Raw genomic sequence first — 72,089 nt, 5'->3', positions numbered from 1 at the left:
GAGTTCGAAGGACGTTGCTTCGAACTTTCTTTTTTTCTAATAGCGGTAGCCTCTCGGCAGGCAATGGCGAACCTCCGAGTGTATTTCTGTCATGACCAAGCTCCTCATCAAAATATCTGCCGTTCGAAGTCGTCTTAAAACTGTAGATCTCTCCATTTGTGGAACAACAAGGCGCACGCCACAAATAGGAGGAAGAGCTTGGCTAAACACCCAAACGGGGTGTACGCACCACTTACAAAGGGGTTTTCATTTGGCGCGGGTCGATTTTGGCGCCCTGTGGCAGTCATTTTGTTTTGGTGACATCTGTCAAATCTTTTGTTTATTATTTAGTTGTTTATGCCAAATCATCATGGCAAGTTACCCGATTGAACAGTACGTTCAAATGATACAACTTTATTATCAAAATGAGTGTTCATTAACGCAAACATTGCGCGCATTGCGCCCATTTTTCGGTAGACGTGGTGGCCCTTCAAAGTCGACTCTTCAACGTTTGGTGGCCAAATTTGAGACGACCGGGTCAGTAAACAATCAGCCAACACCCGTACGCTCAAGGAACGCAAGATCAGCCGAGAACATTGCCGCGGTCCGTGAAAGTGTACAGCATAACCCGAGGCAGTCTATTCCTCGCCGTGCACAAGAACTTGGCCTTTCGCAGACTTCAACTTGGCGAATTTTGCGTCGGGACTTGGGCCTACACCCGTACAAGATCCAACTGACCCAGGAGCTCAAAGTTGAAGACCATAGAAAACGCCGTTTGTTCGCTGTCTGGGCTTCGAATCGTTTGGAAGAGAACCCCAGTTTTGGGCGAAAAATCATCTTTAGTGACGAGGCGCATTTTTGGATGAATGGTTGTGTTAACAAACAAAATTGCCGTATATGGGACGACACCAATCCACACGAGGTTCACCAGGTGATAATGCATCCTCAAAAAATTACCGTTTGGTGTGGATTTTGGGCCGGCGGCGTCATTGGTCCGTACTTTTTTGAAAACGACGTTGGTGAGGCGGTCACTGTCAACAGCGAGCGCTACACAACGATGATAACCAATTTCTTATGGCCCATATTGTACCATATGGACCTAGACGACATGTGGTTCCAGCAGGACGGGGCTACGTGCCACACAGCAACATCTAACCGTCCTTATTGAAAAATTATATTATATTTAAAATTTAAGGAAAACAGCATTTTATGGGAATTCAATGGTAAATTTTAAAGGCTAATGTAATTGTAATCGAACCACTGTGCGCTAGCAGTTCTGTCAATACCGTTGCGGATTTTAAATTTATGAGCTCGAAATGGCAAAGTTGCACGCGCACATGTACGTACATATACATACTTATGAGTATGCTCCTGTGCTTGTATGCTTAGCTACATACATACTTGTATGTATGTATGTGTAATATGTATGTATGTATGTGTAATATATATAACCTAAAGGATTTAGCGTTGCACAAAGCACCAGATACTGAAAAAGGCGGCGACAAGTAAAGACTCCTCAGGTGACAAGCAACATTTGCAATAAAAGCATTTGTGAAAGCTTACAGAAGAACAACAGCAACCACACGCAAGCGCATGCATGAGGATATTTACAGCATAAATAAATAATACGGTACTTCTAGGCTTATATGGATATGTAGCTGTAGTAGAAAATAAGCAAAAGATGTGCAGGAAGTGCCTTAAAAGCAACTTCACAACGTCAATAGACAGTAATCGGGAGTTAAAAGGACGTCTAAATACCCGGTATCATGCGCTTGGTGCATTTGTCATCATTTCGTTAGTGTGCAGTTTCTTTTTGTCTAAATAAAAAGCTACAAAATCACGCAAGAGGCGAACTAAACTTTTAAGTAAGAGCGAAATTATGGCTGTTTGTGATTCTTTTACTTAAATTAACCCACGCATGACTGGTGTGGTTGACTGGAAATAATGAGTTGATGTGTTATAGAGAATGCAACCTTGTGCACATGTAATCGGTGTGGGCCAATAAAAAAAAAATAAATTAATAAATAGAAAGAGACTTCGTCAGACCCTTCTGAACCTAGCCGCATTATTGTTTTGCACTTAATTTCATGTTCAGCCGATGGAAACCGGAAGGCAAGAATATTTTCACTGCTGCGTCACGGACCAAGCTAACTCAGCCATTAGGTTTTTATGCGTTGAATAGTGTCCATGTCATTATAGGGCTGGATATATCTAATTCCCCCATTTTTGTCACTATTCGTCGTTCAAGCCAACTGGATCATAGTTCCTGTTTAGAAGGACGACATGCAGAGTACGGTTTCTGTTTGACTACTCTGCCGAATACTCTCTGGATTAAGTATTTCTGGTGGCCATTGAGAGCAAAAGGGCACCTGATCGCTCTATAGGTAGAAGCTTTTCTGCACTTAATCCTAAGGTTGACACATTTCTGATATTTCTGAAGGATACAAAGTTCGTTTTACTCCGAAATTATAGCTACCAACTACTTCAATATTCAGGAAAGTGTCTTGCTCTGCCCCTATTTACCGCTACACAATCACATTTTTCTTTATTCACTAAGCTGGTGTAAGCACACTTTCAGATTTCGAAATACATTTGCAATAAAGATTTCCATTGAGAGTTCGCATAAAATTACATATTTGCTAATCCTTATACCGCCCATCACACCGCAATATCAATGCCACTGCGGACAATTTGATATACTGCACCTATGGTGGATTTTTCCGGTCTGATCTCACACTGATAAGGTAAAATCAGTTGGCTGTTGTAATACCGTTCACATTAAAAAAAAAACATGCGACTATCCAACCCATCCATAGAATTACACATAAAACTCAATCAGACCTTAAAAGCAATCGTTAGAGTGACAGTATTTTTAGAAACAATACTACCTTTTGACTACTATCTTCTTCTTCTTAATTGGCGCTATAACCGCTTACGCGATTTTGGCCGAGTTTAACAAAGCGCGCCAGTCGTTTCTTTCTCGTGCTAACCGGCGCCAGTTGGACACACCAAGTGAGGCCAAGTCCTTCTCCACCTGATCTTTCCAACGCAGTGGAGGCCGCCCTCTTCCTCTGCTACCACCAGCTGGTACCGCATCGAATACTTTCAAAGCCGGAGCGTTTGTATCCATTCGGACGACATGACCCAGCCAACGTAGCCGCTGGATCTTTATTCGCTGCGCTATGTCTATGTCGTCGTAAAGCTCATACAGCTCATCGTTCCATCGTCTGCGATATTCGCCGTTGCCAACGTGCAAAGGTCCAAAAATCTTACGCAGAATCTTTCTCTCGAACACTCCAAGCGTCGCTTCATCGGAAGTTGTCATCGTCCAAGCTTCTGCGCCATACGTTAGGACGGGCATGAGAGTCTTGTAGAGTGTTAGTTTTGTTCGTCGAGAGAGGACTGTACTACTCAATTGCCTACTTAGTCCAAAGTAGCACTTGTTGGCAAGAGAGATTCTACGTTGGATTTCAAGGCTGACATTGTTATCGGTGTTAATGCTGGTTCCTAAATAGACGAAGTCTTTTACAACCTCGAAATTATAACTGTCTACAGTGACGTGGGTGCCGATACGCGAGTGCGCCGACTGTTTGTTTGAAGACAGGAGGTACTTCGTTTTGTCCTCGTTCACCACCAGACCCATTCGCTTTGCCTCTTTATCCAGTTTGGAGAAGGCAGAACTAACAGCGCGGTTGTTAAGGCCGATGATGTCAATATCATCGGCATACGCCAGCAATTGTACGCTCTTATAAAAAATTGTGCCTGAGCGATTAAGTTCTGCGGCTCGTACGATGCTCTCCAACATCAGGTTAAAGAAGTCACACGACAGCGAGTCACCCTGTCTGAAACCTCGTTTGGTATCAAACGGCTCGGAGAGGTCCTTCCCAATTCTGACGGCGCTGCTGGTGTTGAGCAACGTTATCTTACATAGCCGTATTAGTTTTGCGGGGATACCAAATTCAGACATCGCGGCATACAGGTTTGACTACTATCACATCATACAAATTTACCTAACTGATCGAAGTTTTCATATTAAATATGGCAATCATCGTTCATCGTTCACAATGACCTCTTCTCCCCAATGCAAAAGTTATGTAGTTCCTATTAAAAAAAGCACAGAACTTACAATAGAACCAACTGCTAAATATCTGGGAATTCACTTGGACTCGAAACTAAATTGGAATAGCCACATAAAACAAAATGTCAAACAAATAAAAGAAATACTTCGACAACTTCATTGGTTAGTCAGCACAAAATCCAGACTTACTATACGGTGCAAGTTGTTGGTGTACAAAACTATGATTAAACCAATCTAGCTATATGGACTACAGATGTAAGGGAACGGCTAAAAAGTCTCCTATAGTAAAAATTCAACGACAACAATCAAAAATTCTTGAATTTTGACCATAGACATAAGACGTTCTGACACATGGGCTGAAAAGTCCTGGGCCTAATAAAGAAAACACGTTTTTTTTGACATGATAACGTCTTATATATTAGTTCGATGTAGCCGGCTGCACGCACCAAAAAATGCGGCGTTACCTTGCTTGAACTGCAAGCGAGAGCGCGGAACGAACGACAAAGAGGCACAATCGGCCCCGCATTCGGCAACGTTCGACATCTGCACACCTACTTGAGTAAGCATACATAAATATGTATGTATATGCGCATTTGTATATAAATTCACATACTTGTATTTGCATATGCCTTCTTCCTGTGTGCATGGTAATGAACCATTTCTCTGTTGAGAATAGGACGATGATAGGAAAAGCAGGAAATGAATGGGAGTGTTTCGAGTGTCAAATCGATGATGGTGCCTCTTAGTGTTGTTGATTTATTAACGTCTGATACACAATCGAAATTGGACATATCTTTCATGAATTTGATAAATGTTTCGTCATTTTTCACTTTTGTGTAAATGTAACTTGATCAATTCCATTGCAATTCCATTTACCTCCTTCTCTATATCCATACAAAATATCTATCTACAAATAAAATTAAAATTTTGTTTTGAAAATTGCAACCATTCTATCAATATTTTCTCATGACGTTGTCATGTTAAACTATCGCCAGTAAACCGACTTTACAGACAACTTCTTTTTTTGTTCAAAACTAGCTTAATTCATCAAATTAATTTTCATCAAGAATAACGCAATCATTCCAGCGCCGTTCTAACATTTCAATACCATTTTTCTAGAGCGATTTATCTTTTGCCTCCAAATACACCTCAGTTTCAGCGATAACCTCTTCATTCGAGCGAAATTTCTTAACGGGGAGAGCATTTTTTTTAGGTCTTCGAACAGCCAGTAGTTACTGGCAGTTAAATCTTATGAACACGGTGGACGTGGGAGCAATTTGAAGTTCAATTCTTGTTTATGCCATTGTTTTGATTGACTTGTGCGGTGCGTTGTCTTGATTAACAGAGCGTAAACGCGGCATCCACGTTGAACAGCGCTTTCTCATAGCCAAATTCTCATGCAATATAAAGCCAAGACGTTCTTTTGATATCTTTTCGATGTCAGCTTCACGCAACTTCACTTTTCGATCAATCAGCGGATTTTGTGGATTTTTCTGATGTCTTCTGGTGTTATCGCCTCATTTGCTCATTTGGATGCCCACTACGTTGACCCTATGACCACGTTTGAAGTCAGCAAACCATGCTTGGCAATCGCCTATTCACTTTTATTAATGTTCAACAACTCCCTTGAACGGGGAGAATTCATGGATGCCTGGAAAGCCATGAGGTTTTAATTTGCAAATTGAGGGCTATAGGATATCACTTCACTCTTTTAAAATGGATTTTCTTCGGATCTCTTCTCTCGGAAATGTATTGCTAATGTTGATGGTGCGTGATCTATTTCTTTTATTGCGTCCTCTGGTGTACCCCAGGAAAGTATACTCAAGGGTCCTCTACTTTTATTTTTAGTTTCACTTTCGTATTCGATTTGATAAGTGGGGCGATTAACTCCTCATCGCTACTCGGGAAAATTTATTTAAATATTTCTCAGCGAAGTTAACAAAATCATGATTTTTTCTGGCTAGGGATGGCTTATTTCGTTTATTTCCAGTCTAAAACATAATTATAGTTTAGACCTCATAGAGCTAATACAGGGTGGCTGATGAAAGCCGCTACCAAAAAAAAAATTGAATAACTTTTTTTCTTTTAAAGTTATCTGTTCCATTTTTGTTTTAATTTGCAGATTGATCTTTAAAATTTATTAAAATGGATAACTGGGACACACAAACAAGAATTTGGATAGTCCGCCGCTATCACGCACTGGAGTCCGTAGTTTTGGTACAGAGAGAGTACAGGCGGATGTTTGGCGGCGATCCCCCGAGCAGATGGACCATAATGAGACTGGTGAATAATTTTGCTGAGCAAGGAACAGTCGCAAGAAGGCCTTATCATCGAAACCCACCAGTTCGGACGGAGGAAACGATCGCTGCTGTAGCTGCAGCTATACAAAGCAATCCAAGGGTTTCAACAAGAAGCTTATCTGCTCAACTTGGTGTCAGCCGACAGTCTTTGCAAACAATAATGCACAAAGATTTAGACTTATTTCCCTACAAAATTCAAATGGTTAACAAACTGAATGCAGCAAACTTGCCGATTCGCTTGGAATTTTGCCAGAAGATCCTGCAAATAGTGGAAGAAGACCAAAACATGTTAAACTGCCTTTTCATGTCTGATGAGGCCCATTTCGATTTAAACGGCAATGTCAATAATCAAAATTGTCGAATATGGAGTACTTCTAACCCACAGATACTCCACGAGACGGAATTGCATCGTCTTCGCGTGACAGTGTGGTGTGCGGTTTCTTCACGCTGTATTGTCGGGCCTTATTTTTTTGAAGAAAATGGTCACACCGTTACGGTTACTGGAGACCGTTATTTGAAAATGCTGAAAGAATTTTTCTATCCAGAACTACGCCGAAAGAGAATTCCTTTCAACTCTGTGTGGTTTCAACAAGATGGGGCAACGTCTCACATAGCCCAGACTGTTATGACAGAGTTGCGACGAAAATTTCCCAATAAACTGATTTCAAGAAACTCCGAATTTCGTTGGCCCCCCAGGTCGCCTGACCTTACTACACCTGACTTTTTCTTGTGGGGTTTATGTAAACAAGAAGTTTATAAAACAAAGCCAACAAATTTGGATGAACTTAAACAATCAATTCGGGCAACAATTGCGGCTATTCCTGTCGCAACTCTCAAAGCAGCAATGAACAACTTTTTACTAAGATGCCGCACTTGTGTCAACGAGCATGGGGGGCATTTAAATTCAATTATTTTTAAAACTAGTTAAGCTACATTTAATAAAATTTAATGACCTTCAACTTGAAAAAAAAAATAAATGAATTCCATACACTAAAAAAAAGTTATTTGAGTTTCTTAATGTTTTACTACATTCATACATATACATATACATACATATACATTCATCAGCCACCCTGTATGAGCTTAAACTACTACAGAACTAATTATGCTTCCTGTGCTCCGATTTATAGAACTTTGAGAGAATTTAATTCGCTTTCAGATTCTATTGGGCCTGATTTTACTTCCGCAAGATTCTCTAATATTATTTCTCTGTAAATATGCAAATTTTAATGAAATAAGTAAATTAAATAAGTAAATAGGTAGTATATGTAAATTAATCTGTTTTTCACAGTCTGTAAGAAATACTGCATTTTTAGACCATTAAATAAATAAATAAATAAATATCCTTTCTGAAAATGTACCAAAATGAAGTATAGCTTTTACCATTCTTCATGTAACAGTAATTATTTTATATAAACTTTCAATATCTGGTAATCTGCTTCCATTTTTGTCTTTAGTTCATACATAGACAAATAAATGTTTATCTTTTTATGTGCATATGCATGAAGATGTCTAAGAGAATTGTGCCGATATCCTGATTGTGAACTCAATCGAAGACCTAAAACACTCATTCGCCATGCTTTTGAATTTTGATTGTTTTAAATCGAATAAATAGATGTAGGCAAAAATTGTACTTGATGCTTTCCATTTCAATTCAACCGGCTATTCGGGTCATGTTCTTCGATTTCGATGTAACTGAAATATATTGCTCTCTGGTCAAAATAATGAGACACGTATTTTTTTGTTCGCCCGAAAAAAATTTTTTTCGAGTTATCGGCAATTTTGTTTTTCGGCTCAAACTCGATTTTTTTAATTATATAAGACAAAATTTTTTTTAAATGCCCATAACTTAGTCAAAAATGAACCGATTTTAATAATTCTGGGTTCAAAATGATGGTAATTACTTACACGAGCGACTTCATGTAGAAACAATTGCAAAAAAGTAGTTGAAAATTTTTTATTTAGCAAAAAAGAAACAAAATTGAAATTTTTTCGAAATTCAACATTTCAAAAAGTGTATTTTTTTTATATAACGTTTTCCAAATCAAAAAGACACCTCAAACTTCAATTAAGCTGAATGCCCAGTAGCTAAAATTAGTTGTTTTTGAGTAATGAATTTTTGAGTAAAAAACCTGTTTCGCACTTTTTGTTTTTTTGCAAAATAAAAAATTTTCAACTACTTTTTTGCAATTGTTTCTACATGAAGTCGCTCGTGTAAGTAATTACCATCATTTTGAACCCAGAATTATTAAAATCGGTTCATTTTTGACTAAGTTATGGGCATTTAAAAAAAATTTTGTCTTATATAATTAAAAAAATCGAGTTTGAGCCGAAAAACAAAATTGCCGATAACTCGAAAAAAATTTTTTTCGGGCGAACAAAAAAATACGTGTCTCATTATTTTGACCAGAGAGCAATATATTTCAGTTACATCGAAATCGAAGAACATGACCCGAATAGCCCGGTTGAATTGAAATGGAAAGCATCACTTAAGGGGTAACACCACTGTAGAAATTTCAAAAAATTGATTTTTTTTTTATAAGCTTAAAAAATTCTTTGAACCTTTTAAAATACAGAACAAAAAGTTGTATACGATACTGAAGTTTATTTCATAAATATTTTAAGCTTTTAACCAAGCGTTAGTGACTGCTACCTAACGATTTCTCCAAATTTCCAAACTTTAAACGCGTTTTTCTCAAAACACGTTTTCTGAAATTGGCACGCAGCATAACTCAAACAATTTTAAATATTTTTAATCAGGTTTTTCACTACGTCTGTATAATAACCTTCTTAAGAGAAGAGCGTAGGGGATTTTCGATAGATTAATTTAAACGATTGTTATAATTATTTAAGTGCCGTTTTTTTAGTCCAAAATAGAGTTTTTTCCTTCAAATGCTTGCTAATTCCACAAAAATAAATATTTTTTAAATCCCCTACGTGTTTCTCTAGCTATTCTTATCTAGATTAAGAAAAAAAATGTTTCTTTGTTCCAGATTAAAATTTGCACCCTCTGTGCTGCGTGCCGCGGAGCTCCTTCAAGAGAAACCACATTACAAAAATGTCTCCAATGCCGCCATTTTGTAAAATTTTTCTATCAAACTTTGTAGTTTTGTATTTTAGTATATAAGTAATAACTTCCCAAATCAGAGTGATTGTTTTCCCTTTCCTTCTATATAAAAAAATTCTTTAAAAATCGTGTTTATTTTACGCGTGTACAGTGGTGTTACCCCTTAAGTATTTAAAAAAGATTCTCCTATCAAATTTGGAGGGCGCTGGGTCTATCTGAATTTACTGACCAATTGTGATACTACTTGAGTGACGTTCCGTAAATCCCTTTTCACTTTACATAAATATTCCTCTTGATTTGGTCGTCTAAGTATTTGAAGAAATCTTTCTGAAGATTGCGTTGCCTTATTTTAGGCAAAGCGAGGCAATGGCGACGTCGTAGGTTGTTCAAGCGTGATGAATCAGTCGAGACTGAAGCGTTGACACAGTTGTGCATCAAGGAGAGTGGTATTATAAATAAAGAAAATTTAACTAAACATACACAAGCTGTCATTTATATTCAGGGGAGAAAATATAGGTTACCACATTAGCAAAATTTTATTATCCGAAGTTTACCTCTCGTGGCACTGCATTATTATAATTTTTAAAGGAAAACATTTTGCCTGCATATCATAAAAAATTGTAGATAAAAGTGAAGTGAAAGTTGCCAAGAATTAATTTGTTTTTACATTTTTCTTTGATATAGAATTTCTGTCTGAATGGCTGAATATTCAATAAATGAACATTCAATGCATTTGTTTTAAAACCCCATCAGATTATAGAAACAAATGGGACTTTGGATAAATATAAAAACTTTGTAAACTATTCCACATGAGAACAGAGTTGTGGCATGAAAAAAAATTAAAAATAAATAAAAAATAATAAAATAAAAAACATTCAGACTAAAACTTCTAAACGAAATATTTTTACTTGCAATACAAACAAGCCACACAAATAAATTTCATTGATGTCGCGCACAAAAATATTGACAATTTCTAGCAGATAAGAATACGTCTGCTTAGATGAGTGAAAGAATGTACAAACACTTGCATATGAACATACCTACATATATACACACCATGCACAAACAAAGACCCACAGTGTTATTGAAGTTTTCTAAGCGTTGTAAAACGTTTTCGAATTGTTTTTATACATCTGCGGTGGCGCTTAGAAGTGCAGCCAAAACTTTTAGCCACCAAAACTTGTTCGTACTAATGCAAAATGCCAAAATAAAGTAATGCAAAAACTAAATAGTAAATGTTAGTGCATTAGTCTCCACGCACGCATATGTGACTTTGCGTCCCAAGAAGACTTCATGTGTTTGTGTGGCTGCCATTATAGCTCAATGTAATTTTAGCACACCTATGAGAGACCCACGCTTTCATCCACCTACACATACCACCTTGAACAAAAAGTTCTCGGAATATACAAGTTTATTTCTCACAAGTGATATTATCGCCTTGAAAGTACTCTTCATCAACTGCAACGCATTTATGCGAGTGTTTGGTCCAGCTCTCGAAACATTTCTGGAACTCCATTTTCGGTATTGGTGAAAAATCAATCTAATCAGCAAATATTCTGGCTCATGTACTGGCATTTAATGAGGCTAGTCAAACTATGTAGTTCGATAGTGACTAGTGACATACCAGTTACAAAGTGACCAAAACGTATATGGAAAGCAAATATTTTTATATTAAATGACACCGCTTCCCCGAAGCTAAACTGTTGAAGCAGTCAATCTATCTGCAAAGTGAAATCTACTAAAAGGTCTTTTCAAAGGGACGCCCCTACGTCAATAGTAAATAATTCCTAAACAGTACCTTTTTTATGATATCTTTGACATTTGTCAATTAGACAGAAGTACAATGTAACACGACAGAACAAGGCGGTAAAATTATTGAAATTGTTTATGAAAATAGTCGATCTTTAAGAAAATCTTTTCATATCGCAAAATGCGTGATTTTTTTGGTGGAAACAATCGTCCGAATGAGGCGACAATTCAAAGGATAAGGCATGAATTTCTGGTTCTGTTGAGGATAGAAAAAGAACTGGCAGACGGAAAAGTGGACGTTCCGTTCATAATATTGCTGCTGCGTTGCTGAAGAACCTTCCATTTGGACATTTAAATTACGCCATTCTTCATCTATGATTGTTAAGAAAGAATCTAAATTTTTAGTTACTTTATTTGAAAATAGCATCCAGCGACTCTTTGAAAGACCCTTTACATGAGGAATGCTTATTTTCGTAAAGTCAGTAAAGGTTTTGTGATACCTTTAAGTTGTAAACATTATATAATTATTAATATCCCTGCTAGAAACTAGTTCTATATAAAGAGCACTAAAATAATTTAACTTGTCCTCATATTCGTATTGATTTTCCTATGACAAAGCCTAGATTTAAATACTTACATATTAAATGAATGAGTTAAATAATACTAAATGGTGTTGTTATCTGCATAATCTTTAAAGAAATGTAAGTTCTCTAGATTATTGTTAAATAAATAAAATTTAGTTTAAAAAGTAAATAACTAAATGAATTAATAAAGACATATTGACATAATTTGGGATATGCTAATTTTTTCGCCCAAACGGTAGGTACTACAAACTTTGGCAGATTTATTCATGGAGCGATACACAGTTGAATAACTCGTCAAACTGATCTATACGTTTTCTGAAGATGGTCGTTCTGCAAGAAGTACAGTCCGCGTATTGCGTGGTTTTTTCGGTAGTCAACATCAACAAAACTGCCGCATTTAGTGCACCCTGTAGTAATAATTTTCCGACCGGTTAGCATTTACTTTTTTATTTATTAATTCATTTAGTTATTTACTTTTTAAACTAAATTTTATTTATTTAACAATAATCTAGAGAACTTACATTTCTTTAAAGATTATGCAGATAACAAGTCGAAAAGCAAGTCGACACCCATCATCTCTTTGTCGACTGTAAAGCTGCGTTCGATAGCCCGATAAGGGATTGCCTGTACGCCACCATGTCTGAGTTCGGTATACCAGCGAAGCTCATACGTTGAGCAACACAACCAGCTCCGTCAAGGTAGGAAATAACCTCTCCGAGGGATTCAGTACCGTTCGAGGAGGCGTTCGTTCAGACAAGGCGATCCACTGTCATGCAACCTCTTCAACTTCGTGATGGAAGGGGCGCTCCGAAAAGCAGGTGTGCATCGTAATGGCACTATTTTCTACAAATGTGTCCAGCTCCTTGCGTACGCCGATGACATTGACATTATCGGCCGCTGTAAGCGAGATGTCACGGCTGCGTTTTCTGCTATCGAACGAGGTAAAACGAAGTATATGCTGTCTATAACGCGGAACACACGACGTGTAGGAACGCACGTCATTGTGGACAACTATACCTTCGAAGTTGTGCCACAATTTATTTATCTTGGCACCGCCGTTAACTGCAACAACGATATCAGCCTGGAGATCAAGCGGAGAATTACTCTTGCTAATAGGTGTTACTATGGGCTAAGTGAGCAATTGAGTAGTCGAGCCCTCTCTCGCATGACCAAACTGACACTTTACAAGACGCTCATCATACCCGTGTTGCTTTACGGCGCAGAGGCATGGCTAGTGTCACAAAGCGATGCAGCCGCTCTTGGGGTGTTCGAGAGAAAAGTTCTTCGTAAGATCTTCGGTCCTGTGCGCGTTGGCGAAGACTACCGTTCAAGAATGAACCACGAGCTGTATGAGCTCTACGCCGACATTGACGTAGTTCAACGCATCGCCATCCAACGCCTGCGTTGGCTAGGGCATGTCGTGCGTATGGATGAAGAACCTCCAGCAAAGAAGGTGTTCGAGGGCGAAGTCCAAGGGAGCCGACGCAGAGGAAGACCATTGCTCCGGTGGAAAGACCAGGTGGAGGAAACCCTATGCTCGCTTGTTGTTCAGAATTGGAGAAGGCGCGCGCGGAGCAGAGGCGCCTGGAGAGAGCTAGTGAGGTCGGCCGTAACTCGGTAACGGGTTGTTATGGCCACCTAAGTAAGTAAGTAAGTAAATTATGTCAAATATAATATCATGGAATATCGTAAGAACTAGTGGTATAAAATTTTATTTAAAACTAATCTACTTATATACTTATACCTATAAATAGCATCTCCCAAACAAGGGCAATACAGGTAGAACAGAGCGTTAATGATAGATTTAGGAACAGATGTTGGAGATGAAAAATCAAAATTTAATTCTTTTGAGATTTCATTATACTCAGGCTTATAAATATTTAATAATTTTTTACCTCAGAACCAGATCATTTTAGACTATAGCTAGTCTAACTATATAGCTGTGAGCATATGGGGGAAAAAAGCCATTTTGAGCACGAAGACCTCTGCTCGGCATATTAAAACTAATTAGCCCGAGATGTTCAGAACAGTCAATGGAACCACAACAAACATAAGAAACTGGATTATTCTTCTGCTTTCAAGTGTCTTTAAACTAATCAACATACAGCGTGAACTATAGGGGAAGCGTAAAAAAATTTTAGCGATTCTAGTGCAAAGCGAATGAACTTACCTTTCTATTCTAGTGACTTGTCAACTATTAGATCAGATTCCATTCCAGATTCTAATAGAGAGTATGCCGAGTTAACAGAGAGTTGGAGAGGGCTGCCTGGTATCTGGCCCTTGGATCTTTGAAAGGGAGGGGAAAAATGTGTATGATTTCTGAACGTAAAACAATTTTCGGACACAACTCCGAAACGAACAAAATCTTTTACTGAAATAAGTTGGTGATTAAAGGGAGTCTAACACGATTACCGAACCTCGATATATCTAGAAATGGATATATGGAAAATTTTCAAAATATTAAAAATCTCTAATTATCTCTTATTCAAAGATAGTTTAAGCGACGAGATTATTTAAGTCCAGTTGTAAGAGATGAATATCGGTCTTACTTAAGTATAATATTACGAAAAAATGTCAAGTCATCTACATAAAGTAGAAAAATCGAGTTTCTAATGAAACCCGTGTTATTAATGAAAAGATTAAATGGAGTCTTCTTCTCTTGCAATAATATCGCATTTATTTCGCTCTGTGCTAGAGCTGCCGCATTTTCGTTTTCTTTGTTCAAACTGTTATACACTGACTGGGCGAATATGTGGCATTTTCTGGCCTTTACAAAATGTGAGGGTAAGCTGTGTTCATCTGATTTTTATTGATATTGTGAACATAAGTTTATACATTCATCCTTACACTTTTAATTGAGTGGTTGACCGAACTCCTCCGGCGGCTTGATATTTTCCCAAAAATAGAGGCCTAACTAACACTCAATAAATTTTAGTGTTTGTCCTATTTTATTGAGTTTTATTTCCTCCTCTGCTAAAATGTGTTTACCCAGGTGTTTGTACCGTTTATGAATCAGTGCTGGGTGCTTTGCTAGCACAAGATTGGCGGTTTCATCTCCCGAGTTACCTCAGCGCTTCAGGCTCACTATCAAGGTGCTAGAGCTCTCACTTTCCTCAGGTATAAGCGAGACGTCGACAGTGACCTCGCTTTCGACGACTTCTTCAGCTATCTTTGCCGCTGTGTCATCGGGTATTTTGATCTCACTGCCGTTGGCTTGATTGCCGCCTGCTTCTTCAGCTGAGCCTTATGCAACTTCTGCGAGTATTTTTAACCCCGATGCACACTGGGCCAGAAGACCCGAGTGAGTGGCCAAAACTCTTTTTTCTTAGGAAAAGGCCATAAAACCGATTAAAACCACGTTTATTATAGTTATTTAACTCTATGAATGCGAATCTGAAGTCAAAATTAAAAAATTCAAAATGGCGGATCCAAAATGGCGGACATGAATTTTAAAAAATCCGTATTTTTGCTTCAAACTCAGAATGTAGGGGTTTAGAACAATGCACATTACGAATATAATGTCAACTTTGAGAAATTCAAAATGGCGGACATAAAATTTAAAAAATCAGTATTTTTGTTTCAAACTCAGAATCTAGGGGTTTAGAACAAAGAAAATACGTCTGTACTCATACACCCAGGATACACCGCGAGGAGGATTCTAGTACGATTTAGTATACCAATTTTTTTTTTGTAATTTTTGTAATTTTTAAATTTTTTTGTAATTTTTGTATATTAATTTTTAATTTTTTTTGTAATTTTTGTAATTTTTAATTTTTTTTTTGTTGTAATTTTTGTAATTTTTAATTTTTTTTTAATTTGACTTAATTTTTGAATCTGCATTTAAGCTCAATTTATTCAGAATCAGAAGTTTCTTCTTCTGATAGTTCAAGTTCATCTAGAAGTTTGTGAACGTCATTAGACGCAATCATTTCATGATCGCGTTCGGCCTCTGTTTCATCTTCCGATTCATATTCCTCTTCATTTGCACTGGCACTGCTATGATCATTTTCCATATTTTGAGTATCTAACAAAAGTAACTGTTTAACTTCTGCTGAAAGTGGTAAACGTCTTCTGTTATTAGCTCTAGACAACCTGTTCATACTAGACAGTAATGGATCAGAAGTATCTAGTAATCGATTAAAGAGATCCTATAAGTTTGTTTTCCTATCACATTCACTCTCGCTCAAAATATGACAAATAGTCGCTCCGCAGTTTTCGTGTACAAAATAAAAACGGGGGTGGGGGCGCACATTGACCGAACGATCTGCTGAGAGTCTCTCACTCTCTGAGGTACTGGACAGTTCTGGATCTTTCTGGACAAAGTTCAATCTCTGTTTTTGGTCTACTGCGCATTTTATTTTAGTGTGTAAAACTACGAGGCAATTATTTTTCTACTATGACTCTGACTGTTGCGCAGTTAGAGTCATAGCTTGGAGTCCTAGTTTGACTTGTGCGCTATCAGCTCTACTCTGTAGTTGACAATGTTTAACTACATAGTTAGAGCAGAGCATTATTTGGGGTAGTACTGCTGCTCTGAAGTAGTAAATGCAAACACTGAATTAAACTCGATTTTCCCTCGGTAGTTTTGGCTCAAACATTAATGGGTCAGAATTATTTGAGATTTCTCTCACACTAATATCGATATTTCAGACATGTTTATGAAAAGGCGCAAAAAGGCGCATATATACCTTATTTAATACTTCTTTACGAACAATTTGGCATAAAATTTAACTCATTTGATAGGGGAATTTCGGGGAACTTTGTTTTCAAAGTAAGTCATGTATGAATAAAAAACAGATTTTGTTGAATAAATGTTAAAAAAAAAACTTATTCAACATAAATACACATGGTTTCAATTATAAATTATTTTTTGATATCCATAAAGAAAAGTTATGGACGATAATAACATCTTGAGTAGTATTTTTCACAACAACTTATTGATAAACATTGTTTGAAAGTGTTAAAAATTGAACTAAAACTTTGACTTTGAACTGTTACATAAAAAAACTAATTGATAAAAACTAATGAAACTTTATAATTTGGTGTAAAAAATTACTCAAAATAAGATGATGTTATAAATTTCCTGTTTAAATTAAGTCGAAAATTTTTATTTTTGGCCACTCACTCGGGTCTTCTGGCCCAGTGTGCGATGTCGCTTCAGGTACGGCTCCTTTAATACTGCGTCCTTTGTGAAAGTGGATGCGCATCGTCCCGAATCTGTTGGATATCCTGCAACTGAAGACAGCTGATTTTTTTGACTGGACGTCGATGCCTATTGTTAGTAGTTACCCAGTTTTGAGTTCCTTGCTGCTGAGTACTCTCCGCGGTTGTGCACATAGACGTTCGCTATGGGTGATGTTGAGGTTCAGGAGCTTCTTTGCTTCAATGTCGGCATATAATGAGGGGATATTTTTTTATAAAAATTGTACCAAGAATACTACCTTCTGGAACAGCTGAAGATACTACAAAAGATAATGACTTGCTGTTTTATATTTCAACAAATTACAATCTGTTCGAAACATAAGATTTTAGTCAACCTAAAAAAAAAATAATCCAATGCATTTGAATCCCCCTTTTGCATTTTTTATTTTCTTAAAAATAACAAAAACTATTATATTAAATAATTGAGGCAATTCGCAGCAAAGGTCGTACATCCTTTATTGGGTATTTGGCCGAGGTGCTCCTCCAAAATTGTGGTATACGTTCTGACGTCGTCCACAAATAGAGGGATCTACAGTGGACGACCTACAGTTTATGCCACCTCCGAGCGGTAGGCATTGTTTTCACGAGCCGCTTTTTCATGGCCGGAGTCAATCGGGAGTTGGCTATGTCCTGCTGCTATTAATAAAAAACCTTTTCTTTCATTTGGTTCCATCATTTTATGTGATTCATGAGCTCCATCACATAGTGAGTTTCGACGCAGGCGCTACTGCATGGTAGTTACACACAACTTCATTTGGCTGCTCCGCTTAGGTGTAGGAAACAAGTGTCATTTGCTACCCTCCGCCGTCTATTTGGTATACGAATACTCAGATCATGAAAACTAGTCCAAAGATCTCAGAGGGTTAACAAGCGATAATAAAGGGTTTTTCAATAAGGGCAGGTAGATGTTGAAATGGAATAAAACAAGCTGTGTGTGAGTTATTGACAAAATAATTTTTTTAATATATTTGAAAGGCGCATATATGCCATTAAGTGTGGAATATGACATCATTCAAATGCCCACCTCGGGTTCTTACGGTGGAACGGATCCGAGTGGTCCAATTTTCAATGACTCTTCCGCATAGATCCGGCTGAATTTGAGCGATGGCCTGTGTTATGTTCACCTTTAGAGCATCGGTCGATTGTGGTTTATTTGCATAGACCTAAGACTTCAAGAAACTCCACAGGAAAAAGTCTAGCGGGGTCAAATCGCATGACCTCGGTGGCCAATTCACATCACCCCTGCGAGAGATAACCTTACTCTCAAATCGTTCATGCGGAATGTCAATCGTGGCGTTTGTTGTGTGGCACGTAGCGCCGTCCTGCTGGAACCACATGTCGTCTAGGTCCATATGGTTCAATATGGGCCATAAGAAATTGGTTATCATCGCTGTGTAGCGCTCGCTGCTGACGGTGACCGCCTCACCAACGTCGTTTTCAAAAAAGTACGGACCAATGACGCCGCCGGCCCAAAATCCACACCAAACGGTAACTTTTTGAGGATGCATTATCACCTGGTGAACCTCGTGTGGATTGGTGTCGTCCCATATATGGAAATTTTGTTTGTTAACACAGCCATTCATCCAAAAATGCGTCTCGCCACTAAAGATGATTTTTCGCTCAAAACTGGGGTTCTCTTCCAAACGATTCGAAGCCCAGTCAGCGAACAAACGGCGTTGTCTATGGTCATCAACTTTGAGCTCCTGAATCAGTTGGATCTTGTACGGGTGTAGGCCCAAGTCCCAACGCAAAATTCGCCAAGTTGAATAGACTGCCTCGGGTTCTGCTGTACACTTTCACGGACCGCGGCAATGTTCTCGGCTGATCTTGTGTTCCTTGAACGTACGGGTGTTGGCTGATTGTTTACTGACCCGGTCGTCTCAAATTTGGCTACCAAACGTTGAAGAGTCGACTTTGAAGGGCCACCACGTCTACCGAAAAATGGGCGCAATGCGCGCAATGTTTGCGTTAATGAACACTCATTTTGATAATAAAGTTGTATCATTTGAACGTGCTGTTCAATCGTGTAACTTGCCATGATGATTTGGCATAAACAACTGAATAATAAACAAAAGATTTGACAAATGTCACCAAAACGAAATGACTGCCACAGGGCGCCAAAATCGACCCGCGCCAATTGAAAAACCCTTTACGTTTCTTTACTTGTAAACAGAAGATACAGGAGGCAGACAGCTCAAAGTTATTCTATTGCTTTGTGCTCTAATTTTATAAATAATTTTTTTTCTTCTTGGACACCTCTGATGTTTGACTCTTAATAAACGAAATTCCGCCTTACCTTCTAAAGCACATAAGTTACCTCCCTTTTCTTCTATGGCCTGGAGAAAGAATTAAATCACACTTACCATTTCCGAGATATGATATTTTGCAGAAACCTTGTTTTATTGCTACACATTTGAATACCCATTAGACAGTAACGGGTTAAGAAAAATATATATACGCACGATCCTTATGTGGTACGAGGCGTGGAAGCTGAGTTATGTGCTTTCATTCTGTTATTGCTTTTCTACTAAAAATGTGTGACACTTGCTGCATGTCAAGTTACTTTGCACAGCCATCATGGGGGCCCATTCATTTCCCTTTCTTGCCTTAATCTCTATGATTTAATAATCTTTTTCTTAAAAGCTGCTGGCAGAAATTGTTTATTGCTATTAGTTTTGTCTTCGGCTATCTCGATGTTATTATATTTAATTGTTTTTTCTTCATTAGTTAGGATAAGAAATTGGTTTACGGACCATAAAGTAGGACATGCGCACATAACTTTTACTTAAACGCCTGGTTGTACGCTTGAATAAAGTCAATGTGGAATTCTTTATTTAAAATACAGACAAAACATATGCGGGTTTTACAGAACTCAGCAGAGATTTTCCCCTTTCTTATACAACTTCTATATTTTTTTGAAGCCGTGTTTGTTGTGAATCGCATTCGTTGGACACATACATACATACACACATACGTATTAATTGCCATTCGCTGTGGGTAAGATTTGAGATTACAAATACAATTAAGATTTATCAAAAGATGAATTTATGAAAGCAAAATGGGTAAAATGATTTCTTATTGCTTTTTTCATTTCTATGTAAATATTTTTAATAGTTTTTCTTTGATTCGGTTATTTGGCGTGTGGATATTGTAGGTGTAATTAAAAATGTGGGCATTAATGGCTTATATTAAGAAGATATTTTATTGGGTAAAAAAGAGGAAATTAAAAAAAAAAATAAAAATGAAAATCTACCGAGAACAACTTTGATTAAATTTTCACTTTCAGATAAGCGGCGTAACTGCGATTGAGGTAGCCATATTCGAACATTTTTTTTTCCAGCCGTCAATCCTGGTGTTTGCAGCCGATTTAACCGGTTATTTTGATGCTAAAAAAATATTTAGTCATTCTCAATAAGTTAACAAACATATTCTAAAAACAGCACGGTAATTGACAGAAAAAAGAGCCATCGCAAAATGGATTTTCTTAAGACGAGTGTCACGTATCCTTTAAACCAACACTTAAAAAAAATGCCGAGATTAAATCATTCTTACCACAGAGTTAATTTCGAAGTCACCACCTTTTAATTGCATTTCTTATTCGCCATATACGCTGTCAATGGGCTGCTTTCTGAATTTGCTTGCTTTTGTGTTGCTGTCAAAAACGGCGGAAAAAAGACCGACGCCGACGAGCAACGAAGGAGTTCGAGTGCAGAGTAGCAGTAGTGAGTGCCGCAAAAATATTCATTATCTTTTAAAAAGGCTAACTTATAGCCGAATTTAACGTTTTTGTAAAATGATACATGGAATTTATATGTGTAGTGATCGGCCATCTTGATACATTGCCCGGCCTTCTCTCTTGACACGAGGTTCAACATTACTTTGCTAACTCAAGTGTTAAATTGCTCTCTATTCCTCCTCAATATTCCTCCTCTGCTTTGTTCCTTCTCAATGTATTTAAAAATCCTAAAAGGCGAGCTTCTCTCTTGGCGTCAGTGTAAAATAAAATTTAATTAAACTAACCTTTACATTCGCTATTCTGAACAGTTCTCAGCCGCTCGGACTGAGACGCTAAAAATGTTTAAAAATGCCAATCCGCTGAAGCCAAGGCTTTTCCAGATACATTTTGATCTTCTACAATACTTTCACGAACAAAGTAGCAGAGATATTTTCAACGGATCAGCTGAGATTCTGAGTCAATTGAATGGTCTGTGTTTTAGTCCCCGCTTTCTCACACCTTGCACCTGTGATATAGACACATGGGCGTCAAATGAAAGAAAGTAGCCAAGTGAATTAAGAAATATTGCCAAAAAAATGTGAAAATTGTTTTTTGAAATTCTTTTTATCCCACAATTGCTTGCAAATTTCTGTAAAACAATGTGGGAGCGATTTTGTATGGTGTGATGAAACCTAGTTTCATTTAGTTGGAATTGTAAATAAGAAAAATCCACTATTAAAACATCAACAGCCAATTCACAGTCCCAAAGTGAGGGTTTGGTGTTCACTGTGAAGCAGCGGAATAATTGGAGCACATTTTTTTGAAAATCGTCGAAAGCAAGTAATTTCTCTGTAGAGGTGCATGATCAATGATTATTTTCTACCCATAATGAGAGGGAATCCTTTCTTCAGTACACAAGCATAGTTTCAGAGGGACCATGGAGATAATGCGTGATTTCTTCCCTGACATACTGCTAAGCCGTTTCGGTGACACATCTTTGACGCCCGATCCTATTTTTCTGGATTTAATTTAAATATTTTAATGAGGATTGAAATGATTTTTTATATAATTACATACAATAATAGTGGATAATATTATTATTCATTTAGTATTGGCATCTTCCAGCATTTTTTTTCGCTTTCTATATTCACGACACCGCTGAGCGTCTGATTTCCTCGTCTTTGTGGATGTAGTTGAGGTCGGATTCATTGAACTTTGCGATGAAGTAGCCTGATGCACGTCGGCTTGAACGACAATTATTCTTCCCTTAGTATTTTCAATAGGAACTTGAGCCTGCTCAGCTTGGCCACTCGTTTGTGATAAATATTGATGCAGTATGTTACCATTGTCTCTGCTGCTACTGGGTTGTGGATTGTCTGGATTGACTACGGGTAATTCACTTGGCCCAAAGAAATTCGGCGATGATGATTCGTCTCCGATAGTGGCGACTGCATTTCTCAAAGCCTTCTGTCGAGCCCTACATTTTCGATTGCGTTGTATTGGTTTTTGTGGTGGCGGTTTTTCTTGTTTCGACAATTTTTTCCGAGCTCTGTATTCTCGTGCACGATCAGCAGACTTTTTTGGCATATTGAAGTCTATAACAAATAGTAATACCAAATTGGAAATCAACAGGCGGCCGCCTAAATCTCATCAAAATTTTCATTAAGTCAAGTGCTTTGGCTAGCTGTAGATATTTTGCTGTTGGAGGTCCCATAACGGTATCAAAATGGCGCTATAGTGCTACTTGTGGAGTGCTAGACTGGCACTTCAACCATTTCACTACGTATTCTGGTTGTGTATTTGAACATATGTACATAATTATATGTAAGTACGCCTACATTTGTAGGAAATCTAAATGATTCTATATTAGGAGTAACTCTCAACAGAAATGTTAAAGAACATGACCATGAACATGATCACTAACATTATCTTCTTGCTGCCCGTGCTGTAGTACTTTATATTGGAAGAATTTTTAACACCAGTTCTCCTAATTTACATGGCTCCTATTAAAATTCGCATTAACAGGGAGTTAACATTCCTCACGATGCTGTTAAATTACATACTTATGTATGTATAAGTGTGGTGGTTCTCAATAGGGACATACATACCATGGCTTACTTAATTCTATCTTGTAAGTGTATAGATCAAGTGTATGGCCACAATGGGGACTAACAAATTTCAGGGTGTACCTGTAAAAGGCGTAGAATCGACTGATTTTGAACTGAAATAACCACAACTCGGACGCGAATTTATCTACTAAAACGTAGTACGCACAGTATATTCTAAGGGTGTGTCTTTATTTACAAAAACAAACAGATTAAGTCCCTACTGAAAGCACCTTTCCATTCACAGATGATTCGGTTTAATATAGCGACAATGCGACCTTAATACAAATGAAATTACATAAATCTGGTCAGATGTAGATCAGTAGAGAAATAAGGCTATTTACATAATTAAGTTCTGTAGGCCGCATACTCGAAAAAATGTGTAAGGTTTGTAATTTTTCATTCACATTCATTCTTCTCTCAATACTTGAACTTTCTGTACGAAGTCACGGTCAACGCGCTCAAGTGACTCGCATAATATTAAATACTAAATTTTAATTCCAAAATTAACAACATAACTTTCTTATGAAATAATCTTTTTATTAAAAAGTCACCTTGTAAATATTTGCACTGTACTCAAAGTGCTTAACCACAGCCCAAAGAATAGTAAATACAAATAAACACAAAGTTGCCGGAGGTAATTGACAATAGTTGAATGGATAAACAAAAAAAAAAAAAATCGTAAAAAGATATCAAAGCAGCCTTCAAGAAACTTTTTTGATACTTAGGGCAAGCAACATTTTCGAGCCACTAAATTGTTTACGTGAAAGGCTTGTGGGCGTCTAGCAGAGATAAGAGCGGCATGGCACAGATAAGAGTTGGAGAACTAAGTAAGTGTGTAAGGTAGTATAAAACGTGAAGCATTTCGGTAACACTTTATGAATTATTTCTTAACCAGCAAACAAGCTACTTGTGCAATTTAAAACTTCCTATTTGTAAACAATGCGAATTTTTTGTGACCTTTTGATTTTCAGCCTTAGTCTTCGTTACTCGACCTACGCTACTCCTGTCACCGAACAATTACCAGCAAATACTGAAGTTCCAGTTACTGAGGAAGTAAGCGGCGTTGATGACTGGTTCAACTATGACGGACGAATCATCGGTGGTTTGCCCACTTCCATACTCAATTTTCCTTACCAAGTATCGGTACAGTACAAAGGCCAGCACACTTGTGGCGGTGCCATCATACGACCGAATGTCATCATCACAGCAGCCCATTGCGTTGAACCAACGATGACGGTGAATGCATTTAAAGTGCGCGCCGGCTCCGCGCAGTACGCCTATGGCGGTCAACTGCGTACCGTGCAGCGCATTTTTAGGCATGAGGGTTACTCTTCCACCACCTACAACTACGACGTCGCTCTGATGCAACTCGAACGAGACTTGATATATTCAAAAGCGGTGCAACCAGTACAATTGGCAGCGTCGAATGCACTTTTGTCTGGACGAGCAAAGTTACTTGTCAGCGGTTGGGGCCTCACCAGCGAGACAGGCTATGTGTCGTCTGTGTTGAACTATGTGGATGTGAATGTGATCCGTCAGGAGACGTGCGTGCAGAATTACAAATATGTAGTGCCCATTACGGCGGAAATGTTTTGCGCTGGGTATAGTCAAGGTGGCAAAGACTCGTGCCAGGGTGATTCTGGCGGTCCACTGGTCGCATACTATCGCGGCGTGGCAACACTGTACGGCATTGTGTCGTGGGGTGTGGGCTGCGCACAAAAAGAATATCCCGGTGTCTATGCTAAGGTGTCCGCGTTGAGGCCGTGGATTGATGGGAAGTTGGCGAACATTGGCAAATGAAGTGAAAATTGACGGTGAATGATGATGTTGAATAAGTAGTTGTAATAAAAATTGTAATTTAAGAAAATACTTTGTAGGATAAGATTTTTCATTAAAAACGCTCGAAATTAGAAATTGAATAAAACAAACACAATAAAACAAACGCAATAAAGCCACCATTACTTTTATTTTCATGTGCATTTCATGTCATCAGCATAGAGCATAGAGTTGCGAGTAAATATCCATCGTCGCTCCATTTTAGGTGGCGGACTCCAGTGGGCCTCTTTCGAGTGACAGCCGTTGAGAGTGAGCCCAGTTCCTTGCACATTTATGAAGAAATAAGTTCTGATCATAGCAAAGCCCAAAATCTATACAACGCTGACTTTTCTGAAATGTGGAAACATCCCGAATCACGCATGGGTTTTTGTCCGTTGAAATCTCCCAATTTGGGTTTTCATTACATAACAAGAAAGGCCTCATCATTTTCGTCCTTGACTAAATGTTTGCGCACATATTTAAAAATTTAGTTACTATTTTGAGTAGGTCACCAAAATTAAAGAAAAAAAAGTTCTATGATCTGAAGAATCCATTAACCGATCAACTATAATGGTATATCAAATAGAAGATAACTAAATTTGATTATTTTCAGTCATGCTTCATTTTTTATTAAAACCGAAAATTTCCTGAATATTTATAACAGAAAAAAAATTCTTTAGCACAAATATGAAAATTTTATTTTTTTAAGAAAATGTTTTTTGAAATTGTTTTTTACTCATTTCTTAAAACTAACATATCTAGAAATAATTTAAGCTTTAAATGAAAAAATGCTTAGATCTACATACTATTATATTTATATTAACTCGGTGTTGCCACCTGTTTGCATATAAAACAATAATGTATTAAAATTACACATAAGTATTACTGCATTATAAGTATTACTGCACATAAGTACTACTGTATTACAAAAACTTATTTTTTATAGCGTTGCCATCTGAATTTTATTGCTAAAATATAATTTTATGGTGAATATGTATTAGAATATTAGATATCAGTCTGAATTGAAAGTTGTTTAAACAAGTTTAAATAAAAATTTATTAGGCCAGTGTTGCCATCTATGTTTTTTTGAAAGTAAGAAATGGATTATATTAATATTTATATATCCTTTAATGTACATCAATTTAAAGGCAAACCTGAACCCAATGATATTTTTATAATGTGTTGCCACTTCATTTTAAATAAAAATGTACATTAATAAAAAATTTCAATTAGAGGTAAGGATATGTGTATAAATCAAAATGTATAAATTTTGTATTTATATGTAAACTCACAATTCAATTGTTTTGATGCCAATTTCAAAACGTCATCAATTAGTATGTAAGGGGTGGTTAAGTTTTCAAGGGCCTCGGCGGAACACCTCCAAAGACCACCAAATGCAAATAGTTCCTTATCTAAAGGGTGGTTAAATTTTAAGGGCCCGTGTTGATTTTGAATAAAATACATTTTTTTTAAGACATTATTACCATTTCTCTTTATTACGATATTATTGGTATGGTTCAATTACGTATGGAACAAAATATCGGCCAAATAGCTGCCGCGGCCTCGGCGGCACACCTCTCTAACTTTAACTTTAACTTTAACTTTAACTTTAACTTTAACTTTAACTTTAACTTTAACTTTAACTTTAACTTTAACTTTAACTTTAACTTTAACTTTAACTTTAACTTTAACTTTAACTTTAACTTTAACTTTAACTTTAACTTTAACTTTAACTTTAACTTTAACTTTAACTTTAACTTTAACTTTAACTTTAACTTTAACTTTAACTTTAACTTTAACTTTAACTTTAACTTTAACTTTAACTTTAACTTTAACTTTAACTTTAACTTTAACTTTAACTTTAACTTTAACTTTAACTTTAACTTTAACTTTAACTTTAACTTTAACTTTAACTTTAACTTTAACTTTAACTTTAACTTTAACTTTAACTTTAACTTTAACTTTAACTTTAACTTTAACTTTAACTTTAACTTTAACTTTAACTTTAACTTTAACTTTAACTTTAACTTTAACTTTAACTTTAACTTTAACTTTAACTTTAACTTTAACTTTAACTTTAACTTTAACTTTAACTTTAACTTTAACTTTAACTTTAACTTTAACTTTAACTTTAACTTTAACTTTAACTTTAACTTTAACTTTAACTTTAACTTTAACTTTAACTTTAACTTTAACTTTAACTTTAACTTTAACTTTAACTTTAACTTTAACTTTAACTTTAACTTTAACTTTAACTTTAACTTTAACTTTAACTTTAACTTTAACTTTAACTTTAACTTTAACTTTAACTTTAACTTTAACTTTAACTTTAACTTTAACTTTAACTTTAACTTTAACTTTAACTTTAACTTTAACTTTAACTTTAACTTTAACTTTAACTTTAACTTTAACTTTAACTTTAACTTTAACTTTAACTTTAACTTTAACTTTAACTTTAACTTTAACTTTAACTTTAACTTTAACTTTAACTTTAACTTTAACTTTAACTTTAACTTTAACTTTAACTTTAACTTTAACTTTAACTTTAACTTTAACTTTAACTTTAACTTTAACTTTAACTTTAACTTTAACTTTAACTTTAACTTTAACTTTAACTTTAACTTTAACTTTAACTTTAACTTTAACTTTAACTTTAACTTTAACTTTAACTTTAACTTTAACTTTAACTTTAACTTTAACTTTAACTTTAACTTTAACTTTAACTTTAACTTTAACTTTAACTTTAACTTTAACTTTAACTTTAACTTTAACTTTAACTTTAACTTTAACTTTAACTTTAACTTTAACTTTAACTTTAACTTTAACTTTAACTTTAACTTTAACTTTAACTTTAACTTTAACTTTAACTTTAACTTTAACTTTAACTTTAACTTTAACTTTAACTTTAACTTTAACTTTAACTTTAACTTTAACTTTAACTTTAACTTTAACTTTAACTTTAACTTTAACTTTAACTTTAACTTTAACTTTAACTTTAACTTTAACTTTAACTTTAACTTTAACTTTAACTTTAACTTTAACTTTAACTTTAACTTTAACTTTAACTTTAACTTTAACTTTAACTTTAACTTTAACTTTAACTTTAACTTTAACTTTAACTTTAACTTTAACTTTAACTTTAACTTTAACTTTAACTTTAACTTTAACTTTAACTTTAACTTTAACTTTAACTTTAACTTTAACTTTAACTTTAACTTTAACTTTAACTTTAACTTTAACTTTAACTTTAACTTTAACTTTAACTTTAACTTTAACTTTAACTTTAACTTTAACTTTAACTTTAACTTTAACTTTAACTTTAACTTTAACTTTAACTTTAACTTTAACTTTAACTTTAACTTTAACTTTAACTTTAACTTTAACTTTAACTTTAACTTTAACTTTAACTTTAACTTTAACTTTAACTTTAACTTTAACTTTAACTTTAACTTTAACTTTAACTTTAACTTTAACTTTAACTTTAACTTTAACTTTAACTTTAACTTTAACTTTAACTTTAACTTTAACTTTAACTTTAACTTTAACTTTAACTTTAACTTTAAAAAATTCTTGAAATACGAATTAAAAAATCCTTGACGCCAATTATTGCGTGCGCCGTTTTGAATTTTTAAACTCTGGCTTCATATATGTCACCAGCGACCTCGAAAACGTCTGAGTACCGAGTTTTACGTCAATTTGCAGGATCTTTAAAATTTTGTCCGTCATGTTGTATGCGTCATTTTGAATTTTTTTAAATATGACTTCAGATTCGTAGTTAACGTACCTGAAAACCCCTAAGTACCAAGTTTCAAAAACAACACTTTTGTGAGCATTGAATTCTTGTGGTTCAGTTTATATAAAAAAAAATATATTTTAAATGTTTGCTGATTTATGTATATTATGTATTATAAGCCCTTAATTTTAGCAAGTTGTGAAATAATTTATAAATATATTATACAAAATTTAAAGATTAAGTTATCACAGTCACTTGCAAAACACTTTTGTCAGCCACTGTATGTCTTGCTTATGTATGGAAATATGTAAACGCATTTGTTCAGGAAACAAAATATATTAAAGATTTGATTGGTTAGTTTTATATGCATTTTTTGTTGAGTGCATTATTCTCCAAAAAGTACTCAAATTTACTCCTTCCCTCTGTGGTCAACAGCCTACTTTTTTGGTTTCCTAGCTCCATTTTCCAAACTACGGAGCGATGAGCATTTTAATTAACAACCAGTGACTGTACTACTAAATTACAAACTGGTTGGCGATGCAAGAAACAAGATATACAAATGCTAACAAATGAGCATGCACACATACAAACACACACATACATATATATGCAGATTTATATAATCGCACTCCATTCCACTTGCACATCCACGTAACGTAGCAATTTTTAAATTTATTTATTATTTTTCCTCAGCAGCAATTTTCTGAATAAATATGAAATTAAATTCGAGATGTGTATGTACGTGTAAGTGAAACACAACAAAGGAAGGAAAAGCGACAAAACAAAAATCAAAACTGGAAAATTGGAGTCAAAAACTGAGACTGCAGAGGTCAGTAGGGAAGAACCAGCCCACAGTTTTGCGTATGCCAACATGCATTCTTACATGTATATGGGTGTGTGTGTGTGTATGGGCGTGCATGCATGTTTACACATACCACAAACGCCCTGTAAGTGCCCCTTAAAAATAACAATTGACATGTTGCCTCAGGCCTGAAGTGGACAACTGCTGTGCCCTGACCTCTACTGCACACTCCTTTCGCAAATCGCACCTCTCTTAGACGCCCAAAAGTTCGACTGTCTGCTAGCGTACATATAATACATATTTTATATGTGTGTATGTGCCTACATTTATGTATGTGTTTATGTTTGTGTGAAAATTTGTATAAAACACAATATAATAATTTCTCAATTTCGGGTTGAGCATACGCCAGCTGTCATTTGTCTTTTTTTAGAGCATCTCCATGGCCGGGCATGACTGGCTTGTTTTCCATTTTATTACACTCGTATTTTCTGGCATTCACCCGGGAGTGCTGGCCAGTCGTCGGCGCATTGAAAAATCCCAACATACTTACATACAAACGTATGACCTCTATGTATGTAAGTAGTTGAATGTTGATGACAGCTTGTTGCAAGCAATGTGCACCCACTCAAAGGCCAATTAAAATTTGAACTTCTGGCTACGAATTGAATGAATGGGTAAATGTTGACCAAATTTTTGTTGCTGCTTGTTTTTCGTTTGAGTAAATTTAGTTGTATTTAAAATTTGTAGAAAATTCATTTGCGCAATGAAAAATAGTAACGTAGTTTGATGCACACACACATATGCAGCGTACGTACCTATGCAAGTACGAGTGTACGAAAAATTGCCAAAAGCAATGTAAAATGGCTTTTAAGCTTTGCTCTGTACATGGAAAAGTTGAATTAAGTAATAAATGCATTGTTGTTAAAAAATCAGATATGTATTTTTTGTATTTCTCATCAAACTAATTTGAGCTTAACATAAAGGAGCTGTTGTTCCTACATACTCTTACAAGCACATGCACACCGGTGGTCATGCCGAACTGACCACTGCACTTTTTCATGCGAGTGCTCGTTTATTAGATTTTTGTGCTGATTAAAGGCAATGAGGCGGCAGTTGGAGCAGCAAAACAAATATACAACCAGCACTGCCTGACTTTTGCCACATTCGGATTGCACGATTTGTAAAGGACGTTGCAGATTACATATACTCGCAATGGTAAGGGAAGGAAGACATAGAAGGAATTCACATCCAGGTGCAGCAAATTTAACGTAACCGGATGAAAGCCCCAGTTTCAACACTGTGAACTCTTGGAGAACAACTTCTATTTTCATACGGTGACGCATTAAGCGGTTTTCGGGGTTTTCGAGATCTCGTTATTATAATTCCGAGTGTCGGGATCAGTATCGAGATTTTGGTATTCGTTATTTTACACAAGTTTACTCGAAAACAATTGCAACAAGTTTCAGAAGATACAACAACATTGAGAATAAATGGGTTTCAAATACTTTTTCACTTAACGTGGAAATTATTTAGTTAATAACAAAACAAACGACAGTAATTAAATTTTTAAATGAACGTGAACAAAGCTGATTAAGCAATTTAAGGTATGTTCAAAAAATCTGGATGCAAAAAAACTTAAAAATGGTGGAGGAATCTCAGAATTCTCGGTCAGAACATGGTTTTGGGCTGTGTAATAAATAGTTTGAACTTGAAATGACAAAGTCAGAGTTGTATTTTATTTATTATTCAAATACACTTACGGGCAAAATAATAGAACAGCGATATTTTTACCAGTTGTAATTACGTTTCTTTTGCAATTTTCATTTTCATTTTTAATATACCTCAGTCCACAACAAATATCACATAAATCAAAATTTTAAACTTTGAGCAAACTTTATATTAATTAATTTATTATTATTATATTCAATTTTTTATATAAAATTTTGACCAATTAAAACTTCAAGATTTTGAATTTAATTAGAATTTACAAAATTGTGCACGCGTTAAGTTGCGTATTAAATTTCAGTATATGAAAGTGCAAGTTTGAGGTGTCTCAAAATTTTCGTTGCTTTTTGTATTTATCTGAGGAGCGACCCCTCACTTATATTTTATTTTAATATTACTTATAAAACGCATATTAATATTTCAGCCGTTTGAAAAGTTAATTATTGGACCATTATATGCAAAAAACCCAGCTGATTCTTATATTACCACAAAAGTTTTGTGGGCGCCAAATACTTTTCAATGCTGTTTGTTGCTATAAAAGAGTATTCTTCTGTTTCAATTTCATATATTTCGCAAGAAATTACACATCCCGAAAATCCCGGGATTGTTAGCATATAATTACAAAATTTTGGAATTATCATTCCTAGTGTATTCTTTTGACGCAAGAACACCGTCTGATAGGGAGGCTTAAAAACTTCCAAAAAACGCGGTACGGACCACTTTTCAAGGCAGAGGCCGAAAATTTCACATTTAAAAAAAATTCATTTCTTATTATTGAAGTGAGAATTCTGAGGTGTACCAAAAATTTCAATCTTCAAAAACACAAAAAACAAAAATTATATCGTCGTATTAGTGAAATTAGGTTTCAGAGGTGGGGTCAAAAATTTTAACTTTGAAGCAGAAAAAAAAACAAAAATGAAACAAAATTTTTTTAATATTTGTATTAATGTTTATTGTTAGTGAAATTAGAACTTAAAGGCGTTGAAAATTTCAATTTGCAAAAAACAAAATTATAATTCTGAGGTGTATCATTGAAGGCGAGGTGGATCACAAATTTCAATATTAAAAAAAAAATGTTAATATTCGTTTTAATGAAATGAGAACTCAGAGGGCCCAAAATTTCAACCTTCTCGGACACAAAAATTGCTCATTTTCTTATTATTGAAATGAGAATTCAAAATATTCAAAAAGTAAAACAACATTTAAATATTTGTATTAATTATAAGATGTCGTATAAGTGAAATTAGGTCTCAGAGGTGTCGAAAATTTCAATCTACAAAAAATTAATATATTAATATTTTTTTTTCAACTTTCAAAAAAAAAAAATCTCTACATGACTGTGTAAAAAATTTGCAACTTCAAAACAAAATATTTTAATATTCGTTTTAATGAAATGAGAACTGCCAGGAGTTGATAATTTCAATCTTTAAAACAAAATTTTAAATTTCAATTTTCGAAAAAAAAATTTAATATTCGTGCTAATGGAAGGACAACTGAGAGGAGTTGAAAACTTCAACCTTCAAAAACAAAAAAAAAAAAACACAAATAAAAAAAAATTAATATTGATATTATGAGCATGTGTGTGTAAAAATTTTACCTTTAAAAAAATTTAATATTCGTTATGAGGCACCTTTCTGGTGTAGAGACGTGAAAATTACAGGCGTTGAAAATTGAAGAAAAACAATCGGTATCAATTGAAAATCGTTTTTATTCATTAGATTAATTCTTTATTTGCAAAAAAAAAAAAAAAACAAATTTTTTTCAATGACAATAATAAAAAATTGTTTACCCTGACGTAACACATGCCACTGGCGTAATTGATTGGGATGCTCAGGTACGTCTGAAAAAAAAAGATCGGTCGATTATTCAGGAGATATGTCGCTATGGTGGGTAGCAGATTTACATTAAAAAAAATTGTTTCTCTATATATTTTATCTGTTTATTGGAAAAACAAAGAAAAAAGGGTTTTTTCACGTTCCCGCTCTTAAAAAAAATAGAAAAATTTATTATAAAATTATAATTCTGCTACCCACGAGAGCCACAAGTCCACTCAATAACATATTAAAAATTCAAATCGATCGGTTCAGTACTTTTTGAGAACTTACCAACGCCAACTCGGAAAAAATAGTTTCGAGAAAAAACACGGTTAAAATTTCAAGTGTCTAGGCGTCGTACTTTAAACCGGTCTCTTTTTAAAAGACTGTAACGTCTAAACTACAACGAATTTCAATATAAAAAATTGCAAGTACAGTAAATTGTTCCAATGCCAGTTCAATATATTGTTTATAAGCCATCAAACGCATTTGCGTCTCAGTTTTGTTGAATTTTTTTTTTCTTTTATGGAATTCAAACGTAATAGTGTGATTGCGTTATACCTATTTGGCTGGAAAATCACAACCAGCCATTGTTCGTGAGCTCAGTCACCTCAAAGTGAATAAAATGTTTGTGTATCGCACTATAAAACGTTACAATGATACTAGTAGCATTGCAAAACGCTATGGAGGTGGACCAAAAAAAACCGCAACAATGCCAGAAATGGTTCGGAAAGTGAAGGCTCAACTTGAACGAAATCCGCGTCGAAGTGGAAGAAAAATGGCCAAAGAACTGAAAATATCGCAAGACAGTATTCGATGCATATTGAAAAATGAGTTCAAGGTCAAGACTTACAAGTTCCAAAAAGCACACGATCTTTCACCCTAGCAAAAAAAAGTTCGGTGCGAAAGTGCAAAGGAGTTGTTGCGCTTACACGAACGTGGCGAATTTCCTAACATGGTGTTTTCTGATGAAAAAAATTCCCTAATTGAGCAGTTCATAAACACTCAGAACGATCGTGTTTACTTGACCGAACGCTCATACGAGAATTTGAGCCTACGTATGGGCACTCGAAGCAATTTCCCATCGCAAGTAATGGTTTGGGCCGCAGTGACCGCTGATGGGTGCTATCCAATCGTTTTTATCGAGCCTGGTGTCAAAGTGAATGCGACTTATTATCAGGAAAATGTTTTAGAAGCTGCTTTAGAGCCGTGGACACGCAAACATTTCGGTCGTGGACCATGGACGTTCCAACAGGACTCGGCACCGTCTCATAAAGCTCGTGTGAATCAAGAATGGTTAAAAAATCATGTTCCACACTTCATTTCGTCCACACAATGGCTTTCGAATTCGCCAGACGCAAATCCGATGTACGTTTCCATCTGGTCCATTTGAAGGCTATAGTCAAGACAAAAGGTGGTCATATCGAGCTAAAGTGAATATATGTTAAAATTGTAATAATTTTTGAACAACTTTGTCTTTAAGATCAATAAAAACTAATTTCACACAAAAAAGTTATGGTCTTTTGAATAGGTAGCACTTCATATCTTTCACCCTGTATAAACTATCATAAGATGAAAAAAAAATCGATTTTTTCGAAATTCTAGACCAGAAAGGTGGAAAGCTGAGAGGATTTTCCAATCCCAACCTTCAAAAACAAAACATAAAAAAAATGTTATATTCTCATTATTGAACTGCGAATTCTGAGGTGGATCCAAACTTTCAGCCTCAAAAACAAAAAAAAAAGTTTATTAGTCAAAATCCCTTTTCCAATGAATAACAAAGAAAACCATAGCTGAGGTAATATTTTTAGTTTTTATAGCAAAAATTTAAAAACTTTGCTGTTTTAGTTTATTATTACCCTATTTTGCTCCCAAATAATTTGATGAAATGGAAATATCTGTGCCATTCAACGTAAACATTACTTTAATTTTATTACATGTCCTCTCTATACATTTTTTTCATGAGCTCGTTTTCTACGTTTTAGTGCTTTCCTCTCCGTCTATAAAAACCAATATTAACCCTTTTTATTTAGTTAGGTTTTGGAGCATATTTTCGCCTTCTTTAATATTTATACCAGCCAAGTTTTCAACATATTTTTTTCCAAGGTGCAAAACAAACAACTTAATGTCCCAGTTTAAGCAGTGGCTTCTAAAAATATTTCCTTCTTTCTCTTTTACTCCCACTTATTATTTATCTCACTTTTTAACTTGCTTTTACTCTTTTTTGTTAGAGGGTTTATTACATTTTGCCTTATTACCCACGGATTATGTCAATAAAATATGTTTCCTTATCGATGACAAACAAGGGATTGAAATAATGGGTGATTCGTTGGTAAATAACACTGTGTGACAGCAGTTTTCGGGCCCAAACCAAACCAATTGCAAATGAAAGTAAAACCCCATTGTGACCCGGTAGACAAAACCCAGATGGAGTTTTACTATTTTACATGAGTTTCTACATGAGTATTTCATTTGCAATTGGTTTGGTTTGGGCTCTAGCCGATGACTTGAAAATTGTCGCACTGTGTAATTAAGAAATCGAAAAAATAGTTCAGTAACTATTTTATTATCCAGGTTGTCAGATTGCAAGAATTTTCATAAGCACTCGCTGCCATATCAGTTTGACTTCCTGTTGAATACATTTACAAAGAAAAGTGTGAATACTAAGTCTGCTACTTCGCAAAATTTCCTACAATTTAATACTATTTTTGGAGCATTTGATCCAAAAATCGAGCAACGAATCACCCGTTAGTGGTATTCATAGCTCAAATGTCCAAATTAAAGGAGTAGAAAAAGCTGAAAATTTCACATCTTTTGTTAAGAGGAAACCTGGATTTTTTACGACTTTATTTTTATGCCTCTACAATTCAGCAAAATGGTCATATTTATTGGCGGATAAAATCTATGTTCTAACTTTTATGATATACCCATAAATACATCTGGTACATACTAACGTATGTAGGTGCCTTGAATGTGCGTTGCTAAATTTTAAGTAGTGTTTACGAAAAAGTTTAATGTGGCTTCATATACTTATAAAGGAATAAGTGCCCAAATATTGGTGTGTGTGCATAAGGTTTTTGTTGTTAACTATTGCAAACTATAAATAAATAAATAATTGGCGCGTACACTTCTGTTAGGTGTTTGGCCGAGCTCCTCCTCCTATTTGTGGTGTGCGTCTTGATGTTGTTCCACAAATGGATTGCAAACTATTCCTTATATTGTAAATTAACTTAACTAAAACCTAATATTACATTTAGGAGCATTAATAGAAATGCTATCAGTTCACCATATCTACAATGATCGCTTCCGATGCGCTCTGGTCAGAGTCGTCACTCTTGTCCTTGGTATATCATCGTCTAATAAAAAGCAAACAAATTAAACTTAAATTTCACACTTTATACTAAATTTCCAGTAATTTGACAAATTTTCATCAAAATTTCAAACTTTTTAATCAGAATAAAAAAAACTGGGTATGCAGTTTTACAGCCAATAAAATTTTAGTACAATAAAGTACAAATTTGAAGTTCCTATGACATCTCGTTGATTTCTTATAATTTTTTTCTCGACGCCCAGTGGTCGAAAATTCCAAAAAACGCACCAAAACCACTAAACGTGTATAAAAATTAATGAAATATACTTACCTAAAGGTTTTCGGGGTCGCTGAATTCGAAAATGATGTTGACTTTTCAAAATTCAAAATGGCGGCCACAAGATGGCGGCCAACTGCCATAAAAATATCGTGTTTCGAGTCGAAAACAGCTGATACTTACATTTTCGAGGTCGCTGAACTCGAAAATTATATTAATTTTTCAAAATTCAAAATGGCAGCTACAGAATTGCTAATTAATTTTTTATATACTATAAGATTAAGGTGAACTCTTAAAATAATGGAAATAACACGTAAAGAAAATGAGAAAATTTTTATTGATAAACATGTTTTTTTCACAAAATGCTGCATCACACTCTAATCATCGTTATCGCTTTGGGTCTCGTTATCGCTATCAGTATCATGGTTCTCGCTTCTCTCATAACTCAACAATGCAAGCGCATCCGAAGATAATGCCTTTCCTTTTTTCGGCTTTAACTTCTTCAAACTACAAATATGGGGATCAGAAGATACCAGAAGTTGTATCCCGATCGGTGACAAAAATATTTCGAGGTTTTGGTGCGTTTTTTGGAATTTTCGACCACAGTGCGACGGTGTTGCGCATTTTATCCACATAACAAATCCACGAAACTTTTGTTTGCATAAAAATAACTCCAATCTTATGACGCTTAATTAATTAATTCAAAGGTTACACAATTGTTACAATTAAATATGAGCTCAAAAAGTAACAGGGAGAGTCAATATGTGAATTTTTGTTGTTGTAATGTAACAAAGAGGAAGAGATTAGCTTAAGGTTTGTTATTAAAGAAAAGATCAGCTACTATGGGACAATATTGAGAAACGTGAAAAAGAGATGTGAGAATATAAGTAGGAGCGGTAAGGAGAGAATGAGTAAGGAAGTTTGTGTTGATTGTAGTACCGGCACGGGTATATATAATATAGTAAACTTGTTGTCCTTTTTAATTGCAAATTAATCATTCATTATAACATTTAGTATATATTTTGTTATATTTTTAGTTTCTTTTCTCATGTAAAGGCCAAAAATTGTGATATTTTGAAATGATTGTATGGGGAACCCCGCAGGGGAGTTTCAGGGGGTGTGCCACTGGTATGGGTGGATCGGCCGTCCAAAGTTAATGGGGGTCCGGTTATATATTTGGACTCGATTGGAGTACTCTAAATGGGTCAAAATGGGATTTTTCGTTCGACCCAAATTGGGGGACATCAGAATTCGTTTTAGAGGTATGGTTCCTTCGGCAAAGCTTCTTATTTTGATCCCTAGAATACGATTTTCACAGAGCAATGAGCGATTTTTAAATCGACCCGCCCTAATATATATATATATTATATACATATACAATTGTTTACGAGAAAACGGAAATTGGATGGACTCAGTCTTCCAACACTGAAAGGTGTGACACTTGGTCTTTCCAACGAATTTACATATCTAGGAGTAATCTGGGATAAGAAGCTGACTTGGGAGACACATGTTTCACTGAAGGTGAATCGTGCATTGAAGATTTTTCAGCAATGCCGTAGAGCCTTTGGCAAAAGCTGGGGTCTGAAACCTGCTGTGGTCCTATGGATATACACAGCACTTATCAGACCAATCATCACTTACGCTTCTGTGGTCTGGTGGCGACGGAGCATGGTTAAGTCCACAATCCGGGTACTATACAGGCTGCAAAGAAGTGTATGTTTATGCATCACGGGTGCCATGAGTACAACCTCCTAATGCCCTAAATGCTATGCTTGATTTGCTCCCCCTGGATCTTAAGATACAACAGAAAGCAATAAAAGCAATGTGTAGACTCCATAAATATGGTTTCTGGCACGAAGATGGAACTTCGGAACACAGAGAAATCTTTAAGTTGCTGTCGGAGCAGTATCCACTGTTTTTGGCACCTAAAGATGACCTGATACCCACAGTTTCATTTGGAAGGAAATTTGATGTCAGATTACCATTGCGTGAGCAATGGAGCAATCCAGAATGCATGCAGGGAGGTTTGACGGATATTTTCTTTAGCGATGGGTTCAAGAATGAAATAGGGTCTGGAGCCGGATGGTACTTAAACGATAGTAATAAGTACCACTATGCTATGGGGTGAATGGCAACTGTTTTCCAAACAGAAGTTTTTGCCATCCTAAAAGTAGCCGAATGGATAATCGAGAGGAGATGGAGCGGGAAAGAGATTGGAGTCTTCAGTGACAGTCAGGCTGCATTGAAGGCCCTGGAGAACGCGAAGCGAACCTCAAAGATTGTTCAAGAATGTAAGAAGAAGCTTAATTCTGTCGCAAGACAAAACAGGCTTGTACTTACATGGGTTCCGGGACACTCTGGTGTTTAAGGAAACGAAATTGCCGACGAATTGGCCAACCATGGATCAGCCGTGCCCCCACAGGGGCCAGAGCCAATAATCGGAATCAGTTCTGCAGGAATCAAGAATTGGATCAACGATTATGTATGCAATCTACAATCTATCTCTGTCTCTATTCTTTCCTATCTCTTTCTCTGATACTTTTCTTCTTCCCTCCTTGACTACCTACCCCCTTTCCAGAGCTTTAAATACAATGGGCTCTTTCGCCTGAGTGTTTTAGGAGCCACCAAATCTCCTGGTGCTCCTTGGCTCGACCTTTTCAAATTCAAATTCATATATTCTGCCGAAGCAGGAATAGTTTTTTAGATTGTGGCAATTTATCGCCTCTTTCTTTCGAAGACACGTTTCTGAAATGTCATGCCAAAATCTTGATTGTTTGCCATATAGTCTGCATGCCTCATGCATCTATTATCTGTATTTAATTTGTGATCGACACATGTCCAAGCCTGCCGACCATGTGCAGCTAGGAAATGCCAAATGCTTAGTGTCGTACGCGTAACTGATTACCAGAATGTATTGAATAATCGAATATTTCGAACGAATATCTTTGCAACTTGCAAATAGTAGGTTTTGCTCTTCTGGAGAGGTGTTTCTGCTTAATTGACTTATTTGTTTATTCTATTAAGAGATGCCATATTTATACCTATATATGTCTGTATTCGTGTGTAGTAGTTTTGCAAGTAGGGTGGATGTGAGTATGCATACAAATTATTGCGCCTCATGGATTCATTAGCGAATTAGCTGGCGAAATGTTAAATAGGGGTGCACGAATGTTCATGGAATGTCACTAAGTAATGTTTTGGTAGAGAGACAGAAATACGAGGGTGGTGCATATTTGTGAACTGCAAAAAAGTTGTTTTCGACCCATGACTTCAGAGGGGAAATTCGGTTTTCAGTGTCTCATCTTGAATGGTGAATAATTTAGTAATTATTATTAGTATTAGTATTAGCAAATTAATACTTGGTCAGGTATTTTAAGTATATCACTGTGTTTATTGACATATTTTGAAAGAGTTTTAAATTTATGTTTTTTCTTATTTAATTTTAATAACACAGGCCTGCAAAAGCTCGCTTTTTTACAGTTTCTAAAACCGCTATGGGTGTTTCCTGAAGGTTTTTTTATCCTGAAAACGAATATGACCTTGAAAATGCTCCAGCACGTCAGGATTTTTGGCAATTTTAAATTAAACAATTTTTTTTTGAGCAAGGTAAAGTTTTTTTTAATTTTCCACAACGGCATCGCAAAGTACCACTCTTCAGCTTTCAAATCAATTTTTAAAAATATTTTTGCGATTAATATGAAAAAAGTTATACTAATTTGAATTCGACCTTTACAGGGGCGTTAGAGAGTTAGAAAGGTTGAATTTGCATATCTAAAAGTCTCCAATTCAAATAGAATATCAGTCGATTGACTTTGACTAAATTCGAAACTAGACTGTAAAACATCATCAATATCCTCAGGTGACACAGGGACAGGAAAGCTCGGGCCATGTTCTACCGGCTGATCAACTGATGTAACATTAGGATAGATAATAGCTTTTCTATTTTTGAAGTTATATCCTCTAACATCTATACAGCAAAAATAACAATCGTCTAAATGGTTTTTGTGCTCTCTCCATACCATGGGTACTGCAAATTTAAAAGCTTTCTTCGTTTTTTTAAGCCATTTCCTTAGATCCTCGACACAAACATAACAAACTTTATGCGGAACCCAACACTTGTCTTGATTACTGATTTCTAAACCAAAATATGCAAAGTAAACTTTTTTTACAAAGTCAGTAATTTTCCTTTGAAGTTTTTTAATGACAAAATTACCACATATGTAGCAAAAAGCGTTAGGAGCATTTTTACAATCACGTTTAACCATTTTAATTTTGAATAAAAAACGCACAGCAATTTGAGGTTATAACTCACTGAAAGAAAGCTAACAGCTGTTAAATTTATAAGAACTACAAACTTAAAAACATTTTCCTTCATTGCCAATCTGATTACCTTTTAATAATGTTGCCAACTAAAACGTGTTTTTTTTTAGAGGTTAGGTTTTCAAGTTGGCACTACTTTTTTCGTAGATGGTCTTTTTGACAGCTGTCACTTGATTTATGCTCAGTTTGGTTTGCCCTTTCATAATGAATAGACTTACACCTGAACAACGTTTGCAAATCGTGCAAATTTATTACGAAAATAATGGTTCGGTTCGCGCGACGCATCACAAGAAAATTTTGTTCAGCGATGAAGCTCACTTTTGGTTGAATGGGTATGTCAATAAGCAAAATTGTCGCATTTGGAGTGAACATAATCCACAAGCCATTGTTGAGACGCCGTTACATCCTCAAAAAGTCACTGTTTGGTGTGCTCTATGGGCAGAGGGAATCATTGGTCCATATTTCTTTAAAAATGAAGCCGGCCGTAATGTTACAGTCAATGGAGAGCGCTATAGAGCCATGATTAATGACTTTTTCGTGCCTGAATTGGACGATGTTGATGTGGACGACCTTTGGTTCCAACAAGACGGCGCTACATGCCATACAGCCAACGCAACAATCGATTTATTGAAGGAAACTTTTGGTGAGCGCATTATCTCGCGCCGTGGACCTGTGCCGTGGCCTCCAAAATCGCGCGATATAACACCGGTGGACTATTTCTTGTGGGGCTATATGAAGTCGCTTGTCTACGCAGATAAGCCCGAGACGATTGACGTCTTGGAAGAGAATATTCGGCGCGTTATTGCTGACATACGGCTCCAATTGCTGCAAAAAGTGGTCGAAAATTGGGCCTCTCGGCTGGAATTTATTCGAGCCAGCCGCGGCGGCCACTTGCCCGAAATCATTTTTAAAACATAATGGCAAACCCTTATCTTTATAATAAAGCTAAATTCTTGGCCATAACATTAAATTATATACGTTTTATTTCATCTTGAAAACCTAGCCTCTAAAAAAACACCCTTTATTTAAGAAGTTAAAAATATATCCGATACATTTTGGTACATAAACTTTATTTTTACTTAATTGTCAAATGTGAAAAATTGATGGGTGATATAACTTTTTAATAATTTTTTTCGTAATCAGGACACCAAATTACAAAGTAATTAGTTAAAATTATCGAAAGAGTTTTTTGGTTGTTGACCTGTGTAATTTGTGTATGAGAAAGTAGTTTATGCTTCAACAAAAAGTATATAAATCTGGATTTGAAATTTTATGCAAATTAAAAAAAAAACAATATATTTTCAACACAATCTCACGTTTTTAATGAGAATTTTTAGAGATGTAGATAAATATTAGATAAAGTGCAAGTTTGAAGTCACTCAAAATTTCTATTTTCTGACGGTGTTGGTTGTTATCTCCCATACAGAAAAAAAACAAAATGTCGCGCATTCGTTATGTGGAGAGAATGTACCAGAGCACCAATAAAACAACGATTTATTGCTAGTTACAGGTACGGTTGCTCTGTGAGATAGTCAGAAAGAGCGTAATATTCTTCAATGCCGGTATAGTTTCATAAATGAATGAAATGCGAATAGAGGTATTCATCTCGTACCTCACTTTTTCCACATTTTACTAAAAAACTTTAGAAAAGGAATATGACTGGAATTTGTTTTTGCATTAAAAGACAAAGAGTCCATGTGAATTTCAAAAACAATGTTAATTGTAGCCACTGGAAAGTCGTAAATGTTGAAAACTCAAACAAATAGGTGGTGAAAAGAGTTCATGGCTAACAGAATGTATTTATCTGGTCTTTTCTTTATCAAAATTGTAGGCTATATTTTTGTTTTACGAGTGTTGCCTTTTAACATGGTTGTCTTTGCAGAACTACGTGTGACGAGCTATGATTCGATATTTTTACCGAAAAGGTTGAGATTTTTTGGCACAAATTTGCATACAACGTTTTTACTTACGAGCTTTATTTATTCTCTTTTGAGTGAGTTGAAAAATTCATCGCACCATATTTTTTCCAGAAGCTGGTCATATAGAAACTTAAATAGTCAATTCTAAGTAGTAAACAATAAAGTTTTTTCCAGAAAATTTCGCAAAATTAAGGAGAGCCAACCGCCGAAATGAATCACTCTTCACCAAGACAATGCGAGCTCTCACTCATTAATGGGTTCGCCTAATGATTTCTTTTTGTTCCCGAACATCTGAATTAGAGGTCGGCGTTTTGCAACGCATGAAAAAGCTATTGACGACTTTAAACAGCTCGTTTTGGAGGTATCCACTTCTGAGGGGCAAAAATGCTTTGAAAATTGGTTCAAGCGCATGTAGAACTGTTTTGATTTTCAAGGTGAACATTTTTCATTATTACGAGGAAAGCAAAAAAAGTAATGAGGGTAGGTTAAGGCACGATAACCGCTTACGAGTTACGATTCAGCCGAGTTTAACCACACGCGCCAGTTGTTTCTTTCCAATGCTAATCGGCGTCAGTTGGAACCACCAATTGAGCCAAGTCCTTCTCCACCTGATCTTTCCAACGCAGACGAGGTCTACCTCTTCATCTGCTACCACCAGCTGGTACCACATCGAATACTTTCAGGGCCGGAGCGTTTGTATCCATTCGGACGACATGACCCAGCCAATGTAGCCGCTGGACATTTATTCGCTGCGCTATGTATATGTCGTTGTAAAGCTCATACACCTCATCGTTCCATCGCCTGCGATACTTGCCATCACTTACGTGCAAAGGTCCAAAATCTTGCGCAGAATCTTTCTTTTAAACACTCCAAGCGTCGCTTCATCGGATGTTGTCATCGTCCACGCTTCGGCGCCACACGTTAGGACAGGCATGATGAGAGCCTTGTAGAGTGTTAGTTTTGTTCGTTGAGAGAGGACCTTAGTACTCAATTGCCTATTTAGGCCAAAGTAGCACTTGTTGGCAGGACAGATTCTCCATTGAATTTCATGACTCATTAGGAGACTCATTTCGTTTTTGATTTGAGTCGTGCCACCCTAATAAACACGTAAATCGATGAGCATTTTTTAATTTGCCTGCATGTTAATGTATGCACTTGAAATCATTTTAAATGAGCGCGGCTGTTGAGAATTGGCTGCCAACAGCAAATTACCGAAAACAAGACTGTAACTATTTTAAAAAAAGCCACATCCACAGCTGCAAAAGTACGCTACCATCCCCTACCACGGCCACTGCCACTCCCTCTTCTAGCGCATACTTAAACACGCTTCCGCCTAGCTGATGCGTATTTTCGCTACCATTGTGGTGGAATTTTAAATTGACTACACTGGCACTCCGCGCCGCACAACACACAGTGACTGTAGTGCCACATATTGAACAATTCAATCGTGAACTGAAAATGCTACTGAAATGCCACATCCGCATCCGGTCTCAATACCAATGCCACTTTACCAGAATCAGTGCCACTCAATTGAAGACTTTAAGTGAGTGGGAAACTGGCGGTGTGTATGTGTGTGTGCCAGTGTGATTTGCATTGGAAGCGAGTGTGGTGTGGCAAATTGTTGTAATTGGCAAATGAAATTTAATTGTGGGCAAAAGAAGACAAAAAAAAACACTCAAAAACAACAACATTTTACATTTTCGAAAGTAAAAACCATAACAATTGTGGCATTGAAGAGAAAAACATCAGCATCATCAAAAGAGCCCACAGCAACAACAACAATAAAGTAGCAATAACGACAGCAAATATAAAACAAATATCAATAGTGGCAAAAACCGCAGGGCAGCAACATTGGCTGCGGCAATCACAATTAATTGCGTTGCACATTGGTTCTGATTGTGTTGCTGTCTGACAGCTGGTCGGCTGAATGGACGGACGGACGAACGAATGGTGGATGGTTGGCTGGTTGGCTGGCTGGCTGGCTGGTTGGTCGCAGTTGCTCCATTTGCCGCTCACCCACATTATTGGCATATGGAAATTTTATCGGGCCAATTGTGGGTGCACGCAAGTGGCAGCGCCAGCAAATAAACTGTACTTTGTAGGCCAACAACAACAAGGAGAATAACTGCAGTTACAATATTGTTTGAGTATTTCTGGTTGCAACTTAATGGTATTATTTTTACGAGCTTTTTGCAGTTAGAGACGCATCGTCATAATTAATATTATTTTTTCGTGTGTAATTCGCAATCTGTTGACACTCCCACATCTTCTGTCGATTTCGCATATGGGAATTACCATCATGTCGAAAGTGACAATCGTACTTTGTCTAACTTAAAAAAAAAAACGTAATCTGAAGTTTTCTTTCACTTTGACCATAGGCTCAACTTATAGATTTTACTCAGTTCAATAATTAGCGCTAAAGTTGATTTACGGAATAAATTAAAAAAAAAACCGAGGCACTCACAAGGGACAAAAACATAAGTGGCTTTTGCGATCAGCAGTTCAAACGGCGATATCAGCGATCCTGAGCCAATTTTCAATTTAATTAATTTTGGAATGTTGTGCATTGAAGTTTTTAAAATTATTTAGACTCTTTTTAAATTAAATTTGAATCACTCGCGAACGTGAGTTTTTTCCCCCTTACATAATATTTGTGTTGTTGTTGTTGCTTTTATTTATATGCACGTGAAATTACGGCTATGTAGTCATTCTGCATACTCAGTTTTTCATGTTCGCATAATTTTAAATTTTTCCAACATCACCAATTATCGAACGTACAAATTTGTTCCCTTGGCTTTTGCTGTAAGCACTCAACGATCGATCACTGAACTACAGGGGAAATGGAAAACTTTTTTGGACAGAATAACGTGTGCTCAGCAGAGTTCTCGAACATCGACCAAGCTTTCTACAAGGTTTGGTATGACGGCTTAAATAACAAACTTAAAACCTGCGTCCCAAATGAGGTTTGCGTCCTCCTAAAGTCGTATCTGACCGAATGCCATTTTTGCGTTAAACAAGGAAATGAATACTCTAACCTTGAACAAATAAATGCTGCTATGGTGTAAGGAAGTAATCTTGGTTCATTTATATGCCTTGTATACACCTGAGACTTGCCGATACCCCCGACCGCCACTTTCGCCGATGAAACTGCCATCCCAGCAACTAGGAAAAATGCTGAAGAAGCTGCAGACAAACTTCAAATTGCAAAGAACTCTATTGAACAATGGACGAAGACTTGGCGCGTAAAATTGAACAATACCAAGTAAGTTCAAGTAAACTTCACCAACCGTGAATCACTGCTAGGTACCGCAATACCACATGCAACACTGCAAAATACCTTGGCACAACGCTCGATGTGAAGCTTTAATTCAAGGAGCATATAAAACTTACAAGGAAATAACAAAACTGAAATGGCTAATTGGACGATGATCGAAACTCTACATATGCAACAAAATAGCTATAAAAAAATTAAAAAAAACACCATAAAAGCAACTCAATAATAATTGCAAAAAAACACTTAAAAGCAACATAGCAGCAGAACTTGACAATATTGCACCTGAACTCTTAAAGGCAGAACCAATGCGTGCCTAATGAGCTCGATAATTGAGAACTTTTGGGATAAAGAAGAGCTGCTCGTAGAGTCGAAGAAAGGTGTCATCATCAATCTTCGTAAGAAAGGAGATCTGTCAGAATGTGAGAACTGGCGGGGAATAACTCTTCTGAGCTTGGTGGACAAAATAATTGCTCAAATAAGCAACAATCACATATCGAGCGCTCTGAAGATAAATCGGAACAAGCATTCTTCCAAACGGGCCGCTCCCGCGTTGATCACGTCAACAGGCTTGGAGTAATAGTGGAGCAGTCGGTAAAATGGCGATCTCCTTTCTACCTTATCTTCATCGATTTTCAAAATGCATTCGATACTCTTGATCATTATGCGATTTGGAATGCACTGGCATGTAAAGGTGTACGAAAACTCCCAATCGAGCTAATCCTAGCATTATACACCAACGCTAACTGTCGCATCTTGCATAGAAAGGAACTGAGTGGTTGTCCACCAGTCACTACTGGAATCCGACAAGGCTGCGTCCTATCACCTCTACTCTTTAACATTATTTTGGTCGTCGTGATCAGCAAAGCTAGAATAACATGGGGGCTTAATAGACGGCTCAAAGATCTTTTTTACGCTAACGATGTTTGTGGTAATAACTAAAATAACTAACGTTGGTAGCACCAACTGCCGATGGTGTGTGTAAACACTAGCTACTCGCAAAAATTCCAAATCAGTATCGCTGAGCTCGAAGACTTGGACTCTTTTTGCTATTGGGGGATAATACTCTGCCAATGGCGGCTCATGAGAAGACATCGAGAACCGTATAAAAAAAAACGAAGTAAGCTTTCGGTGCTCTAAATGCTGTGTGGAGCTCTACGATTATCACACGGCGCACAAAAATAAAAATATTTAACTTAAAACGTAAGGTCCACTCCTATATACCTGTGGGCAAAAAGTAAGGTGAATTTGGTTGTAAAATGAAAAATCTTTATTTATTCTTGTAAATCAATTTCATCCCCTTCAAAATAATCCCCTCTCGATGAAATACACTTATGCCAACGATTTTTCCAATCCCCGAAACATGCCAAATAGTCCATTTCCGGTATAGCCATTAGCACCTTCTTCGATTCAGCTTTTATCTCCTCAATCGACTCGTAACGCGTTCCCCGGAGTGGTCTCTTGAGTTTTGGGAATAGCCAGAAGTCACACGGAGCCAAATCAGGTGAATACGGTGGTTGCGGAACGATATGCGTAGAATTTTTGGCGAAATGGTCACGAAGAACGAGTACAGTGTGAAACGGTGCATTATCGTGATGCAAAAACCAAGAGTTGTTGGCCCATAATTCTGGTCTTTTTAGACGAATTGCTTCACGTAAACGACACACAACGCTCAAATAATATTCCTTATTAACAGTTTGGCCAGGTGGAAGGAATTCATAGTGCACCACACCACGAAAATCGAAAAAAACTGTTATCATGACCTTTATTTTTGAACGACTTTGACGTGCTCTTTTCGGTCTGGCCTCGCCTTTAGCACGATATTCGCTTGATTGGTCGGTTGTTTCAGGGTCGTAAGCATAAATCCAAGTCTCATCTCACGTAATGATGCATTTGAGCTTGTTCTGATAGTCTGAAAGCATTGTTTCACACACATCAACGCGACGACTTTTTTCCAAGAAATTGAGAGTTTTCGGTACCAAACGAGATTTGACTTTTCGTAGGCCCAAATGGTCTTTCAAAATGGTTTTCACAGATCCTTCTGATATTCCGATCATATCAGTAAGGTCTTTAACAGTCAACCGATGATTTTTGAGCACTAACTCCTTCACTTTATTGACGTGTTGGTCATCTGTTGACGTCGATGGTCGTTCGGAGCGCTCCAAGTCATCAACACGTTCTCGACCCTCTTTGAAGTCTTTATACCACTTATAAACATTTTTCTGCGACATGGTCAAATCACCAAATGCCTTCTGCAACATGCTAAACGTTTCCGCAGCCGAAATTTCATTTCGCAAAAAAAAGTCGAAAAATGCACTCTTGGTCGTTTGGTAAGCACAAGCGTAAATATATTACTGATAATGACATTCACATGAAAGTTGGCCCAGATGTTATTAACAGTGCTGCCAACTCATGAAAAAAAATAACTAGAGCGAAATTTTAATCCCGCGAAGTTTGACAAATAAATTCCCCTTACTTTTTGCTCACATACGGTTGCGAAACTTGGAATTTAGCATTCTCTGCATTCCAAACGGCGCAGGTTGGAACCAATCGTAGCCTCTGTAAAATATTTAGAATTTTCTGGCCCGACACCAATGCGCCCGGAAATCCTGAAGAGGAAATTGGGGTGTCTCGGGGATATGTTAAGAAGAGACCATACCCACATCATTCGCAGTGCCATCTACTGGAATCTTCAAGGCAGCCGTCGTAGGGGCAGATTCACAGGAATTCATAGAAAAAAAAGAAACTGACCGAGGCCAAAAATGGTTTTGGTGACACGTAAGAAGAAGAAAAATAGTACTTACGATCTTGACCGATTTACGCCGAGTTTGTCCCTAAGTTTGTAGCGTTTTTTATAATAGCTGCGGAGCTTAACTTCTACTCCAATTGACAGATAGTTTTTTCAAAAATATTCTTCATTGCAGAAATGCTTCATGAGGTACGGCGTTGCTTACTTAGCAGCTGCTTTGTTTGTTGTGATAAAAATGCTTCTATTATTTTCAACTCGCATGCCAGGAGTGCTGTTGAGATTCTCATCTTTCGAACTGATGATATACACCCGCTCAAGCGAAGTTAAAGAGATAAATGGTGTGGTTGCGAAAATCTACTTTATATTTCAGTAGTGGCAATTAATAATTCGTTGGCCGTAAAATTAAAGCGTAAAATCACAATTATGAGCAGCAGATGCTAAGTATCGAGTCCACTAGGAATAAAAAGTATGTGACGATTTATTACAGGCGAATGCTGATACTTTGACACCCATTAACCAAAAGTGCATACATACATATGTACATATATAAGTAAATATATTTAGCAAACGAGAAGCAAGTCGATGTCAAGTAAAAAGAGGAAAGGAAATAAATTTTCAACCATCCTCGCAGTAACTTGCATAATGCATTTTAATGTTGAAAAATGTATAAAATATGTATATGAGGTTGCATATAGCAATAACTGGGATGACGCGGCCAAGTGAACGCAAAATTCTGCAGCACAAAATGAATAACCTGAGCTGTGCTGAGTCAAACGGAGCGCGGGGAATGCAGCTGACGTGGAAATTAAAGCGCGTGCGAATAGTAGTCGGATTAAATGCAAAATTAATTACTTTGCTACTTAAAGTACCATTTTTTATGCTGCACACTTTTTAGTGCAATTTCATTTCATTGGCGTTTTAGCCGTGTTGCACAAATACTGGCATTAAAACATTAAGTTGGATGTACTTGTCGGCTTTTTACACCTGTCGACAAGGTCCTTCACTGCAGAGTGGGTAGGAAGTGGGTACGAAGGTAGCAAGGCATTGGAGTAACTTGTCGACGATATTGCTATCATTTTTCTTGCTTTTCTTCGATGCGCTTAGAATGTGGATCATTTGCAATTGTATGTATAAAATGTATGTATGTATATATGTAAGTATGAATGTATGTGTATAAATGCTGGTATAATAAGAAGCACGCGCATCAATAAAGTTTTATTAAGTCCAAAGAACGCCATTTGTAAGCGAACTTTCCAAATGAAGCTGGCTAACAATAAGTTCGTATTTTTGGTCAGCATTTTAGCGCAAAAAGTTACGTATACGCAGAGTGCTGCATTTACTCAAAAAGGTTATTTATGCATTGGCAATTTTGTTAGTTGGATTTTGTTAGGCACTAAAAACGGGTACATATGCGAGTTGATATTTCTGCATAAATAAACACTTAGAGCATTTCTTTGAAATAGAGTCACTCAAACACTACTGCACCGATTTTAACATTTTCTACGCCGTTGGAAATGTTTTATGTGTAGAGTGTTGCCGCCTATTCGTATAAAAAAGAGGAGTTTGTAAAAAGTATACTGAAGATTTTCAGCGTTGGCATGAAAATAAATTTTTGTAAGAAAATTTTGTTCAACAAAAACATTTTTTTTATTGCGTTGCCACTTACTTTAAAAAACTATAAAACTCGAAAAGAAATCTGTTTAAATTAAAAGAAAGCTCATTAAAAACTAAACATGAGTATTACAGCATGGGCTCCAAGGAAAATATTTGTCAGAAGAATTTATTAAAAAAAAAAAAAAAATTATAGCGTTGCCACATGAACTTTATTGAATTTTACTGATAACAAAAATTTCTTTTAAATATGAAGATACGAGGGGTGCCTTTTATGTGTCGGGATTTGGCAACCCTGGTGTTGCAATCTGGCAACTGACAGCTGTATCGCAAAGTTTGACATTTTTTGGCTTTTACGTACTCACAACGTTTTGAAATACCAGCGCTATTTGTGTTGTTTACAGTAACTTAAAAGATTCACCTCGGTCCAAAAATGGAATTAAATCGTGAACATTTTCGTGCGATTATTTTTTACAACTTTCGACGTGGATTAACTCAGCAACATTCCTTGGATTAACTTAATTCATTTTTTGGCGATGAAGCTTCATCAAGGACCAGTGTTTATCGATGGTATGGTGAATTCAATCGTGGTCGTAGTTCACTCGAAGACGAATTTCGTGAAGGTCGTCCAAAATCAGTTGTTGTTCCAAAAACCATTGATGCTGTGCACGAACTGATATTGCAAGATCGTCATGTGACCTATCGTGAGATTGAGACAATCTTAGACATTACTGGGACCAGCTTACATTCAATTTTGCAGAAACATTTGACTGCCAAAAAAATTTGTTCGCGTTGGATCCCACACAATTTGTTAATCGCTCAAATCGCTCAAAAAAGGCTCGTGTCGATTGGTCGAAGGAAATGCTCAAAAAATACGATCGCGGGGCTTCGAAACACGTCGATGACATCGTGACAGGTGATGAATCATGGATTTACGCGTATGAGCCCGAAAGTAAAGAGCAGTCGACTGTAAGGGGGTTTTAAGATGAGCCAAATCCAACAAAAGTTGTTCGCGCACGAAGCACTTCCAAGCAAATGGTCGCCTGTTTTTTCGGAAAAACTGGACATGTCGCAACCGTACCACTGGAACAACGCAGAACAGTAAATTCTAAGTGGTACACAACCACTTGTTTGCCAGTTGTCTTCCAAGAAATTAGGAAAACCAATCACCAAAGACGGATCACTCTTCACCAGGACAATGCGAGCTCTCACACATCGGCTCAAACAACTGCATTTTTGAGCACCCAAAACATCGAATTAATGGGTCATCCGCCGTATAGTCCTGACTTGGCACCGAATGACTTCTTTTTATTCCCGTACGTAAAAAACAAACTGAGAGGTCAACGTTTTTCGACCCCTGAAGAAGCGGTTGCGGCATTCAGAATGCATGTTTTGGAGGTACCTCATTCAGAGTGGCAAAAGTGCTTCGACAATTGGTTCAAACGCATGCAAAAGTGTATAGATCTTCATGGAGAATATTTTGAAAAACAATAAAGTGATTTGCGATGATTAAAATTTGTTTTCGTTCTCTAATCCCGACATATAAAAAGCACCCCTCGTATAGAGGGTGTTGCAGGTGTTGCCACTTAGGTTTTTGAAAAACTGATTACATAAATATATTTATTGCAACAAAAATATTCAATATATGCATACATACATCAATAAAAGGGTAAAGATATCTTTGATTCAGTAATATTCCTAAAAAGCGTTGCCACCTAATAAATAAATAACAAAATATATTATTTGTAATTACAGATTAGAAAATGGGTATCAAATAAAATGTATTGAAAAGAGTGAACAAAGCTTTGCTTAAAGTTACTTGTGCATGGCGTTGCCATCTAATTGTGAATACGAAAATAGTAAAAAGCTGTACTTATGAATTAAGTGTTAGCACGTGGGTATCAAACCAATATGATTGAATGCATTTTAATGAAAAATGTGTTTTGTGAATGGTGTTGCCACTTATATTTTACGCCAGGAAGTATTGGAATTACGGCCGGCGTACGCGAATGGTTTCAAATGTATGATTCTAATTACCATTCTAGCCTATAAAGCAGTATTGGACTTCGCTATTTGGCGGAAGAGTCATAACTGCTGTGGACTCTTTCTTTGCCAGCGAATCGGTATATCCTTTAAAGGTATTTTGAATTTTGGGACCAACCAAAAATTGTAGAGAGATATAACTACAGAGAGCCGTAAGACTTTAAGCTTTCTCAAGCATTGCTACAGTAAATTCGAAATATGCAGTGGCGCGCCATCTTTCCGCCTCTTCTTACAATAGAAAAATGTAAGAAGCGTAAAAGTATTTTGTACAAAAAAAAAAAACGCATAAAACAGGAGCATCGTGAAAGCCTCTGTAACTGTACAGTTGACACATTTACTAGGTAGAGGACTCTAAAATTGTCAACTGCTACGATATGAAGAAGGTCAAGTACTTTTGGTACATACTTCGTTCAATCAAGGGTGGAATTTGAGCATTTCTTTCATTACTTACTGGAATAGATTTCAATTTCAAAATTGTAAAGAAAATCACTACTAAAACCTTTCATTCGGTTGTCATAGAGAGGCACTGTAAGTGTGCCTGTGTGAAAAATAGCACGTGCGCACGTCCCATTACTCTGAAAATTTTGGTATTTATTTCGATTTTCTTTGATGAGTTTTGTTTCTCGTACCTGAGCCGTTATTTGAGTATACAATTCTTGAATTTTTATTGCCCTGTTTGTTTAAACTTTCCAAAAGAATAAAAATTATGCAGCTGCGTAGATTTTACACAACAGAAAGATTTTCAGAATAGAAGAAGGGGCGATAATGCTAACAAAGGAGGCTGGTTATCACTTTTGTTGCATTCAAGAAAATTTGATTACTTAGCTAAGTAAAAGAAGAAGTAAAGAAAAGGCAGAGCAACAACCAAAAATAAACGAAACGAAATCATAATAAAAAGTAAAATAAAAATCAGATTAGAGTAACAACCACAAAAGCAAATAAATAAAACAAATGTACAGTGGTGAAAATAAAAATGCTAACAAGTAGCCTAATCGTCTACCAGAAAAGTATCATAAAATGCGCTTTAGCCTCAGCTGTTGCATTTATGACCGCTACTGTATACTCTTTCACACTTACATGTATATATGTATTTTGTGTATGTATGTATGCTCAAAATGCTGTAACAGCAGCGAAAGGAAGTAAATTGTCGGTGGCTCTAAAAACCTAAACATGCAATAAGCTAAAGAAAAAGCGAAAATTGAAATGAAATAAAAATTCTGCAATTGGCTAAATCTAATTTAAGAGCAAATCCCCTAAAGCTTAGATAATATACATACATACATATACTTATAAGTACTTTGGAGTCGCGCCGCATACGAAATGCAAGGACGCAAAGTCCATCATATGGAAAAGCTGGCTTACAGATGAAATTTATGCGCCTATGGAGTGGAAGACAGAAAGAGTGCCCAAAGGCAAAATGTGGGAGAAAATACGGAAAAAGTGTCATCCGGCTGAGTCGCACAATGCCAAGCAAGAAGACAAGCAGACGCTAGTAGGCATACAACCGCCCAACTGCTTTGATCACTCGATTTCGTCCTCCAATCGCAGCCTTTTCGCTGGAGGTGGGCATTATCGACGTCTATTTGTATGGCTCATTGCTTTGCGTACCTACTTCTAGACAACCTTTTCATTTAGCTGTTGCAGCTTTGAAATGTGGGATGTGGTGCGAGAAAAGCAAATAAACATGACACTTCTAGGTTTATATAAGTTGATAACAGCTGCTGCCGCCAACACCAATGCCCATGGTGTGTCGCCTATTCAGTTGCTTCCACCATTATTGTTGCCGCCGTCCACTTTGTTCTTGCCAATTTCAGTCACATAAAGTGTGGACTTTTATGCCTGCACAACCTGCTATTGGAGACCGCCGTAGGGGTTTTGTGCTGCTAACCTAGTTTGTATGCTACCGCCTTTAGCGGAAGCTCAGCAAAGTCAACGTCAGCTGATGGCAATTCAAGTTACGTTCTTCTAATTTCCCTTTTATTTGTTCTCTCGCCTTCGGGCTACGTTCCTTAACTATTCTCACAGTATATTTTTCTTTCTTTTCTGGCTCACACAGCTGTGCTGATGTGGCTAAAGTTAAGACAATTGTTGGCGAGATAACATTTTACAGGGTCCCCAGTGTTTCATATTTATATATGTATATAAGTATTTATATCTAAGTATTGGGTATAGGGTAAACGGCGGCCGTCGTAGCCGAATGGGTGTACGCGCCAATTATATATATATATACCTATATTTTTGTGTTCGCTCTAGTCATATACTGGCGCTTTGAAGGTGTTTATGTGAGGTCTCGATCGCAGTAGTTGACATTCGTTTGAAGCTTAAAGATCCTTTTTTATTTGACGTCAAAAATGTCTGCTTCGTCCCGAAAAAGCAACATTTGCGGGAATGCTTCATTATTACCTTTTAAAGAAAAGTGCAGGTAACTGGGTGAAACATCAGTTGAAGGAGAGGGATATAGACAGACGTTTGGTGACGTGTGTGATGCTCCTTGAACGGCAGAAAAAAATCTATTATGAAAAATGGATCTATTATGATAACCCTAAGCGTCGAAATTGTTGGAGCCTGCCAGGTGAACCAGGTCCATCGGCAGCGAAAGAACTATTCATGCCTTAAAGGTTATGTTGTGCATCTGGTGCGATCAGAAGGATCTCATCTATTATGAACTCTTTAAACCATCCGAAACCATCACTGGCGATCGTTACTGACTGCAGCTAAAGCGGCGTGAATGGAACGGTAGGCATGACAAACTCAATTTGCTGCATGACAACGCGAGGCCATGCATTGCTACATCAGTCCAGAAATATTTGGAGGGAAATCTTGCCCCACCTGCCGCATTGCAGATATTGTACCTTCGGATTACCATCTGTTCCGATCAATGTAGTCAGCCCTTATTGCAAAGCGGTTCACTTCTTTAGAGAGCGTCGCAAACTGGAAAGTCGCTTTCAAACTGCTTCTCAGCATCTCGCCTGCCATCGAGGTACACACATAAACAGGGGTGGCTTTCTGTAATTCGATATCGAGCAAAAACGATAATCGAAGTAGTTTGCTTTCTCTAACAAAAAATGTCGTAGCGTTATATCGAACGTTCGATAGATACAGCTCCACAACACTTTTGCTCTCGTTTTTCAATTTCTCAGCAGCTTATTTCTTCAAAATTTAAGTTAAAAATTTCAAATTCAATTTTAAGTTTTATATAGTTATTTGCATAGGTCTCAACAAACACATGCTGATCAACTAAAGGTAATGGTGGAATATATGGATAAGCTCGATTCATTAGCTAAAAATAGCTTACAGAGTGCAGCTAATGGCCGTTCGAAGAAGAAAGAGTTATGCGATAAGCTAACGGAATTGTTAAACAGTTATTGTTAAATTCCAAGAAAAAAGGATTATGTGCTAGTGTAAGTAGGTATATATTTACAATCATCGCGTTTGTACTATGCTATTCCTTTCCTGTTTCTCAATAGGTCTGAACAGCATTAAATGAGTACCATCTGCGGCACCAACAACTGCAATGAATGAAAATAGTAAGAAATTTAAATTTCGTTAATATTGCACTACTTACTTCCAGGAAAGTTATATATTTCATGGAACCACTATTTGCACGGCTGGAAGTTTTTTTCAAAAGATATCCATTGGTTGCATAGAGTTTCTTCCATCGACGATAATGTGCTGCGAAATATCTTCGACAGAGTACTGTGCCCCATTGCTGCTGTGTGTGCACCGCTAGTTTGCCACTGGTAACCGCCACCTGCTAATATCTCCAGCGTTGCAGCTAGCCTCAAAATTGGAGGTCCTTCTCTAAGGTTTATTTCACAAAGAACGTACATAAAAACCTCCATTGTCAGTCGGTATTTTGTTTGGAAGCTGTGAAATAGAAATACTTTGATATTTACTTAATGAAATTTGAATTAATCTTACTAGAAATCGGGCAATTCCATTGGATTCGACGCATCGCGTATTCTCCTACTATTTATTGCAGAGTTTCTTTCATTAAAATCTTTCAAAATAAAAAAATAACGCCAATTATACCTCCATATTTACTTTTAATTTTTACTGCTTTCATGCACTTTTTGACAGCTATAAACCACTTTTCAAACACTTCCGAAAATATGAAAACGATAGTACAAATATCGAAATACGGGAACCAAAATGGGATCGTCGCGCATTCGATATCGAATTAAAGTATCGAGCAAACGAGTGTCGACTATCGAATTACAGAAAGTCACCCCAGCACTTTTTGTAACGAATCGTTACAAAAGATGGGAAATGGTGCTTGTACATCAATATGAAGCAAAGAAAGGATAGGGTGGCTCCAGGAGATAGGCCGAAGCCATATATTTGCCCAAAGAATATCAAGATATGTGTTTGGTAAGACTGGGAGGGCATGGTGCATTGGGAAATGTTCGTAGAGAATGTCACGATCAACAGGGAGCTCCACATTGTGCAGGTACACCTCGTAAAAGAACTATTCGAATAAAAATATCTGATCGAGATGGTCAAACCATACTCCTTCACGACAACACCAGGCCCTACTTTATACAACTCGTCAAAGCCGCACTCCAAGAGCTCGAATGGGAGGTCCTTCAGCATGCGCCGTATTCTCCGGACCGTGCACCGACCGATTACCATCTTTTCCGCTTCCTGTCATACCATATGAAGGGCAAATTGACTATTGTGGCAAATCTCTGTGCTTTTATTGGTATTTTCTATTTTGGAAACAAGAAAAAGTTATAAGAGGCCAAGCCCGATAAGCACAGTAGTTGATGCAAGATTATTTTGAGTCAAAAAATTCAAATTTTTTGAAAAGGTTTTTTAATGGTTTTTTTTTTCGTTACCAGAATATACCTGTGCACGCCAAAACAAATTCAACCTTTGTAGCGGGAGAAAATAAACTGAATATGTCATATAGTTGGAACAGTAAACATAGTTATGTTTGTATAGCACATTTGTAGCAATACAACAGAAGAAAAAAATTGAAAATCGAATGTACGTTGCCCGTAAAATTTGAAAAGTCGTATACTTATTGAGCATACCTAGTATAGTGTGACCTGATAAGATAAGAAAAGAGATTTAAATAAAATATTATTATAATTATTATTGTTGTTGAATATAATTAAAATTACAACAAACAAGCTATCAGGGCTAACGGCTTATTAAATAAAATAACAACGACTTGCATGATTCTGGCTTTATTTGAAGCTGAATTCATGCTATGATTCTTATGAAACCAACCACAGTGATTTATAATATAAAAATCGAAAAGCTAATACTTTTTAAATAATATAGGAATATTAAGAACAAAAATTCGAAAAAAGTGTAGTACAACGGAGTAACTGCAAGCGGCGTGCTTCTCTTGCTATGACACTGACTGTGTCAGAAGAAAATAACCGGTTTTTTCTTTTAATTTCAAGATAAATTTGGTTCTTCTTTTTGCTGCATAATAGTCCCACTCAAGGGCTACGACGTCCGTGCGAACTCAGGTTAGTGTCGTTCGAAACTTTCCCGTGAACGCAACCAAACAAAAATGAGTGAGAGGTACGCGAAGCGTTTCGAGACGGTATTTTTATGCATGCATTCGAAAGCGCCGAAATTACCTTACGCCGCTGCTGCAAAAGTAATTAAAATATCAAAAAAGTTTGTTGTGATGTGGAATCAGCGGTTTAAGGTGTACAAACATGTTGATGACTCTCCCGAGCGCGGCTTGAAGCGAGTAACGACAAAAAAACAGAATAAAGTGATCGTCCAACTTTTTAACTACGCCAAGCATGCACAATTCTTGCTAAAAAGAGAATAGATGTGAGTATCAACAGCACCGAACGTCGACTGAAGGGGGCGAACATATCCTACTGTCCCACATAATCAAAATCACTGCTCTCAGAAAAACACATTGAGAAAAAAACAAAACAAGAAATTGGAGTCACAGTATTGGAATGACCTTCCCAGTCCCCAGACGCCAACCCCATTGAAAATGTGTGGGGAACTATGAAAATGCATCCTGATGGAAGGCCAGTCCATGATTTAAAGCAACTCTTGCGTCAAGTTCGCAAAATCTAGTTCTGTTTGTCGACGAGCTACGCAGAAAAGCTGGTTCAAAGAATGAAGAAGATGCCAGGCTATACTCGACAACGATGAAGACTACACGGCTTATTGAGTAATTGCGACTCGCAAATTTTTAAATGTATATCTTCTATTTCATGAATAATGGCGGTTCCTGTTTTCTGACATAGACTGGTACTTATACGTCAAGCGCGCTGAGCGATTCGCCTCTTATTCAGTTTTCTGTATAACGTGAGTTTATTATAGAGAAATAACTCAACATGATAAGTTTTTGAGATTTTATCAAATAAAATAACCGGTTGTGGTATAGGGTTCAGAATGCGTAAAATCGCGTAATCTATGATACTAAAAATGCTTATTTGTTAGTTAATAAAAATAGACGATTTCGCACCTTCTGTACCATTGCCTTTTCTATCCAGACGTGGGCAATGTTTTAATGAATTGGAAGATCTCAGTGCTGTGGGAGCTTTTAAAATTTCAGGAAATTGCAGAGTGGTTTTACGAGAGATAAGGACAAGCTCCCCAAGCGCCATCATAATGGGCTTTGAGCCGTTTCCACTTAACTTAACTTAACCTAATATGAAGAAAGTTAAGTACGCATAGATTAAATCTGATAGCGGTACTATTTACATCTACAGGGTTGGCCATATTAAACTGACCCATTGAGTAACCCTATAACTTTTTACTGTAATTTGAAATCTAAGGTTTACGTCAACAAGCCAAAGACACTAGGCGCACTTAAGGCCAATATCCGACGGGAAATAGCCGCCATATCGGCCGAGACGCTGGCCAAAACTATGGAAAACGCCGAAAAACGGGCACATTACGCTATACGAGCTAAGGGCGACCACTTGCGCGATATCATATTCAAAAAGTGATGTAAACGAATCTCCTTGAACTAAATTAAATGTTTTTCACAATGAAACACAAAAAAATGTTTCTTTTTCCATATTTTTTTAATAATCACATGGGTCAGTTTAAGATGGCCAACCCTGTACATATCCAAATACGTGCTAAGGGCGACCACTTGCGCGATATCATATTCAAAAAGTGATGTAAACGAATCTCCTTAAACTAAATTAAATGTTTTTCACAATGAAACACAAAAAAATGTTTCTTTTTCCATATTTTTTTAATAACCACATGGGTCAGTTTAATATGGCCAACCCTGTATATACATGTGGACATTTTCCTCATTTCGACCGGAATCACTCCGCACTTTCGAACTGAAAATCATCTGAAAGGTTTTTAATTTTAATAATGGGCTTAACTGATAACTCATTATTAGTACTATAATTAGAGCAAAAATTGATTTTAGAGTTGAGTTGATTTTTCAAGTTAATGTGGCGGGTCCCAAATTTTTAAGTGGCGGGTCCCAAACCCAGCGCACAACCAGCTATGCGGGGATGCTTCGCCTTCTCATGTTAGCTCACTCCCGAACGGGTGTTCGGAAGCTACCCAGAGGATACGTGGGCTAATCCCGGCCGTTGCACTATGGGCTGGCATCAAGAAAGGTGGCCAAAAGTCGGTTTTGGAACTGGGACCAATGGAGTATATTTTTGATATCTATACACTTTAGAGCAGCTATGAGCAAAATTTCAGAGAATTTCGTTTAGTAGTTTTGCCATTAAAGGGCGATAACCATTCATACTTCGGCTTTTTTTGCACTTGGTCATATAGTTAAAAACAGTGCGAAATTCGAATATCGCTCAAAATATTTTTGGTAAATTTTACGTTTTTGTATTCAGTTAGAATATTCCAACACAGATTATACTGAAAAAGCTTTGAAATAAAGGAACTTGACGAAAAAAAATTAATTTTATTCTTAAAATGTTGTTTTTTACCAAAAAGTTTTAGCCGTCGAATGCTGGCAACTTTTGGCACTCCATGATATTAACAAAATTTCAATATGAAAATATTCTTTGAAGTATCTATTATTACCTATTAATGCGCAAATGTGCGCTTTTTAGTATTTTCAGAGATAACGGTAAAAACGTATGTGCGCTCTGAACAGCTTTTGTACTGTGTCTATGTTCAAATGCCCATAACGTTTTACTGAATTGACAGATTTGAGTCATTTTTGATATATTAAAAATATTTTTAAAAAATCGTTACACAGCCAATAGAAATGTTTTTTTTGTTTACATTACAAAAGTAACAAAGTAGCCATGATAAATTAAAAAAATCGTTGGGAGAACGTAATTCTGATTGGGGGAAGGTTTTTTTAAATGTCTAGAATTTTGCTTCTAACAACATAGTAGGCATTAAATCAAAAATAAATTTCAGAAAATTCGAAACTTAGTTGGTCGGCTCATTGTTAAATGCAATTTAATCAAAGCTGTTTCATTATAATGGCGACATTCACGAAGAAGGAAATTTTAGATGCCAATGATGCTGAAAAAGGAAGCGGTGTAAAATATATTTTAAATAAATTACTAATTGAAGAAAATAAGGTACATTCTGAGGATCTTAAGCGTTTAGTTAAGATGGTTGCGTCTCTTATTTCTAAAAGAAAGGTTAAATACAAAAAAACCAAAAAAAATAATAAATCATTTACAGAGAAAAATGTCGAATGGATTAATTCACAGTTTCTCATTCCAGAATTAAGAATAAAGTCTAGTTCCGATTCTTCTTCCTTGAAACGTGGTCGCCCATGTGTTGAATTTGAAAAAATGTCAGATCGATCGAAGCGGCGGGCAATTGCAAAAATAAGCTAGCAATGTGAAAACGATCCTCTAAAAATATTATTGGCGGCACGACAAGCTGCAATAAAGTCTCAGGAGTGCGAATTAAGTTCGGTTTTGAAGAAAATCATAGAAAACCCAGAGTATTGCGTGAAAATAAAGCAATCCAGTAAAGCCACGCTTTCACTTATTGTGAAATCTCCTGAAGAAGCTCTGGCTTTTTTGATCGATAATGGGCTTTCAAAATCAGTTTATACAAATATAAGGTTAGCAACAAAATTAAGCGGAGCTGATGTTTGGCCTCCTTACGATCGATTAAAGGAAGCTAAAGAGCAATGTAGACCTCTAAAAGAATTCATTCAAATAAATGAGAATGAAGCTAAGTGCGATCTTCAAGCGCTTTTAAATCATACTGCCAGAAGAATTGCCGAGTTGCAGCAAGAAGTAGTACTTTTATATGCACAGAAGTCTAATTTTTGCGACATTGAAGCTGTTTTTATTTTTTCTTGGGGGTTTGATGGAACCAGTGGATTTCCATCATTCAAACAACCTTATTCTGAATCAAGTGTAGAAAAAGTTGATACAAATTTACTTGCTTGTACATGCATTCCTTTAAGATTAGTAACGTCAAATGGGACCATTTTGTGGAACAACGCTATTTCTCAATCTGAAAAATTTTGTCGCCCAATTTCACTTAAATGGATAAAAGAAACTACTGAAATTATTAAATCACAAAAGCAAATAATGGACGAACAAATTAATAAGCTCGAGTGCTTGGAAATTGAGGTACAACATTTTCGTATACGTTTACATTTTTCTTTGCATATGACTCTAATAGATGGTAAAGTTTTAAATGCACTTACTGACACAACATCATCACAGTCATGTCCAATTTGCCACGCGACACCAAAACAATTCAATGATCTTTCCAATATTGCGACAGATGTTTTCTTACCAATTACTGGCTCCCTGCAGCATGGCATAAGTCCATTGCACGCTTGGATTAAAATTTTGGAATGCTGTTTAAATATTTCATACAGGAAAAATATAAGAAAGTGGAGAGTCTCAAACGAAGTTGATAAAAAAGAATATTCGCGCAGAAAAGCAGAAATACAAGATATTTTGTGGAAGAAATTGGGATTGAAAGTGGACATGCCCAAGGATAGAGGTTGCGGAAACAGTAATGATGGCAATTCAGCTCGTCGGGCTTTTCAAAATTCAGAAGTCTTTGCAAATTGTTTAGAGTTGAATACAGAATTAGTAACCAACTTTTCAATAATATTAATGGCTTTATCCTGCCATCTGCCGATAGATCCTAATAAATTCAATATACTGGTCCATCAGACTGCAAGAATTTATGTTGCGAACTACAATTGGTATTTTATGCCTGCGACGGTTCATAAAATATTAATTCACGGCTCTGCGATTATAGAAAATAGTATTTTACCTGTAGGAATGTTTGCAGAAGAAGCTTCTGAAGCCCGCAATAAAAATTATAAGTGTTACCGTGAGCGGCACAGTCGGAAATGTAGTCGAGAAGCTACAATGCAAGATATGTTCTTGCGTTCTATGGATTCCTCAGATCCACTAATAGCGTCTCATAGCTTGAGTTCACGACTACAAAAACGAAAAAAATTGCCTCTTCCATCTGCAGTAATTGCATTACTCGCATTACCAGAGGTTCCGCAAAGTGAAGAGTAACGGCCACTCCTCAAAAGAGATAAAAAAAAGTAAATCATAAAAAAAATATAAAAATATAAAAAAATTAAAAAAAAAAATCTTAAAAAAGCAAAAAAAAATATTTTCTGTTGAAATCAATTTTATTTTCCTAAAATATCTTTAATTTTCAAATTAAGAAAAATATAAAATAAAAAAATCTTAAAAAAAAATCGTTTTAATAAAAAAAAACCAAAAAACCGTAAAAAAAAATTTAAAAAATAAAGAAAAAATAAAAAAAAATAAAAAAAAATTAAAAAAAATAAAAAAAAATAAAAGTGGAGTCTTCTAAACCTGTAACCTCCTCGTGGTAGGCTCTGGAAACTGCAAATGTTCACCAAACTTTGCAGGCTAATAACAGGCTTATGAAAGTGCTGGAATTTTCAACTTAGGCGCTTGGTATAAAGATTTTTCAAATTCTGAGTCCAGATTCGAAATCAGCGACCTCGAAAACCCCTTTATGCAAATATTTGTATAAAAAATTGATTTTTTTTAATTTCGGCCGCCATATTGGATCCGCCATATTGAATTTTTAAATTCTGAGTCCAGATTCGAAATCAGCGACCTCGAAAACCCCTGTATGCAAATATTTGTATAAAAAAATTGATTTTTTAAAATTTCGGTCGCCATATTGGATCCGCCATATTGAATTTTTAAATCCTGAGTCCAGATTCGAAATCAGCGACCTCGAAAACCCATGTATGCAAATATTTGTATAAAAATATGGATTTTTTAAATTTTCGGTCGCCATATTGGATCCGCCATATTGAATTTCTAAAATCTGATTTCAGATTCGACATCAGCGACCCCAAAAACATTTATATACCAAGTTTCACGAAAAAATGTTTTGATTTCGATTTATGGCCGCTTTTCCTTGATGCCAGCCCATAGTGCGTTGCGAGCTGCTTGAACCATATGTAGAAGAATCGTCCTGGCCACTCCCAAATGAATGGCGATCAGTAACTTTCCCCACATGCGTGGACTTCTACACATGGAACCATCCTCCTGAGCATACTCCATACCTTTTTCTGAGCGTTGTGTAGGTGGTGCTCCATATTATCATATCCAATACTGCCTTTCAATGATAGCTAAAGGACTATAAATGCGCAAAATGATTTTCTTTTAAAACACATTTTTCGAAAAAGCAATAAATAAACTAATTAACTATTTCTAACAAACCATTTAATAAAAATGAAAACAATATTTCGGAATAAACCTTACTAAAACTAAAAAAACAAAAATTGCCTTCTTCTTAGTGCCTTGCCTCACTTTGCAAGTATTTTCAATGTAATTGTTTTTGTTCGTGTATTATCTGTCGCATCATTTTCTTCTCCACTTTATTTCAATTTGTTGCCATTGCGCTGCATTGGTTTGCCATGACTGCTCTACGGTTCCATTTCAATGGTCTGCACATCTGCCACCACTTCCCTTCGCCCAAGCGAACTCGTTCATATTTGGTTTCACGGCTTCAGCATCATTGTCGTTGTTGTTGCTGTTGTTGGTATTATTATAGTCTTCTTAGTTGTTGGAAAGGCAGTGCGCATTTGCCGTTGTTATTATTGTTGTTGCTTTCATAAAATACGCTTTGTTGTAATTGTACGACCGCTTTGATGCGCATTGGCATTTGTTGGCAATAAAAACTGAAACAACCAGACACCCACACTCAAACAAATACTATAGCATAAAGATATGCTGCCCTCATGACAGCCAACACTTGGGCCGCACGATATGGTGCACCGTGCACTGTTCATGCCTCCGTTCATGTCCATCCTTTTGATCGCCAACTAAAATGGACAAAAAGGCCAGCAATTGTGTAGAATTTGTTTGATTGTTATTGCTGTGCAGTGTCATCGTTGTTGCTGTCATAGTTGCGAACGTATTTGTTGTTGTTTTACAGCCTGTTCTGATTATTGTTGTGCTTTTTTCCTATTTGTTGGCTGCCCTTGCGTTGGTGTTTGTGATGGTGACGATGACGATTATGGGTTAGCAGGGATTATTGTCGGGTTTCGGTGACGGGACAGGGAATGTCACAGCTGCTGCTAATGAAATTAGTTCGCTGATGGACCGAGTGTAAACTTGTACACACACACACACACACACATACATAAGTGCGCACACTTCAAAACAATAACAACAACAAGCAGGAATACAAAACTACATAAAAGCTTATAACTGAAAGCCAGTAAAGCACTAGATTTACACCATCTCCGATCGAGCTAGGGGGGTGCAGCGACGTGACAGTCTAAGGGATGACCATAATAAAAATTAAGGTCAATAGCGACGCTTAAGCTGAGCACTTCTCGATTGAATGTAATTAGGTGAAGTGCAGCCACGAAATACGGCAATGTTCCAGTTTCAGTTTCAGTTCCAGCGCCGGCTTGTCTCTGAGTCCGCCCATGGCCGATGGCTCGGAAGGCCATCATATCGAGTGTGGTTGTCGCATTGCTTGACAATTTAAATTTAATTAAGCTCACTTTCAGCTTGGCCCCTCTTACGCTGTTACTCACTCACTTATGTGCCAACGTTTCGATGATGGCTTTTAGTTTTATTTCATTTCATGCTTTGTTTATGAGGTGAAATGGGTTTGAAGTGTGTCAAGTTGAACATTTTTTAATGCCTCACATGGCTCGGTGAGAGTGAGGATTGTCCGAGTACAACAAATACTTAGCTCTTAAGGCTGTAAATGAGCGTTGATTTCAAGCGGCTCGGGGTTATACATTTAATTGTTCTACCTGATATAAATTTACAATTGATGATGAATTGCGAATAAGTTGAATGGGTGGGGTCAAGTGTATAGATAAGGACGTGAATAAAAATAAATGTAGGTGCAAATTAGTTGAGGATGATTTGAAGTGCAGAAATTGAAGCGTGTAAGCCAAATTGTTCACTGTAAACAAACACTATAAGGTAAATGATTTTGGATTTATTCAATAATTCGTCCCACAACAAAGCATCAACTGTTTGTCTTTTAGGGCAGTAGGAGTATAAATCGATATGCGTACATTTCGTATTCCTGATCTAGGGAAATATTTGTTCCTTCTGTCGTTCGATAATTTCTGTGCTTATCGAGGCACTGCGAATTTCACTTTCCAAAATCTGTAGTAGCGAAACTGTGAATTGAAATTCATTCGCCATAGTTTGTTGGTAACTGCCATGAGCCAATAATCTCAGCACACAACACAATTTTAGCATTGGGGTTTTGGATGATGACTAGCGGCAATGAAATTTATTCTTAATTTTGTCCAGCACAAATGTAAATGCGTGATTATTTGGTCGAAAGTTCGTCATGAAAGCATAGTATCTTAAGAATATACTGCGGAAATTCCCAATATTATAGCTTCTACAGTCCATTAACTAGGTAGGGAGCGGTCCGCGCGGTCCGCGCGGTCCTCTACCTCAAACTTTAAACTCATTTATCCCGAAAGGACTCTTTTCGAATCGTCTGAAATTTTAATACGTTGCTCACAATATCAATGGCCCGCACTAAAATCATATTATATTATTATTTCAATTATTTCGTATTTTTTTGATTAAAGAACTGGTAAAACCCAGACTTTTAGAGTGTCAAATTCAAAACAGCGCCATTTTGTCAATTTTGTTTTTTTTTTTTTTATTCTTATAGCGAGACATAGTTACAGTCATACGAATTCATATTTTTTTTTGTGTTTCAGATAAATAGAAGAGCCAAAATGGACAACACCGTCCAAGTCCAATTTTTCGGGAGGGCCAACTTCAGTGCCATTTTTTAAATTCACATTTTTTTTCTGTTTCTATTTTTGTATGTAAAAGAAATTAAATAAAAAGCCTAAAAAATTTACATATCGTTTTTAATTTTTTTATTTTAAAAATACCCTAAATTTTCGAGCTCTAGACCACCGCGATCCCTTAAACACATTTACACACATTTGAACCCACTGTTCAAATTTCAGTTCGTATAAGTCCACAAATTGTTAAGCATAAATGACACGAATGTCAAAAGAGCATGAACTTATTTAGGTTTCTTAAACGGCAACGACATAATCTCGGCGAATGAGTTCATTCGCCACCCACAATGCAAATTTTAGGGGCGTTCGCCAAACCGTTCGCCTCGCCATATTTATTTGCTTCGCAAGTGACAACACCAGCCTAAATTTTAAGTATTTGAACCAAATATTTCTGCCATGAAAAGCTCCTCATAGAAACCTATCTGTAGTTCGTAGGTGGCAAAAAAAAACTATAAGTCCTCCATTTGTGGAAAAAAAGATAGGTGGCTTGTCAACAGGATTTTGGCTCTTCAGGACATCTGAAACAAAAAAGTTAAACTGATTATTATATTGCAGGCTTTTCATACTGGCAGGTGCTACAATGGGGAAATTTCTTTGAAAAATAACAAAATGGCAAATCATGTTGACAAGCCACGTAACTTTGTTTTAAGACGCTTACTTTGGTGCCACACTACTACAAAAAAATATGTCAAGAAAAAAAAATTGTTTTTGTATACTGTTTGATGTCAATAATAACATACTATAAAATCAAAATGATCCCATTTTATTTTCTTAAGAAAAATCCTAAAAAACAACTATAAATAATGAGTATTTGACCAGACTACTATCTTATGTTAAAAAATAATTTAAAAATATCTATCAGGTCAGTCCATAAGTTCGTGCGTATTTTACTCATAATTTCACTTTTGTACGATTTTTGCATACAAGAAATTATTCACGGAATATAACGGAACTATTTATATTTTCTTTGATATATTGTGCATTCAACAAGTGATTTTAATCGCGGATAGAAGCACGCGTTGTTAAAAAATGAAATGGAATCTTCGAACGCGTATAAGAGGCATATTTTGTATTTTTTTTATAAAAGTGGGAAAAATGCAACAACTGCTGCTGCAGAAATAAACACTGTTCACAGAGAGGATACCGTGAGTGTAAGGACTGCTCAAAAGTGGTTTTCAAAATTCCGAAATGGTAACTGCGACGTGGAGGATGCCCCGCGCGCTGGTCGTCCTGAAGTCTTTAACTCTGACGCCTTGCTCGAATTCGTGGAAGCTGAGCCAAATTTGACAGTCGATATGATAACTCAGAGGTTAAATTCATCGCATAGAACAGTTCACAGGCACCTGGTTCAGTTGGGAAAGGTTTCAAAGCTGGGGAAATGGGTTTCGCATAGCCTTTGGTTAGCCAACCTTCAGCAGATATTGAATGTGTGTTCTCAACTGCTGCAGCGGCTTGAAAATGAAAGTTTTTTGAACCATGTCGTTACTGGTGAGGAAAGATGAGTCCTTTGCAATAATATTGTTCGCAAACGCCAATGTTTAGATAAAGATGAAACACCAGAACCGAATCCTAGAGATGGCCTTCACCGCAAGAAGATTATCCTGTCTATTTGGTGGAATATGGCCGGTATTGTTTATTATGAACTTCTGGAACCAAACCAGACGATAACCGCTGATTATTATTCCCAACAGCTATCAAACCTGAATGAGACACTTAAAAAAAAATCGACCGTCTTTAGTGAATAGACGCAAAGTTTTGTTTCACCACGACGATGCAAGACCTCATACCGCAAGGCAAACATTAGCCAAGCTGAACGAGCTCGGATGGGAGCTAATGCCGCATCCACCATACTCTCCGGATATTGCACCTTGTGATTATCAACTTTTCCGTGGACTTCAATCCCATATGAGTAACAAGAACTACTCCTCAAAAGAAGTTATAAAAAGGGATATCGAAGCGTATTTTGGCTCCAAAGACAAACAATTTTTTGAACAGTGAATTAAAAATTTGCCTCAACGTTGGGAAGACATTGTAGATAATGAAGGAACATATATTATTGACTAGCGGACCCGACAGATTTCGTTCTGTCAAATAGATTTTGAATGTGGCAGTTTATATTTCGACCTTAAGACGTTTTTACTCTGCTGACCCTCACACACCGTCCTAACATCATGGTGACGGTTCTGTCCAGGAGAATTAAAGAAACAGGTCAGCTCGGGTGACCTAAGTATCTTCGCTTCCTCGAACTTTGGCTACCCTTTTGGGACCCACTAAAAACCCCGACTGGGATGTTTGCCAGAGGAGGAACTTAAGGTTCAAACCTAATTCAAAAATAATCTAAAGGGATAGTGGGAACCTAAAGGTGACAAATATTTATAAAGTGGGTGCTTCAATGACAAAACATAGAGATAATTTATTATTTATTATTATTATTATTAACACAGGATTAATAAGCGATATAATAAAAAATAATGAAATAAAACGTATATAAATATTTTCAGTAATCGTTTTATTGTAAATCAAGTGAATCATAATTATTAACAAAAATCTATTTTATTTTTATTGTAGAGCTTTATGATATACAATGTTTTTTGTTTGATTATCTGGTGAATATACAAACAAATCTGATGGTTTTCCAACACGGGAACAGGCAACATACAATCGGCTATGTGAGAAACATGGGTTTTCTAGATTAATTATTAATGTTTGTCATGAAGAGGCAATATACCGCTCCCCTCCCCGTCAAGGGATACTTGACGGTTGTCCCGCGGTGGGAGGGAAACGGAGCAGGGGTGGGTTTTTAGTGGGTGAGTCGAAAGGCAAGTCCCACACTTTTCGGCTTTCAATGCTTTTTGCCACTTCAACGAAACAAAAAATAAAATTAAAAAAAACACACACACACGAACGCGCAATATTTGTATGGGAAAAAGAAAAGGGCCGTTTTCGGAAATTATTTGTGTTTTTCTCGCCGTACAAACCATCCTTGGGCTTCAAGGAACATTTTAAAAAAATAGTTGTTAAGATTGTTCCATGCGTTGCTGAGTTATGCGCTTACCAACACATTTTGCGGTTGATTTTTATATTATAGATTAATAAATACTTTAAACATATTTTTTATTAATTTTAAAACCACCTTTAAAAACGCACGAACTTGTGGACTGACCTGATAGAATAATTCTTCCTTTATCTTTTTCTAAGAACTTATTGAACTGCCCTCCTATCTTACCAATAGCCATGCAAGAAGATATTACACTTTAGGTAGATTATATTCTGATGACCTTTAGCTTTCTGTGCGCTCCTCTTGAACAAATAGGATCCAAGTCAGCTCAGCAGTGAGCTGAATAGCATAATACAAAAATTGATGAATCTCTTGATAGAGTGCGGATTGGTGGTATTTAAGAGAAGCTTTCAGGCTAATTAAGTGGTAACCACCGACGCTCGTGGGAGCCTGAGCCGAGAGCTCATCCGATGAGGTTCAAGATTCCAGTGGATCTTTGAGAGTTACATACAGGAATTCTAACCGTATTTACCACTCCTTTCTCATCACAAGTGCACAAGTTACAGAAATGCGTAGGTTTGACCCATTCACAACAATAAAAATCGTGTTAGACTAATAACAACTCAATCTACGATTTTAGCAAATTCTTTAATTTCTAAGAAAAAAAAAATAGTTTTTTTACCCTCATGGATGCTTCAAACTTAAATGTCACCAGCTTCAACGTCATTTGTTGGCAATTTATGAATATTGTGAATGGGAGCATTTCCATATTCTCCAAAGTCGTTTGATTTAAGTAGTAAGTACTTTTAGAAATTCTCATTATGAACCAAATCCGATTATAAATAAAACTTTTCAGAAGTTATCTTGTATCCATCGCCATTTGCGGGTCCAAAGACAACTAACAACTTTCAGGTGGCCCCATAAGTACGAAGGTACCAAAGTAGTAAAGGAATTACTTATACAAATCGGTACTTTATACATACATACATACACATACATACATACACACATATATCGAAATAGTTTTCAATTTCGCACACTTCAATGTGCTTGCCTGCTACAATTGGCGGTAATTAGATTTTGCTTTCACTTCAATTAAGACACCCTTTGATAGTTAACCAACTAAGCAATAAAAAAGCATTTCTATGTACTCTCGAAGTTTGCGAAAAACTCTAGACCTTGACTGCTGGAAGTTCTGAAATTGAATTTATTATTTTATTATCAAAGTTGAGTGCTTTTTTGCTACCTCAGCAGTTTGAGAAAATTCGTTAAAATCATTTGTGCTAATTGGTTGAGAATTCCTCTTTTATTTGTACCATTTAGTTTCTTATTAATTGAGAAGATTATTTACTTAAAGCGAATTGTTACTTAGCTTGTACTTAGTTATCTTATGGAATTCCCAAAAATAAGCGAAGGGCGCAGCAGAGTGGTATTGTGCTTGATTACAATGCGGTTGTCGCAGAATTGGGTGCTCACGGGTGGGCATGGAAATGCTAGAAAAAGTTTTTCCTAGTAAAGGTTACTGTTTGACAGCTAATAGCAAGCCTCGGGCTACATTTCTGCCATGCAAGCGTTCTCAAGAAAATCATTTGCCACTCGGAGACGCCATAAAACCGTAGGGCCCTTCATTTGTAGTAGAACAAGCAATACACAGGAGAAGCTCGGCTAAATATCTAACACAGTTTGTACGCGCCATTATGTACTCAAATGTACGTATATGTAAGTATCTGCAACTCATAAATCACTCGGCAATATGACTTGCCAGCAGCTTCACCAAAAGTTACTCATACGCCCCTCATTTTCCTATTATTATTTTTCTTACCTGACGCATATTCTCGTATGTAGGTATATGTGTATATATGAAGATATCATACTCTTCACGACTCGCACTATGCATGCCTACCTTTAATTTTCTTCAGCCATTCCTTTCATTGCGAATATTTCATTTTTTTACTCCAACAACATTGATGAAATATCACTTCATTTCTTCAATGGCACGCGCTTTTGATGTCAAAGGTTCCGGCTGTCTGCTCAGCTCAGTTCGCATCGTTTTTGGTGGACCTTTTTGTCAAAAGCTGATTTAATTATGAGCGAAATTTACGCTTAAAAGCTTGGTCGATTTTTGACGTCGGCAGCAGCAACGGTGCAAAAAGGGATACAAATTGATGCACTTTCGTTGAGTTAAAATAGAAAGTGATGTGGAAATTACAGTTTTTTCTTGAGTTAGTTACTTAAAAAGATTTCATTTATGGTGCATATAATGTTTAGGAATTGCTCTTGTAGCTTGCGCATTTGTGCGAATGTGTTGAGAATAATTCGATGAAGACAATTTAGTTTGAAACATTTTCGGCACTGCATGTACGACTATTGGCAGTTCCTCTAGGAGTGGAGTGCGCAACGCCAACTTACCTTTAATATACAGAAGAGTAGTTTTTTTGGTTAAAAATAAAATCAGTAAGACTCTCGAAATTAATTTCCCTCGCAATTTGCTAGCACTTTTGTATCTTTTCATGTAAATTATGGTAGTTGCCTGAGCTTGGACAAACTTAATTCAAGCCAAAGAATGCCACTTTACTTATGGAGGGTCCCACACAAATATTGCCGAATTTCAAATTTGAATATTGGTAATAAAAAGGCATTTTTTATTTGAAAAGTTGGTTTGTTTTTATTGCTACGAAAAGTGTAGATATTGAGAT

The 72,089-nt window shown here is 36.4% G+C and overlaps 1 protein-coding gene across 1 annotated transcript; it reads left to right on the top strand.

The window, feature by feature from the left end:
- Nucleotides 1-23,721: 23,721 nt before the first annotated feature.
- On the top strand, nucleotides 23,722-55,543 carry LOC129244250 (trypsin beta-like). Its single transcript, XM_054881867.1, has 5 exons — nucleotides 23,722-24,574; nucleotides 28,255-28,280; nucleotides 28,373-28,402; nucleotides 31,720-31,754; nucleotides 55,384-55,543. The coding sequence occupies exons 1-5, from the start codon at nucleotides 23,722-23,724 to the stop codon at nucleotides 55,541-55,543; spliced, it is 1,104 nt and encodes a 367-aa protein (XP_054737842.1).
- Nucleotides 55,544-72,089: the final 16,546 nt, after the last annotated feature.

The sequence above is a fragment of the Anastrepha obliqua genome, chromosome 4 (genome assembly GCF_027943255.1).
Source record: "Anastrepha obliqua isolate idAnaObli1 chromosome 4, idAnaObli1_1.0, whole genome shotgun sequence".
Lineage (NCBI taxonomy): Eukaryota > Metazoa > Arthropoda > Insecta > Diptera > Tephritidae > Anastrepha > Anastrepha obliqua.
The sequence above is the reverse complement of the archived record's forward strand: the minus strand, read 5'-3'. Positions and strand labels throughout refer to the sequence as shown.

Coding starts and splice junctions, on each gene's coding strand:
- LOC129244250 (XM_054881867.1), top strand. CDS start 23,722: ATGCGAATTTTTTGTGACCTTTTGATTTTCAGCCTTAGTCTTCGTTAC. Junction 28,281..28,372: donor CGAAAACGTCTGAGTACCGA/GTTTTACGTCAA, acceptor TCAGATTCGTAG/TTAACGTACCTGAAAACCCC. Junction 31,755..55,383: donor TCAAAAATTTTAACTTTGAA/GCAGAAAAAAAA, acceptor TTATTTGCATAG/GTCTCAACAAACACATGCTG.